Source organism: Pan paniscus, chromosome X, assembly GCF_029289425.2.
Source record: "Pan paniscus chromosome X, NHGRI_mPanPan1-v2.0_pri, whole genome shotgun sequence".
NCBI lineage: Eukaryota > Metazoa > Chordata > Mammalia > Primates > Hominidae > Pan > Pan paniscus.
This window is the reverse complement of record NC_073272.2, coordinates 89684614-89756702: the sequence shown is the minus strand read 5'-3', so window position 1 is coordinate 89756702 and position 72089 is coordinate 89684614. Positions and strand designations below refer to the sequence as shown.

General features: G+C 35.7%; 1 pseudogene; it reads right to left on the bottom strand.

The window, feature by feature from the left end:
- Positions 1-42877: 42877 nt before the first annotated feature.
- On the bottom strand, positions 42878-45371 carry LOC100974953 (ubiquitin carboxyl-terminal hydrolase 12-like; annotated as a pseudogene).
- Between the last annotated feature and the right edge of the window lie 26718 nt (positions 45372-72089).

Here is a 72089-nt window from a genome sequence, read left to right as displayed (position 1 = left end):
ATGGAAATTATTAGTTTTCCCAGCACCATTTATTGAAAAGACTATTCTTTCCCATTTATGTATTCTTGGTACATTTGTCAAAGATTAGTTGATAGTGTATGCATGGGTTTATTTCTGGAGTGTCTCTTCTGTTCCACTGGTCTATGTGTCTGTTTTTATGCCAGTATCACGTTGTTTCAATTATTATAGCTTTGCAATACAATTTGAACTCAGGAAGTGTGATGCCTCAAGCTTCTTTTTTTTTTTCTTTTTCTCAAGATTGCTTTGGTTATTCAGGGTGTTTGTGATTCCATATTAATTTTAGGATTATTTTTAGTATTCCTTTGAATAATGCCATTGGGATTTTGATAGGAATTGTTTTGAATCAAAAGATCGCTTGAGGTAGTATAGACAATTGTTTTTCTTTCCTCCTTTTTTTTTTCTTTTTAAATTCTGAGACAGGATCTTACTCTATTGGCCATGCTGGTCTCCTGATGTTATAAATGTTAAAATTATGTATTTTGACCATTTTAATCAGACTGCGTATATTTTGGCTATTGAGTTATTTTAGTACCTTGCATATTCTGGTTATTAGTCCCTTGTCAGATGGGTAGTTTGCAAATATTTTCTACCATTCTGTGGGTTGTTTCTTCACTTTGTTGATTTTTTTTTCATTTACCGTGCAGTAGCTTTTTTACTTGATGTCATTACATTTGTCAATTTTTGCTTTGGTTGACCATGTTTGTTTGGTGTCGCTCAAAAAATGTTTGCCCAGATCAATGTCTTGGAGATTTTCCCCAATGTTCTCTTGTAGTAGTTTCATGGTTTGAGGTTTTAGATTTAAGTCTTTAATCCCTTTGGTTTGATTTTTGTACATGGTGAGAGATAGAGTTCTAGTTTCATTCTTTTGCATATGCATATCCAGATTCCCCAGCATCATTTATCGATGAGGGTGTCTTTTCTCCAGTTTATGTTCTTGGCACTATTGTTGAAAATGAGTTCACTGTAGGTGTGTGGATTTGTTTCTGGATTCTCTACTCTGTTCCATTGGTCTACATGTCAGTTTCTATGCTAGTAGCATGCTGTTTTGTTTACTATAGCTTTGTAGTTGCTATGTCTATGAAGAATATCATTGGTATTTTGATAGGGATTGCACTGAATCTGTAGGTTGCTTTGGTCAATATAGACATGTTAACAATTTTTCTACCAAACCATGAACATGGAATATCTTTGCATTATTTAGTTTCCTTTTCATTTTGTTCATCAGTGTTGTATGGTTTTTATTATAGATATCTTTCACTTCTTTGGTTAATTCCTAGGTATTTAATTTGATGTTTGGTTATGGTAAATGTGATTACTTTTATAATTTCTTTTTCAGATTGTTCACTGTTTACATATAGAAATGCTACTGATTTTTGTGTTTTTTATTCCTCAACTTCAGTGAATGTGTTTACTAGTTCTAATAATTGTTTTTTGTTTTGTGGAGTCTTTAGGATTTTCCTAATATAAGGACATATCATCTGCAAACAAGGATAATTTAACTTTTTCCTTTAAAATTTATATGTATTTTATTTATTTCTCATCTTATTGCTTTAGCTAGGATTTCTACCACTATGTTGAATAACATTGATGACAACAAACATCCTTGTCACGTTCTACATCTTAGAGGAAAATATCAGCTGTTTCCCATTCAGTATACTAGCTGTGGTACTGTCACATACGGCCCTTATTTTGTTGAAATGTATTTCTTCTTTTCCTGATGCTTTTGGGATTTTTATCATGAAGTGATTTTGAATATTATCAAATTATTTTTCATTATCAGTTGAAATGATCAGCACTTTGAGAGGCTGAGGCATCAGGATTGCATGAGCCCAGGGGTTTGAGACCAGCCTGGGCAACATAAGGAGACCCTGTCTCTACAAATAATAGAAATTAAAATAACATTTTAAAAAATCATATATTTTTTGTTCTTCATTCTGTTGATATGATGTATCACATTGATTGATTTGCATATGTTGAATCATCCTTGCATCCCAGGAATAAATCCTACTTGGTCATGATAGATGACATCTTTTCAATGTATTGTTTAATTTTGTTTAACAATATGTTATTGGAAATTTTTGCATCCATATCATCAGAGATATCGGCTTTTTATTTTCTTTCTTTGACCTTTTTTTAATCTGGTTTTGGGATCAGTGTAATATTGGCCTTATGGAAAGAGTTTAGAAATATTCCCTTCTCTACTTTTAAGAATAGTTTGAATAGAATTGGTATTAGCTCTAAAATGTTGGTGGAATTCAGAAGTGAATCCCTCAGGTTGAGGACTTTACCTTGCTGGGAGGCTTTTTATTATAGCCTCAATCTAGTAACTTGTTACTTTTCTGTTTAGGTTTTGGATTCCTACCTGGTTCAATCTTGGTAGATTGTATGTGTCTACCATTTTGTATATTTTTTCTAGATTTCCCAATTTATTGCATATAGTTGCTGATAGCAGCCACTAATAATCCTTTGAATTTTAGAGTATCTGTTGTAATGTCTCCTTTTACATATCTGATTTTATTTATTTGGATCTCCTCTCTTTTTTTAGTTACTATGGCTAAGTGTTTGTCAATTTTGTTTAACTTTCCAAAAAACTCCACAATTTTTATTTCATTGATCCTTTGTATTATATTTTTCATTGCAATTTTATTTATTTTTATTTATTTTAAATTCTTTTCATTTTTAATTTTTTGGCTACATAGATGTATATATTAATGTGGTACATGAGATGTTTTGATACATGCATGCAATGTGAAATAAACACACAATTAAGAATGGGGTAGCCATCTCATCAAACATTTATCCATTGAGTAACAAACAATACAATTGTAGTCTTTAGGTTATTTTAAAATGTATCAATTTCATTTTTTCTTCTCTGATCATTATTATTTTTTCTTCTACTAATTTTGGATTCAGATTGCTCTTGCTTTTCTAGTTTTTAATATGCATTATTAAAATAATGCGTTTTTTACTGACGTTTTTATTTTTTTTTTTATGTAGGCACTTATAGCTATACATTTCCCTCTTAGTTCTGCTTTTGCTGTATCCCATAGGTTTTTGGTATGCTGTGTTCTATTATCATTTGTTTCAAGACGTTTTTCAATTTCCTTCTTAATTTCTTCCTTTGCTCACTTGTTCATTCAGGAGTATATTGTTTCATTTTTATCTATTTTTATAGTTTCCAAAGTTCCCTTATTTATTTCTAGTTTTATTGCATTGTGGTCAGAGAATATGCTTGATATTATTCCAATTTTTTGAATGTTTTAAGACTTGTTTTCTGATCTAACGTATGGTATGTCCTTGAGAGTGAGCCACATGCTGAGGAAAAGTGTGTTTTCTTTTGTCATTGCATATAATGTTCTGTAAATATCTATTAGGTCAATTTGGTCTACACTGCAGACTAAATTTGGTGATTGTTTGTTGATCTTCTGTATGAAAGATGTATCCAATGCTGAAAGTAGAGTGTTGAAATCTCCCACTATTATTGTTGAAAATATTTGACTTATATATCTGTGTGCTCCAGTGTTGGGTACCTGTATTTTTTAAGTTGCCATATCTTCTTGCTGAATTGACCCTTTTATCATTTCATAGTTTCCTTCTTTGTCTCTTCTTACAGTTTTTGTCTTGAAATCTATTTTGTCTGATACAAGCATAGCTAACCCTGCTCCTCTTTGGTTTCCATTGACATGGAATATCTTTTTCAATTTGTTTGTTTGTTTGTTTGTTTGTTTAGTCTATGTGTGTGTTGATAGGTGCAGTGTGTTTCTTGTAGGCAACAACTAAGTGGGTATATTTCAAATCAGTTTAGCCACTCTATTTCTTTTGATTGAAGACTTTAGTCCATTTACATTTAATGCTATTATAGATAAGTAAGAATCTACTCCTGCCATTTTGTTATTTGTTTTCTTGTTACTTTGTGATCTTCTCTTCCTTATTTTCTTCCTGTTTTCCTTTTAATAAAGGTGATTTCCTTTGGTGATATAAGTTAGTTTCTTGCTTTTTATTTGTTGTATATCCATTCTATATATTTTTGTTTGAGGTTAACATTTGGCTTATAACCAATAGTTTTCAATGATAACAAGGTAACACTGCATAAACAAACAAAGAAAAACATGCAAAAACAAAACCAAAAAAGACTAACTTCATCCCTCTGGTTTTTAACATTTTGTTGTTTCTATTTATATTTTATTGTACTGTGTCTGTCTTGAAATGTTGTTATAGTTATTATTTTTCATTGGTTCAGCATTAAGTCTTTCTACTTAAGTGTAGTTTACACACCACAGTTATATTATTATAATATTATGTGATGTTTTTGTGTACTTACTATTACCAGTGAGTTTTTTACCTTCAGATGATTTCTTATTGCTTGTGAACATTCTTTTCTTTCTGACTGAAGTACTTTCTTTAGCATTTCTTGTAGGACAATTCTGTTATTAATGAAATCTCTCAGCTTTTGTCTGTTCACGAACATCTTTACTTGTCATTCATATCTGAAGCATAGTTTTGCCAGATATACTATTCAAGGCTAAAAGTTTTTCTTCAACACTTTAAATATGTCTGACCACTCTCTTTTGGCCTGTAAGATTTCCACTGAAAAGTCTGCTGCCAGATGTATTGGAGCTCCATTGTATGTTATTTGTTTCTTTTCTGTTGTTGCTTTTAAGATTCTTTTGTTATTTTTGACCTTCAGAAGTTTGATTATTACATGCCTTGAGTAGTCTTTAGGAAAAATCTGAGTGGTATTCCACAACTTTCTTGTACTGGGATATTCATATATTTTTCTAGGTTTGGAAAGTTCTCTATTATTATCCTTTTGAGTAAGTATTAATTTTAGTCTTCACTATCTGGGCTTATTTGTACCAATTCTTCTGTGGAAGGCTTTCCAGATATTAGAAAAAACTTGAGTGTTGTGATCTAAGCTGAATCTGCCTAAGTCTATATGCCAAGCCCAGTAACACTGTGGTTCTTGCAGACTAGTAGATGTACTACCTTGATGGTCTTGAGCAAGATCCAAAAGAATTCTCTGGTTTACCAGGCAGAAACTGTTGTTCCCTTCTCTTACTTTCTCTCAAATGAACGCAGTCTCTTTCTCTGGTCTGAGACACCTGGAGCTAGGGGTGTTGTGACAAGAGGACCCTGGCGGCCATCACCACTAGAACTGTACTGGGTTAGATCTGAAGCCAGCACAGCACAGAGTCTCACTCAAGGCCTATGGTAATCGCTTCTTGGCTTCAGTCTATGTTTGCTCAAGGCCTTGGGACTCTACAATCAGCAGGCAACAAAGCCAGTCTGGTCTTTGTCCTTCCCTTCAGGGAGGTGAGTTCTCCTCAGTGCCAGGTGGGTCCTTAGGTGCTGTTCAGGAGTCAGAGACTAGAGCCAAAAACCTGTCCTGTGACTTATCCTTCAGCGTAGTGGGCTGCCCTCTGGCCCCAGACAACTCCAGAAATGAAGTCTAAGAGTAAAGGCCTGAAATTTGGGACCCCAAGTGTCTGCTTGGTGCTATACCCCACTGTGGCCATGTTGGTACGTTAGGTGCAAGACTTTTTTCTCTGCTTTTCTCAAGTTTACGGAGTCTCATCCCATAGCCATCCCAGCTGGGAATGTGCTGAGTCTCACCTGAAGCCAGCAAGTGTTAGAGTTTCACCCAAAGCCCTTGACATAGTACTTGGGAATTTCCTCTGATTATTCAGGGCCCAAGTGCTCTTTGGTTAACAGATGATAATCCTTCCCAGAACTGGGTCTTTCCCTTCAAGAAAGTAGGTTCCCTTCTGGCCCAGGGTGTGTCTAGAAATACCAGGAAGTAGGATCTGGAAATGTCCAGGAAGTAGGGTCTAAAATGACTGATGCTCTAACCTGCTGTAGTTGAGCTGGTGTCTAAGGTACAAGACAAAATCTTCCCTACTATTCCCACTCTTCTCCTTAAGTGGAGAGAAGGGGTCACTGTTGGAGCCATGAGCTGTGCAGCCTGGGCTTGGGGGAAGGCTGGTACCAGCACTCCCTTAGCTGCTCCTGCTGGTGTATCAGTAGATTTAGCCCACCTAACCCAGCCCACTGTCTCTGGGCCCAGTTCAGCACTCGGACTTGTAGTCCTTGTGGCAGTCTCTATTCAAGTATATTTATGATCCCAGAGCACTTTAGCCCACAATGGCAAGGCTCGTGGAAACTCAAGTTTGGACCACTGGGATTGGTGATTCCCCTCTTACTAAAACTGATTTAAATGCTCCCTTGCTGGGCGGGTGGCAGCTGAATTGGTATGGTTTTGTTTTCTGCTATAACAGGTCAGCACTAAGTCAGTCCTCTCTCTGCTGTGCACAGAAACACTCCGCACCATGCAGCCACTGCTGATGTATGGGGGAGGGGTGGCATCAGCAATTCAAGGCTGTTTTTTCTACATCTTCAGTGCTTCTTTCAGTGATATGAAATAAAAAGCAGGTACTGTGAGTGCTCACCTGATTTTGGGTTATTATGAAGGTGCTTCTCTTGTGTAGATAGTTGTTAAATTGGTTTCCTTGCCAGGAGGATGATCAACGAAGCCTTCTCTTTTGTAATCCTGAGCCACCTCTCTCCCTCCTTCATGTTTCTTGACCTGTAAAAGTTATGTCATCTGAAAACAGGGCAATTTAACTTTTTCTGTTTTAATTTGGAAACCTTTTATTTCTATTTCTCATATAATTTTTCTGGCTAGGACTTTTAGTTCTATGTTCAATTGAATTGGAGAGCATAGACATCCTTGCGTTGTCCCTGATTTAGAGAAAATGCTTTCAGCTTTTTATGATTGAATGTAATTCCAAAAGCACAGACAACAAAAGCAAACATAAACAAATGGTATTACATCAAACTAAAAAAATTTTGCACAGTAAAGGAAACATTCAACAAAATGAAAGGTCAAGCAACTAAATGGGAGAAAGTATTTCCAAATCATATATCTGACAAGGGATTGATATTCAAAATATAAGAGAAACATCTATAATTAAATAGCAAAAAAATCAGCTGATTAAAAAATAGGCAAAGAATCTGAGTAGACAGTGAGCTAAAGAAAACATACAAATGGCCAACAGGTCATTGTATATTGTATGGATATGAAAAGGTGCTCAATCAAGCAGCATCATTAATCGCTAGAAAAATCAAAATTACAATGGAATATAACCTCACATCTAGTATCAAACAGTCAAATAGTGACAAGTGTTGGCAGGGATGTAGAGAAAAGTGAGAACTTGTATTCTGATGGGATTGTAAACTGGTACAGTTATTTTGGAAAACAGTATAGAGGATCCTCAAAAACTTAAAATAAATATATATTTAAGGAAATTGCAATCTGTATGTGAAAAAGGTATCTGCACTCCTATGTTTATTGTAGCATTGTTCACAATAGTTAAAATAGGGAAACAACCTAAGTGTTTGGTAATGGATGAATGGATAAAGAAAATGAGATATATATATATATATAGATATATATATATATATAATGAAATATTATTCAGCCTTATAGAAGAAAAAACCTTGTCATTTGCCAAACCATGGATGAAACTAGAGGATGTTATGTTAAATGAGATAACTCAAACACAAAAAGACAAACACTGCATGATCTCACTTTTATATGGAATTTGAAATTGAACTCATAGAAACATGGCAGAAAGGTGGTTGCCAGGGGCTGAGGAGTGAGAAAAATGAGAACATTTTGGTCAAAATGTTTGAAATCTTAAGTTGAGTAATTCTGAAGATCTAATACACAACATAGAAACTACAGTTAACGAAAATATATTGTATATTTGAAATTAATTAAAAAGTAGATGTTCAGTGTTCTCACCGCAAAAAATGCTAACTATATAATATGATGTATATGTTAATTTTGGTAATCACTTTGTATTGTATGCACATATCAAAGGATGACATTTTACATTTTAAATATATGTAATTTGTATTTGTCAGTTACATGTCAAGAAAGTTGGGAAAAAGATTTTTAAAATGTTAAGTGTTGGTGGCTGGGTGCAGTGGCTCATGCCTGTAATCCCAGCACTTTGGGAGGACGAGGCAGGTGGATCACCTGAGGTCAGGAGTTCGAGGTCAGCCTGGCCAGCCCCATCTCTACTAAAAATAAAAAAGAAATAGTTGGGCGTGGTGGCACATGCCTGTAATCCCAGCTACTTGGGAGACTGAGGCCGGAGAATCCTTGAACCCAGGAGGCGGAGGTTGCAGTGAGCCGAGATCACACCACTGCCTGGGTGACAGAGCGAGACTCCGTCTCAAAAAAAAAAAAAAAAAAAAAATGGTGAGAATGTGGAAAAAAGAAAGCTTTTGTAAATTGTTTGCAGAGATTTAATTGGTACAGACATTATGGAAAACAGTATAGGGCTCCCTCATAAAATTAAAATTAAAACTACTATGTGATACAGCAATTCCACTACTGAGTATATATCCAAAATAATTTAAATTAGAATCTTGAATAGATATTTGCATTCCCATGTTTATTACATCATTATTTACAATAGCTAAGTTATGAAAACAACATAAATGTCAATTGGTAGATGAATGCATATAGAAAATGTGGTATATACATTCAATGGAATTATTACTCAGCCTGAAAAAAATATTGCAATATGTAGCAATGAAGATGAACCTTGAAAACATGCTAAGTGAAATGGGCCAGATGCAAAAAGGCAAATAGTGCTTGATCTCAGATGTGGAATCGAAATAGTCAAGATCATAAAAGCACAGAGTAGAACGGTGATTGCCAGGTGCTGGAGGAAGGAGGAGTTGGGGAAATGTTTGCTAAAGGGTACAAAATTTCAGTTATGTAAGATAAATCTTTCTGAGAGATCTATGGTTTAGTACCTATAGTTAATAATACTGTATTATACTTAAAATTTACGCTAAATGTTATGACTCTGAAATAAATAACAAAGGGTGCAGGAGAAAACTTTCGGAGGTTGTTCTGGCTAGGATTTTTAGTACTAGGAGTAATGCCAAATATATCTATGGCCTTGATAGTAGTAATGACTTCATGGGGTTATACATATCCTCCACTTCATTGAATTATATCCATTAAGTATGTATGGCTGTTTACATATCAATCATACCTAAATAAAGTAGTTTAAAATTTGAGGAGTTTTAAATTTCAATTAAAAATATACTAAGAAGATTGGTGATGTATTATCTACCTCTTAAAAAAATTACATTTCATACAATTTAAAATCACAGAGACAAAGCTCTTCTGGCATTTCATAAGAAAAAGCAGCTTAAATTATGAAAAGTAGTTCCATTATCGCACCCTTCTAGTTGATAAAAACATTTTGTTGTTTTTGCTATAAGAGAAACTCTCAGCTCTTATACTTCCCGTAATTAAAACATTTCTGAAAATGAATCTGAAAATTTTCCTTATGTTTAAACACTTTTAAATATCAGTTGTCAAATTGTCAGAGAAGCAGAGTCTTCCCAGCTTCTATTAATACATGCATCTTCTGGTTTTGGCATGAATATTGCAGTGAGTTTTCTGAATGTTCTGTAACTGGGAATGGTCTAAATCAAGCTTGCCCAATCTGCCACCTGCGGGCCGCATGCGGACCAGGACGGCTTTGAAAGCAGCACAACACAAACTAGTAAACTTTCTTAAAAGATTATGAAATTCTTTTGTAATTTTAAAAAACTCATCAGCTATTGTTAATATTTGTGTATTTTATGTGTGGCCGAAGACAATTATTCTTCTTCCAATGTCATTCAGGGAAGGCACAAGATTGAACACCCCTGACATTTTCCTTGAACACTAAACTATTATGTGGACTGTTATACAGAGAAGGGAAACGCTTTCAGCTTTGACAGTGTAAGTTTCCACGTCTAAACGTTGTCTTGAAGATAGGTGAATTTAAATCAGAAGTCTTTTACTAGTAATGAAAATAAAATGGAATCGTTTATTGGATCTTTTGCATTTCATAGCATTTTCGATGCATTTCAGTTGCTCATTATTTTAATGACTCCTACCTCATTAATATTTAGCCTGAAATTTTGAGAAATGCATGTTTTGCCTTTTTAAAAACATAATACATATTTTGGCTCCAAATTTGAATTGATTGTATATTGTGCTGTTAATCTGCATATTAAAGCATCGTTAATATAATAGTACAAAGAAATTTTTATATGGTACTATTCTTAACTATCGAGATGCACAGAAAGACTGATTCTATAAACAGCTCGAATTACTCATTATGATCGCAAGGGAAATGTTACAACAATCTTATTAACATTGATCACATTCAAAGGTGCTTGAAAGAATACAATATTAACACGTGCCAACTTTTTTTCTTTTAATTTTTAAAATTTTTTGTGGGTACATAGTAGGTACATATATTTATGGGGTACAGGAGATGTTTTGATACAGGCATGCAATGTGAAATAATCACATCATTGAGAATGGGATATCCAACTCCTCAAGCATGTATTCTTTGAGTTACAAACAATGCAATTATAATCTTATTTAAAATGTACAATTGGCCCGGCACTGTGGCTCATGCCTGTAATGCCAGAACTTTGGGAGGCCGAGGCCTGCAGATCACCTGAGGTCAGGAGTTCAAGACTAGCTTGGCCAACATGGCAAAACCCCATCTCTACTAAAGATACAAAAATTAGCTGGGCATTGTGGTGGGTGCCTGTAATCCCAGCTACTCGGAAGGCTGAGGCAGGGAGAATGCCTTGAACCCAGGAGGCGGAGGTTGCAGTGAGCCGAGATTGCACCACTGCACTCCAGCCTGGGCAACAGACCAAGACTCTGTCTCAAAAGAAAAAAATAAAATAAAAAGAAATAAAAATAAAATGTACAATTAAGCTATTATTCACTATAGTCACCCTATTGTGCTATCAAATAGTAGGTCTTATTCTATTTTTTAATGAAACTATTGTTAAGGTAATAAGAGTGATTTTTTAAAAATCATGAAAAGAATAATCATAGTCTACTGTACATTTATTTACAGAATAGTTCGATTTATATTTGAGGTATCAAAAGTAGTTGACAATGTATGACAAAATAATTATAGGTACAAATTTAGAAAAGATGACTGACTAAAGGAGAAAATAATTTTGCTTGCTGATGACATTGTAACTGGTTTATTATCATTAAAACACTTTTAGTATGAATAATAAATCTATTGAATTTTGGCATTAGTTATTACCTTTAGAAGGTCACATGCTGTTCCATTTCACATTTTAAAAACTCCATGTACAAACATACAAACTTACAAAGCTTTTAAGCAGGTCAATTTTTGTGGATTCTTCCTTCCACGAAAAAAATGCATTCTATTTTAGCTAAAATCACTCCTTTCTGTACCACCCCAAGCATTGAATATATCTTTAGAATTTTGCCATAAAATATTTCTGAACTATTTCTGCAGTGTAGCATAAATTGTACCTCTACCCAGGAAATGATTTGACTACTACAAACTGGAGGCATTATGGAAGTTAAACCATTTAGCCTGCTAAAAATGACTGCAGATATAGCACATTTGATGTAGATAAAGAGCATGCTTAAGTTTGAAACTGCATATTACCATTTGCAAGCACTGTGAAATTGTGCAAATGAATTTACCTTTCTCTCAGCTTCAATTGAATCACATATAAAATATTCTCCCTAACTTAGAAGATGATTAATAGTTTTAGAGGTGGTAATATTTATCAAAGTGCCTAGTGCAGTTGTTGGTGAATAGTAAGAATTCAGCCACTTTAAAAATCTAAATGTAAGTAAGTTATAAAGTTCAATATACCACTTAATAATACCAAATCCATGAATTTTGGTTACATTGTAGGACAGTTTCAAAAATGCTAAGATGAAGTAATTTCTTACTAAATATTAGGCAATTAAGTTTCATAAAAAACATATTACAACATATGGTACAGCTATGTCATAATTTGTGACCCGTATGATCTATTATTTTGTGTTTTCATTATCACTGAGTAATTTAAATCTATAAGTTCAAGATGTTTTGGAACTCTAGATCAAATGTAAAGTACCTTTAAATTCTCTTTCAGATAGGATGATACTAGTTATCATATAAGATATAGAATTTGAGGAGGTTTTTTTAATAAACTACTGAATAGATCAGTTGAAGTTTTACAATTGAAAATATGTGAATTCATGGAAGAGTCACTGATCATTTTGGGATATTTATAAACATTTACATTCTACATTATAGACAAAAATAAGTGATTTGACTATTAATATTTCTGGAAAAACTTCTCAAGTCATAAGTTATCTGAAGGCAGGAATCATATCTTATTTATATTTGCATCTTCAGCACATAGCACAGTTCCTGTCACAAAGTGGAACTCATTAAGCGCCTACTGATTGACTGAAAAAATAAAACATCTCACCATTAATTCCTCAAAAAGGTAATGCTAACCTAGTTTTCCCAGACACTGATATTAGAAACAAAACTTTACTGGAGTTTTGATGAATTTGTCAGAAGAATGACCGCGGAGAGATAGTGCGGATGTTGTGTGTGTGTGTGTGTGTGTGTGTGTGTGTGTGTAATAAAAGGAGGGCTGGAAAATGAAAGGAAAGTTGTATAGACAGAATTGTATATTAGGAGACAATATAGAAGAGATTATCTACTTTTGTGTGTATGTTGAGAGTCTGATTTTGAACTGTTAAACACAGCATCCTTTTTTTGTATTTGTGAACTTGCATACAGAAGTATCTGTAGTATCCTTAATGTGTTAGCCAGTAGGATAAAAATTCGCTTCGCCTAAGTAGCATTGCATGAGTTGGGGGTACTGAAAAAAGTATAAGTTTAATGAATTGAATCCAGTTAGGAGCATACAAATTTAATTATATTCCAGATCCATAAGAGTTTCCTCAGAGGAATTGTGTCATATTTTAATAGAGATTTCAAAGGTAACAATTTCAGTTTGAAAGTGTGCATAATAAAATTTTGGGAATTATGAAACAATTTTATAAATTTTTCTTGACAACAGTGATGAGAATGGGGAAAACATTTCAGCCATACATAAAATTTTAGAGTGTGATTAAGCACCTTCCACCTTATCCCACAAATTAAATGATTTCAGTGTTTACAAAAAAAAGAATATGTAATTTCAATAACTTGAATTTTCCCTTTTCTCTCCACTAGGCTATGCTGTTCATTTCCTCAGTAGGTCTCTTTTATGCTAACCTTTTTTATTTGATGTGACTGTGGTTAGAATATTTAACATTAGATCCAGCGTCTTAGCAATTTTTGAAGTGTATAATGCATTATTATCAACTCTAGGTACAATCTTGTATACCAGATCTCTAGAGCTTATAAATCTTGCTTAACTAACATTTTTTGCCTGTTCATAATTATGTACCTTCCCATTTCCCCCTTCCCCCAGTCCTTGGCAACATTTCACTCTTTGCTTTGAATATTTTAGAAACCTCATACAAATTGAATCATTCCATATTTTTATTTCTGTGACTGGCTTATTAAACTTAGCTTATTATCCTCAAGGTATATCCATGTTTTTGCACACTGCAGTATTTTCTTTTTTAAAAAAGGCTGATTTGTATTGAATTGTGTATGCACCATATCTCTCTATCCATTCTATTTGATATCCTTTTGGAATCAATATTAGATTTTTGTGTCATTAATATCACCTTTGCCAACATGATAGACTTAAAAATGCCTGAATATATTCTCCATGAACGTATCAAACTATCTTGAAAAGGAATCAGCATAAGAAACAAAGATATCATGAATGAAGCTCCTTGAAGGGGCTGACAGTACAGCAAGGGGTTTAGGAACAAGAACTTTGCAATCTAACTGCTTGGGCTTAAATTCCAGCTGTGTTACAAACTAACCCTGTTACCTAGACAGGAAAACTGTCTCAATTTCTTCATCTATAAAATCAGAGATAATAATAGGACCTAACTCCTAGTGTTGCTGTGGGGAATAAATGAATAAACTACCTGAAATTTTATAGACACTGAATGCGTAAGTTATGATGATAATTATTATTCCTGATAAGGTCTACACTAATGGCCTAAATTCTTATAAACTTGTATCTGCTAACTATTACCACACAAAACTTATGAATGAATTAAATACTGCCTTTTAGTTATGTTTTTAGGAAAAAAAAGACATTATTATTTTGGATATTTGAAGTTCAAACTTATAGAACTCTGCTCTCTTTGAGATTCTCTCAAATTTAAAGAAATTCCTCTGCATTAATTTGATAAGTAGAAGTTACTCTACCATTTTAGAAAGGAGTGACTCCTATGTTCATATGTCTACCCCTCAAAAATCATCAGTCACTTTAATCTGGGCCTTTAATCAAACAACATATCAATCTGCTTGGAAGCTTTCTTTCTTCTACCATTTGGAAAAGTTATTCCACTAAATTCTTCTCCTACACATTCAAGACTTATCATACTCTCAAAAATTATAGCTACAAACAAGGAGTCCTAAGAGAACATGACTCATTTACAACCTTTTTCAAAAAGTGAAGAGGAGGAATTGAGTCCCCACTTCCTTACAAGTAATTAGGGAAATGTAATCCAAAGTAAAAAATTTGGCAATACCGGTTGTGGGCAAGGATATGGGGGAGGCAGAGACTTTTATATTCTTTTAATAGGACTATAAATGTGTTGCATCCATTTTGGATTATAACTTGGCATTAGCATTTCTGATTGTATATTATAAAAATAATTATTTATTAATGCATAAAGAGAGATGAATAGGAATCTTCACTGTAGCATCATTTGTAATAGCAAAAATTGGGAAATATTCTAAGTTAACATCAACATGAATGAAAAATGTAAGTACATTTATAAAATATGGTAAAATCAAGATGTAAACATAAATCTGTATGTATCAGTGTGGATAGCCTAAAAACATTAAAAAGAATTGCTTGATAATTTATATAAGATGTACAATCCACAAAAAAATAGTCCATATTAACTTCTGGTTTTAGTCAATTTCTAGAGATTAAATACAAAGTGCTATTTTTGATTTGGTTCTGTTCAATCTTACAGAAATTCATGTGGGTCATAGGCGTATATGATTAAAGTATAAAAAGGTCGATATAAAAAATTTATACCAATTGTGTGGTGATGGTTTTCTCTGGTAGTATAAGAAGGATGGGAGTGGCTTGAAGAAAGATAATTAAGTGACTTCAACTGCATCGTTAATTTTTTATTCCCTTAAATCAATTCATGATGCTAATATTTTCATGTGTCACTTTTATTTGGTGAGTTATGGGTTTTGCTATTACTTCCTTTAATTATCTATAAGAGATAATTTTCTTTAATAGAAAATCAATTTAAAATAGAGCAAAGTAAGGAAAGAATATAATGCAAAATACATAATGTACAGCTGATATATTAAGACCTTAAAACTGGCCAAGACTCTGATCTTTAAATCTCTAAAATAATCATAATGTCTATTGACTTGCTAATGCATTTCCAATTTCCTTTATAAGCTGCTCAGTATCACCAAATAAATAGATCTAATTAACCTCAGTTATTTTCAAAGTGTCACTTGCTCAAATTGTATTTAATGAAACTTGCTTTTCTATTTTATGCCTTCAGGGAAAAAATTGATGGCTACTAATGTTATTGCGGTTTACTAAGTTCAGATATCACTACTTAAAGCCTATTCATGTTTCCTCCTAGCAGCTTTTAAGATATGACACCATCATTATACAGCATATAAGGAAAGATTAGAGAGAAGGTCTAGCATGGCTGGGGTTATTAAGAAGCTTCAGCAAAATAATGAGGGGGGTGGGTCAGAAGGAAGAGAAATAAAATAGCGTACATAAGGATCAAATTAATATGCTTAGCTTCTTATGTTCAGGTTTATGATGAATGGGAATGAGAGTTGTAACCCTGGACACTTAAGGGAATCCACCTGACAGTAATGGAAAGAGGAAATTACAGATGATGGGAAAGAGATGAGAAGCTGGTACCAACCAGCTTGTCAGGGTACTTGGCACCTATACTCAAGTTGATGGTGGGGGTACGAAGGAGATTCTGCCTGTCCGAGAAAATCATGTAGAAGGAGGCCAACTAGTTTACCTGGCATTTTTATGGAATATGTAGAGGGATACTCAATATCATCAGAGAAGTGCTTATCATCAACATCCTCATGGACCTATGGAAAGATAACATCATCACCATTGATATTTAGAAGAAGGGTTATTGATTCTCAAAACTTCTTTTCTCATTGGTTTTAGCAAATGAAGGTAGCAACATACAAATAACTGGAGAGTCATTAAGAATAGGATTGACGAGGAAAATGACATTTACACATACTAGTATTTATAAATACTAAAATTAGAATAATAATTAAATTACCTATGAAATGGATTTTCAAGTTTACTAAATTATAGTTGTCTGCATACATGTTCTTATATACATATTAAATATATATATATATATATATTACACACATAGGGTCAAATAATATATAGATTACCATTGTGAGATTCTGATATTAGATATAAATCTCTCCTCATTTGATATTAGTGAACATTTTAGGTTGTTTTGATTAGTGACTGTCCTCTATTCTATGCTATCTTGTTCAGTAAACTTTGTGTTCCTTCTCATTTGCTTCTGTATAACTATTTTTATCTATTTTTCATACTGGTCCACATAGCTACAGGTTCTTTCATAAGCTCTGATATAAAAATTGTAAGAGTGTTTATTATCTAGGTATGCAGCAATATATTTTATCAATTGTATTCATATTTCTATAGATACTTATTTTCTTATTTGCTTTTGTATAAATCTGTGCAGTCCCAGATTCTGCTTCTTTACTTTTCTATGAATAACTTTTGCTATTATATAAAAAAATTCAACCTTTCTGGGCTTCTGTGGGGAGATATGTTCTCTAAATATCTTTTGAAATGTAGCACAAGTGGAACGGCCTTCAATTTAAAATAGTTTTGACACTTGTTACAAACCCTGTAAGGTTAAAAAAATATATTGGTACATAAAGTGTGATACTTTGTGTATATATTGTTTTGGTAAAGCCAACATTAAGAAAGCACAATTCAGAGTGCTCAGCTAATATATTAATCAAGTATGTCCAGTTGAGCAGTGCTCCACAAACATTACATGAAAAAGAAACATACACTGGAAATGACTATAAGCATGCCTTCTGATATTGATGTCTCCATACATCTCAATCAGTAATGATGCTTTGCTCATTAGCATGATGGATGTCAAATATAAATTTTTTGATGTACAATAATAAATGGTAATATGTGATAGTAGCATAATGTTCTCTTATTTGTGAAATTAAAGTTATTCATGATAAGATGTTCAGCTAAAATATTTTAAGACATGCCTTACTTTTGCATGGAACAAGACATAAAAATCCCTAAGTATTACATCCTTAGGAATGACACTGTAGCCTAAGTTGCTATTTCTATGGCCAGCTGTGAACTGCTGCCATAGTTGGTTGATATCGATATGGTTAATAGAATTCATTCTAAAAAATCTTGGCATTTGTCTCAAAATAACCTCTTACAACAAATAATAGTAAGAGTACTTAAAATCCAGTGTAATTGAAAATTTTCCAAGTAAAAAACAGATTGTGGGAATTGTTTCTTTTATATAACTAAAAATAGTTTGTTAATAAATGCCCCTGTTTGTAGTTGTCATGTTTGTAAAAGTCTGATCTAAGATTTGTTAATGTAATAATCCCATCCAATTGAAATATTTAGTGGCTAATTTTAACTACCAGAAAGAACCTATACATGACCAAGTAGCATTAAGTCAGTTCACAAATACTTCCTCTACTCTTGCCCCCCAAATCCATTATTTTGAAGTCAATAACTCAGTGTCAGATGGTGTGTGAGCACTGCATACAAAAATAATTTTCAGATATAGCTCCCAATTTTAGTTAATAAATGTAACAGAGAAGGCATACTATTATTCAGATGTCAGTAGAACATTGAGCTGAATGAGTGAGTAGGTCTCATTATGCCACATAGGTAGACTTCCTTTAAAAAAAAGAAAAAAAAAGGGAAGAGGTATGATTTAACATCAATCCTCTAACAAAATGATTGAAAAAATGCAACATATGTGAGAATCTTGGCTCTGGGGTATATAATAAAATATAGTCAGGGTAGTTAACAGTTATACTCGTATTACCACACAGCTATATCTGATCAAGTTGCAATTTACTGATGATTCAATCATATTTACATAATTTACCATTGATTCCAAGTTGTTAAGGATGTTGCCAGAATAATATAGATTTTGGAAACATTCCAAAATCTCGTAAATGCAGAATACAATGAAATTTACTACATTGTAATTTCCTTTCTACTCCCACTCAGGAATTCTAAAATTGCTTCATAGTTTTTGTAATGTTATGTTTTTGTGGCAATTTACTCTCTTCCTTATGTATATGTTTAGACTAGAAGGACATTTTCTGAACAAAAAAACAAAATAATGGGGATGAAATAACTTTGATTAAGTCCTTGTTCTGTCACTAACTAGCTGTCAGAACTTAACTAGGTCATTTTTGTGAAAAAAGAACAATAATATTTGTTCTACCTCTAACAAAACGGTTATGTGTCACTTAATAAGAAAAATCCCTCTAAAGTGCTTCAAAATGTAAAATGCTAGGCAAATGTGATTTTTTAAGATTAAATTACTTTTCTTAAGTCCCCACCAAATATCCTTAAACTCGAGATGCTTTTTGCCATTACTCTAGAATGCCACCACTATTCACTGTATGTAGAATACTAAATACGGCATGATGTATGGGTCAGTCATGTACAGTGGACACTTGTTCTATTCAAAGTACCAATTTCTGGTTGAGAAACACTTTACTAGAGGGTGAAAGAGCAGGAGCATCACCATCTTGGACAAGCTCCTCATTCTAAAGTTCACCTTAATAAAAAAAGAAAACCTATCTAAATCCAAAGGGCATCAGCCTTAATGGCTAAGGTCAGCATGACCATAAACCACAAATAATATCTCCGACCAGAAACATCCCAAACTCCTCCCCAGGCAGAGACATGCTAGCCCCAAGATAAACCCCCTCCAGCTGGGAAGATGCCAGCCCCAAGATAACCTCCCCTCTGCCCAGAGACATTTCAACCCTGCCATAAACTTCTGCCCCACACAGAAACATCCCAAGCTTGTAATAGGCTCCTTTACCCTAAAACCAATATATACTCTTAGTCTGTAAGAGAAAGTGCCCCTGACAGAAATTGGCCAGAAGCCCCCCTTGGGTTTTATCTAAAGTAAACCTGTCTTTAACTATCAAGCTGTGTTTTCTGTTTCTTTCCTCTTTCTTTAACTTTTACAGAGGGTATCTGTTTTATCTCTAGCCTTCTAAGACATATAAGCTCACATGTAACACAGCTCAGATTTTGGGGAAAAATAGAAATGACTATGTCTGTTCTGATCCTTTTAGCTATGCTACCATTTAACTCCTCTACCACCAACACCATGCCCTATTATTCCCCTTGTTCTTACATTCAACTTGCTGAACACAAACTCCTCTTCTAGAAGCCCAGTTTTGATGCCCATATATTGTTACCTGGATTTTGTAATAGCTGGATTCTTATATGACAGTGTTACCAGTGGAGAGTGTCCAGATTCTTGATGTCTTGAACAAAAAATTGGACAAAACACACAAACAAAACAAGGAAAGAATGAAGCAACAAAAGCAGAGATTTCTTGAAAACGAAAGTATGCTCCACAGGGTGGGAGTGGGCTCGAGCACTGTTACAGAATTTTCTGGGGTTTAAATACCCTCTAGAGGTTTCCATTGGTTACTTGGTATATGCCCTATGTTAATGAAGAGGATGAAGTAAATTTACAAATTCATTTACTCATTGTATGCCCTATGTAAATAGAGAGGATATTTCCTATCATAGCTGAAGTGTTTTCATTTGATTTAGTTCTAGGAAGTCCTTAGGTTCCTTGCCTCCAGTCCCTATTCTCCCACCTCAACAGCATCCATGAGAATTTTTTTTGTTCACTTATTTGTTATCAGGGTCAACCATCTTGTTGTTTTGGGTAATTTCTTCCCCATTTCAAGACTCAGCCCCAAAGGATACCATTCACTCTCCAGCTGCATCCCTTCCCATCTCCAGATATTCTAACTCCTAGTCTATAAGCAAGACAGAATAAAATTTAAATAAAATATAAAGGAATTTTAACTTTTAGGAATTAATCTAGGATTACTGATTTTCTATAAAATTTCAGATTTGAAAGTCTTTGAAAATGTTTTCAACCCAACATTTTACCTAATATAACACTCATCTATGCTGTGGTCTTAAATAAAAGCAAAGGCTTGGTTTTAACACTTTAATAATGGAAATTTAACTAAGCTGTTCAGTGTTAACTTTTGATTTTTACTGTTAGTAAATTTTCCTTGTACTGAAATGAAAACTTTCTCCTCATAACATATATCAATTTGTCCTGATTTTGTGCTCTTAATCTATTGATAATATCAAGTATCTCTTTCACAAATCTTTCAGATATTTTATGATATATGTCATGTCTATAGCCTAGTTCCTAATATGTCATGGCATAAATTAAACTTAACATTTTACTAACTTTGGGTCTTAAAAAATTGTCCATTGGCTTACATTTTTATTAAATGTATCTTTTATATATTCATCTAAATTATTGATAAAATCCTAGGCAGGAAGTAACAAAGTGATAAACCCTGCAGATTACCTTTAAAGCTCCTCTCTGTAGTTTGACAGTGCTGCATTATTCATTTATCTAAACAATCACTTATCTGTCCTGATATCCAATCCACATTTTCTCACATTGTACGTAAAGTTTTAGGCCTCACTACACACTTTCCTTTATATACTTATTTAATAATCTGTAAGGAAACATATTTAGACTAGCTTGATGAACACAGTAACAACTTATATTTATTTTGAACAGAAATGTGGCTTGGCTTCAGAAAATCCAGAGACTTAAATAAGATCAAGCTCTTTCTATTTGCTCTACACTTCTCTGTGTGTGTGGCTTCATTATGTTCTCTCTAAAATCATTTTTTTGGTGCACTTTGGGAAACATTGCTGCTTTCATCCACACAGCTTCACATCATACAGCTTTAACTACCTGAGAAAAGACTATTTTGCTCTCAAGCCCCTAATTCCCAGTTAAAAGGAGGTTCATTTTGTCAGATTGGTTCATTTGTTTATTGTTGAATAAAACAGTGGTCAAAAAAAATCTAACATTTGTATAACATGGTTACAAGGCAGCTTCTGTGATAAACATGTAAAAGATGAAAGGATCAGTACCTATAGAAAAGTACTGCAGCATTGGACATGCTATTCCAAACATGTCAGCTTTATTGATGTTTGATGAAAAAAAAATGAAATGAGTAAGTCATTTCATTGTTTAGGGTATTTTTTTTTAGATCTTTAAACTGGTGTATTGAATACTCAATTTCAGATATTTCCTAGGCATTAGTGCTAAGTGTACTGTAGTTTCTATGATCCAATATTTTATCCTCTTTAAAAATCAGGACAACTCTCTCACTTAATCCCTTTGTAACTCTGTAATTTTTAGAATTCTCCAAAGATAAATGGTGAAAATCTGCCAAAGAATTTTCATGAAGAGATAAAAAGGAAAAGGAAATTTGGGGTTTTCTTTCTTTTTATCATTTCTTAAAGATTACAACATCTTGCCTGTCCCTTCCTTTTCCTCCTTTCTCCTCCTTCTTTGGCTTTGAATGTATAAAAATAATAGCTACTACTCGCTAAGTCTCATAGACTTCTGAACCTTTCTGTAGACTATTTTACTTAAAACCTCTGTGGACGCCAAACATTTGAGACAGGTCGCAGTCAATTAAGGAAGTTTATTTTGCCAAGGTTGAGGAAGCACACAGGTAACACAGCCTCAGGAAGTTCTGATGACATATGACCAAGGTGGTTGAGGCACAGCTTGATTTTACACATTTTAGGGAGACATGAGACATCAATCAATATATATAAGGAGTACATTGGTTCAGTCTGGAAAGGCGGGACAACTCGAAGCAAAGGCAGGAAGACTCAAAGCAGGGAGGGGGTTTCCAGGTCACAGACAGGTGAGAGACAAAGGTTGCATTCTTTTGAGTATCTGATTAGCCTTTCCAAAGTAGGCAATCAGATATGCATTTATCTCAGTGAGCATAGAGATAAATTTGAATAGAATGCAGGCAGGTTGCCCTAAGCAGTTCCCAGCTTGAATTTTCCCTTTAGCTTCCTGATTGTGATTGTGGGGGCCCAAGATATTTTCCTTTCACACCTCCTAGCAACAATCTGAGATACTTACCCTACTTATTAGAATAGAATGGGAGGCAGGTTGCCCTAAGCAGTTCCCAACTTGAATTTTCCCTTTAGCTTCGTGATTGTAATTGTAGGGGCCCAAGATATTTTCCTTTCACACCTCCTAGCAACAATCTGAGATACTTACCCTGCTTATTCAAGTTGTACAAAAGAAAAGTATGACTAACAAAAGTTAAATAACTCCACAAGATATCTAAGATAATAAGTGGTGGAGCTAGCAATTGTATCAAGCAGGTTGGCTCTTAAGTACTAGGTATGCTGCCTCCTAAGAACCCTCACTTTCCCCCTTATCATTTTTCTCATAAATATCAAAATATTAACCTTTCTGTTATTGTATATGCTAGTACCAGAATACTTGACTGCATTACAAGAAACAGGTTGAGATGTCTTTATATAATACCTATGTATCATTACTACAAAGCTGATAACCCCCTTGATAATATTCTCTTTTATGACTTGAATAACTGTAACACTCAATCTGATTTCTGTCTTAACAAAATATAAAGCCTTTGCCACCTGGGGCTAATATTCATAAACCTTCACTTATTTAGTGAATTAACAAATAATGTAATTAATTATTACTGATTTTTCCCCATTGGGGTGAGGTGCCTTGTTTTTAGTTCATTTTCTAAAGATATCTTGAGCAAATTTTAGAAGCACCATACTCTTAAGCCTAGTCCTCAGTCATTGAAATTTGTACATATGACATTCACTATTAAAAACATAGTTTGAATTGAATTAACTTACAGCTATAAACAAATTTTTTCAGGCTAAGTGACAGGTCAGAGATATTCACCTCCTTTAACAATTATCACCCAATTATTCCCAATTTCTCACTTACACTCAAAAGGAAAAAATTCAGTTTTCTAACCTGCATATTGCTCAATTCCTAGCTAGTGTCAAAAAATAACCCACAGCCTACCATTAGTTGAAGCAGTGAAGACAAATTTTAGGTAACTGACAGTATGTGATAGAGCAGTGCTCCATTCACATTTATACAAAGATAACTGAACATTTTCAAGGGAGAATGAGGGAGGAGAGAGTGTGGGGGGTTCTGTAGAGTCAAAGAAGTAAAAACGTACAAAGGGTTAATTCATGTAAATGTGATTAGGCCAGCTGCGTCAGCTGTGTCAGCTTCCTGGCAGTTATTGAAATGAGGATGCATTCTCCCACAGAGACTGGGGCACAGAGGACTTACCTCTCTTGATAATTACACTGTAAAGGAATGGCTCTCGGGCCGGGCGCAGTGGCTCACGCCTGTAATCCCAGCACTTTGGGAGGCTGAGGCAGGTGGATCACGAGGTCAGGAGATCAAGACCATCCTGGCTAACACGGTGAAACCCCGTCTCTACTAAAAATACAAAAAATTAGCCAGGCGTGGTGGCAGGCACCTGTAGTCCCAGCTACTCAGGAGGCTGAAGCAGGAGAATGGCTTGAACCCGGGAGGCAGAGCTTGCAGTGAGCCAAGATTGTGCCACTGCACTCCAGCCTGGGCGACAGAGCAAGACTCCATCTCAAAAAAAAAAAAAAAAAAAAAAACCAGGAATGGCTCTCAGTTTCCTGAGAAAGATGTTTCTGAATTTCAAGAGATACATATTAGCAATTGTAAATCCTTTTTAATAAATTGCTCTTGAGAGAGCAGGAACATCACCATCTTGGACAAGCCCCTCATTCTAAAGTTCACCTTAATCAAAAACCGCCTAAATCCAAAGGGCATCAGCCTTATGGCTAAGGTCAGCTGACCATAAACCATAAATAACATCTCCAAGCAGAAACATTCCAAACTTCTCCCCAACCAGAGACATGCTAGCCCCGAGATAACCCCCCTCCGGCTGGAAAGATGTCAGCCCCAAAATAACCTCCCCTCCACCCAGAGACTTTCCAACCCCATCATTAAACTTCTTCCTCACACAGAAACATTCCAAGCTTATGATAAGCCCCTTCACCCTAAAACCAATATATACTCTTAGCCTGTAAGAAAAAGTGCTCCTGACCAAAATCGGCCAGAAGCCCCTCTCAGGTTTTTTTCTAAAATAAACGTGCCGTTACCTGTTAAGCTGCATTTCGTGTTTATTTGCTCTTTCTTTAACTCTTACAGCTCTAAGATAAGGAACTCAGGGCCTATTATCAGGTTGGCTTGAACAAACAGAAAATTTTCCTAGCAGCCTTGTGCTTTCCCAGGTAGGCATTTTAATTCAGGCCTGGGGTCATGCTAGGCACACATTATGCTACTAGAAGCCATGCTACAGTTTGGTTAAGTCTCTTAGTGGAGGGGTTTGGATGAAATTGTCATGTGACAGGAGACCTGCAGTTGTCACTAATATAGTGGCTTGTTTACTTATTTTCAAAAAAAAAAAAACCCAACAGTAAACTTCTAAATGGAAGATTAAGCAATACACAATCAAATAGTGTCTGAAAGATTTTTGTTTTTCAGAATCAGTAGAAAGTTAAAATAAAAAAATAAAGTAAACTGAGTTTTTGTTCCAATTATAATATGGTTGAAAATATTTTATTTTCTTTCTTAGCAGCCAGAAGAATCCATTACCTTATAAATAAAATACCTGGGATATTGATGCTGATGTCAATTTTTCCACATGTGTAAATGACTCTGTCTATGTATTTACATTGTATTTACAATTGTCATCTGACTGTTGGAGAAAAATAAACTAAGGGATCACAGGGCTCCACTGAAGCACTGGAATGATATTTGCTAGAAAAATTTTGATCCACATTGTCACTCTTGCCTCTTCTCTGTCTTGCAGTTTGTGAGGATTGTACAAAAAACTGACAAAATTCTATTCTAAATAGCCTTGAACGTCTGCAGACTTTGCTCAATGGCAAAAATAAACATTGGTTTCTTAGATTTTCCAAAAGCCATCCCTGGTTATGGTATAATTCTTTTTATTGCACTGAAAAAATGTAACAGTTGTTTTACACACTAATAAAATCCAATTATGTTTGAAAGACATATATTAAAACCCTACTGTCCACAAGTTATTTCACTAAAGTTTCAGAATGTAAATAAATGAATCAAGTGTAATCCTCATCTTCTGTTACTGAAAAAAACTGTAATACAAGACTATATAAAAAATAATGTTTATGTAATTTATGATACATGGCAGTATTTTGTACTTGTACAGAATGTGTACCTTGTATTCAGACATGACAAGTTACTTACACTCCAAATTTCCAAACTTTCGTCAAGAATTATGAGGGTCAGATATTTTACTCTTCTTGCAAGCTAACAATTTAGCCTACCACAGTTTCATAGTGGTGGACAGAAGTCACAAAACTCCAGGATCAGATACAAAGGCTCTTATTATTCATAGCACAGCAAGCAGCATAAATATGAGTGTCAGTTTCCTTTGCATGCAAGGTCCATTGGTTTAATGTGATATGGATCAGATGCATGCTATGCATGCAATGGTTTGGAATTACAGCTGAGACACACTGAACTTCCCAAATCTTTTATGACAGTGAGTAAACATGCCTGACTTTGCACTAAAGGAAAACATTTTTATTTTTTAATTAAACTGGACAAAAATAATTTCGTCACTGTTTTCCGTAGGAATGTATTATATCTACATTTCAAAGTTTTTTTCTATACAAAAATCCTTGAAAAAATATTTTGGAGCAAAGGACAGATGGTGCCTTTCTCACAGGATGTGCAGTTGTATTAGTCTGCTTTCACACTGCTATAAATAACTACCTGAGACTGGGTAGTTTATAAAGAAAAGAGGTTTAATTGACTCACAGTTCCACATGGCTGGAGAGACCTCATGAAACTCACAATCATGGCAGAAGGAGAAGAGGAAGCAAGGCACATTGTATGTCGCCAGGAGACAGAGAAAGTGAGGTGGACTGCCAAATACTTTAAAAGCATCAGATCCTGTGAGAACTCATTCACTATCACAAGAGCAGCATGAGGGAGACCTCGCCCATAATCCAATCACCTCCCACAAGATCCCTCCCCAACACATGAAAATTACAATTTGAGATGAGATTTGGGTGAGGATACAGAGACAAACCATATCATTCCACCCTGGCCCCTCCCAAATCTCATGTCCCTCTCATATTTCAAAACACAATCATGTCTTTCCAGCAATACCTCAAAGTCTTAACTCATTCCAGCATTAACTCAAAAGTCCAAGTCCAAAGTCTCATCTGAAACAAGACAAGTTCCTTCTGCCTATGAGTCTGTAAAATAAAAATAAGTCGGTTACTTCCAAGACACAATGTGGGGTACAGGCATTGTGTAAATGCTCCCATTCCAAAAGGGAGAAATTGGCTAAAACAAAGGGGCTACAGGTTCCATGTAAGTCTGAAATCCTGCAGGACAGTCTTTAAATCTTAAAGCTCCAAAATAATCTCTTTTGACTTCATGTCTCACATCAAAGGCACAAGGATGCAAGGGGTGTGCTCCCATAGCCTTGGACAGCTCCACCCCTGTAGCTCCATAGGGTGCAGCCCCTGAGGCTCCTTTCACAGGCTGGTGTTGAGTACCTGCAGCTTTTCAAGGTGCATAGAGCAAGCTATTGGTAGATCTACCATTCTGGGGTCTGGAGGATGATGGCCCTAGATTTCTCTGAAATCTAGGTGGAGGTTCCCAAACCTCAATTCTGGTCTTCTTTGTACCCACAGGTTTAACACCATGTGTAAGCCACCAAGGTTCAGGGATTGTACTCTCTGAAGTAATGGCCCAAACTGTACCTTGGCCCCTTTTAGCCACAGCTGGAGCTGAAGCTACTGGGATGCAGGGCACCATTTCCCAAGACTACACAGAGCAGTGTGGTCCTGAATGCAGCCCAAGAAACCATTTTTTCCCTCCCAGGTTTCTGGGCCTGTGATGGGGCGGGGAGGTTGGGGGGCTGCAATGAAGACCTCTAAAATGCCCTGGAGACATTTTTCCCATTGTCTTGGCTATTAACATTAGACTCCTCTTTTCTTATGCTAATTTCTGCATTGGTGTCTTGAGTTTTTCCCCAGAAAATGGCTTTTCCTTTTATACCACAAGGACAGGCTGCAAATTTTCCAAAATGTTATGCTTTGCTTCCCTTTTAAAGATAAGTTCCAATTTCAGACCATCTCATTGTGAGTGCATATGACTGTACGCGTTTATAAAAAGCCAGGTCACATCTTGAATGCCTTGCTGCTTAGAAGTTTCTTCTGCCAGATACCCTAAATCATCTCTCTCAAATTCAAAGTTCCACAGATCTCTAGGGCAGAGACAAGATGCCGCTAGTCTCTTTGCTAAAGCACAGCATGAGAGACATTTACTCCAGTTCCCAGTAAATTCCTCATCTCCATCTGAGATAATCTCAGCCTGGACTTAATTGTCCATACCACTATCGCATGTTAGTCAAAACCATTCAGCTAGAGTCTAGGAAGTTCTAAACTTTCCCAAATCTTCCTGTTTTCTTCTGAGCCATCCAAACTGCCCCAGCCTCTGCCTGTTACCCAGTTAAAAAGTCTGTTTCACATTTTCAGGTAACTTTATATCAATGCCCCACTTCCCTCAGTACCAACTTTCTGTATTAGTCTGTTTTCACACTGCTATAAAGAACTACCTGAGACTGGGTAGTTTATAAAGGAAAGAGGTTTAATTGAATCACAGTTCCACATGGCTGTGGAGGCCTCAGGAATCTCACAATTATGGTGGAAAGCAAAGGGGAAGCAAGGCATACCTTACATGGCAGCAGGAGAGAGAGAGAGAGAGAGAGAGGGAGTGCAAGAGGGGGAACTTCCAAACACTTTTAGACCATTGGATCTCACGAGAACTCACTATCACAAGAACAGCATGGGGGAAAATGCCCCCTTGATCCAATCACCTCCCACCAGGTTCCTCCCTCAACACATGGGGATTACAATTTGATGAGATTTGAGTCAGGACACAGATCCAAGTCATATCAACAGTACCATGACATACCCATGGAGAATAGTCTCCTGACAATTTTCTACCTCTAAAATTGGTAAACAATTTCTATTCTGAGGGTGTTTTGTAAAATTCTGAAAATTCAGTTAAATTCTGTCCTGAGGATGTTTTGTAAGATTCAATCATTTGTAAACAGTATAGCCCAGTAACTGGCACAGTGAATGGTCTCAATAAAAATTTATGTCCTCTTATTTACTTTCTCTTCACTTTAACTTTAAAATAATGCAATCAATATAAATATGAAAAGATTTCATTAATGGATTTTTATTATTTTTATTTTTATTATTTAAAAAAATATTGTTCTGAATAAACCTACAGACCCCTGTCTATTGTATGTTAGGTCATCAAAATATAAGTCACATATTAAGTATACAAATTTGGGCTGCTGATGGTAAGATTGCCCTGGGAGATAAAGTAATTTATTGTAAAGAAGGTAAACTTTGAACTGCTTATATAAGTCATTCCACGTACTGCCAAAACTGTGATAATTCTCTGTGTCTTAACACAGTATACACGTGCTGACATATATTGGTGGTCAACAAATATTTATTCAATGCATAGACTGATGAATAACAGGTAAGCAATCATTGATCAATACAGTATAAACTATTAATTCAACACCGTATTTGAATCTTCGGAAGTGTCAGCTGTAAAAATAGTCCATGGAAATAGTCGTGCTGTAAAAGTCATTTACAAGTAGATTACAAATATATTTAAAATTTAAAATACATAAATATTATGAATAATATTTAACAAAACTTTTAAAAATTTAATGCATAGAAAATGTATATTCATATCTTAAAGGTTATCTCAATATTCTCTCAAAAATAAAAATAAAATGATGACTTCAGATAAGGAAAGAACCTTTTTACATTGTGTCATATTTAGATATAAAATCAACTATAGAAATTTTCCTATGAGTTAATATGTGAATAACTTATTCACTGCTATAAGTAATAATATAGTATTTGTGGACACCACTTGTCAAAATTATTATCATACTTAAACTAGCAAGAATGAAATTTTGGATTAACTGGACAAATGAATGGCATATCTTTCTAGAAAATTATAGAGTGATATTTTGTCAACATTGGTAACTTAGTATACTAGGATTTATCAAAATATTGCCTGTTACTTTGAAGAATCTTAATTGTATCTCCAATACAGAAAAATACATAACTTCTTTTTAAAAGCCTGAATATATTAACAGTGAGCTCTGCTCAAATATAACACAAAAGAAAGTTAGCTAGTAGCCAACACCCAGAGCATAAAGTTATAGAATTTATAACACTTATGATAGATTTGAGAATTAATCATGCATTTGCATTTATGTACTTGAATAATGTTATTAACTTGTATAAATCTATTCCCTGCCTTTCATAAAATGATTTCATGGTAAAGCTAAAGAAATGTAATAGAGGTTAACTGATAAAGAAATGTCATATGAATTTTTTGAAGTACATTTATCAACATACGAAAAATTATGCACTTACATAGAGTTTTTTCTGGAGTTGGTTTCTGAAGTTTCATTCCTGAGTCAAAGTAGTGGGCTGAGATGTTAAAATGGCATAGCTTTGGGTTCTAGTATCACTATGGCAGTATAAGGCTACCACAGCAAATCTCTTCTGCTCAGTACAACAGACAATTCTTAACACAATACAAAAAGAATCTATGTGAGGACTCTTAAAGGTATATAAAGGTAATGTTTTAGATCAGAGTCAAATCTTGAAGATGTGTCCTGCATGGGGGATGATATTATCATTTTGTTCTTTTCTCTTTCACGTTTATCCCAGGGGTAACCCAATTACAGAACCATAAAACAGAGAAGAAACATAAATGGCTAAATCGCTAATAGAATTCTCACCTTTCTGTACTGAAGAACTTGGAATTATTGGAAAATAGTTCCATATAAACTGAAGAATGTGGGAGAAAATGTAGGAAGTAAAAATCTGAAAAATGGATACCACTAATTCAATAAGTCTAGAGGTCACTCTTGCATCATGCATGCACAGGAATGACAAGACTCGCATAGTAGAGACTTCAAAAATTAAACTGAGATTGGTACCACTACCCTTGGAAGATGAGACAGAATTTGTAGTTTATGCCTAAATATTTGAATTGCCTGCTAAAAATTAAAGCAACTTCCTCCCTCCAGAGGAGTACAACAGGACCCGGAATCTACACATCGTGATATTTAAATGTTCAGGGTATAATCTAAAATTAATTTCACATGGAAAGAAATGTGACACATTTTCACAGGAGAATACTCTCAAAGGATGATATCTACAAGATATCCAAATAACATACAAGTGGCCAACAAACATAAAAAAAGTTCAACATCACTAAACATCAAAAAAATGCAAATTTAAACCACAATGAGGTACAATCTCACACCAGTCAGAATTGCTATTACTGAAAAGTCAAAAAACAGCAGATGCTGGAGAGGCTGTGGAGAAAAGGGAACACTTAAACACTGTAGGTATGTAAATTAGTTCAGTTACTATGGAAAGCAGTTTGGAGATTTCTCAAAGAATTAAAATAGAACTACCATTCAACCCAGTAATCCTATTACTGGGTATATACCCAAAGGTAAATAAATTATTCTACCAAAAAGAAACATGTACTTACATGTTCACTGCAGCACTATTCACAATAACAAAGACATGGAATCAACTTAGGTGCCTATTAATGGTGGACTGGATAAAGAAAATATGGTATGTAATCACCATGGAATGCTATGGAGCCATAAAAGAGAATGAAATCATGTTCTTTGCAGAAACATGGATGCAGCTGGAGGCCATTATCCTAAGCAAATCATACAGAAAAAGAAAATCAAATACTGCATGTTCTCACTTACAAGTGGGAGCTAAACGTTGGGTATAGGTAGGCAAAGAGATGGAAACAATAGACAAGAATACTAGAGTGGGAAGGAAGAGCAAAGGGCAAAGGGGGAAAAACTACCTATTGGGTACTAGGCTCACTATCTGGGTGACAGGACAATTCACACCCCTAACCTCAACATCATGCAACATACCCATGTAACAGACCTGCACATGCTCCCCTAGAATCTAAAAGTGGAAATTAAAAAAATAAAAAAAAACCCTCTTCATGCCCATTTCTTTCAGATATATTTGGCTTAAATTCTGCATTATATTAGATTCTATGTCCTTTTAGAAACAGCCAAAAGAAAAATGCAAGGAGTAACAAGGAATGTGCATTTTTTTCATTAAAGAAAGAGATTTTTAAATAATGGAATTATCAGAAAAATACTTTAAATCAGCTAATTTATAACCATTCTCTATAAGGTGAAAAGTAAACACACTTGAGAGTGACGGAAGGTGAATCTGACAAATATACATATGTATGTGTTTATACACACACACGTATATGCTATGAAACAACTGAAAAATTTAGAACTGAAAATACTTTTCTGAAATTTAAAAAATGTACAGGATGTGCTCAGTAGCAGAATAGAGATGATAGAGAGAGTGGATGAATTTGAAGATAAATCATTAGTGATTAATCAATCTGGAAGATAGAAAACAAAACCAAAAAAGGAACAGAACATCAGGGACTAATAGAAAAATATCAAAAAGTCAAATACATGAATCATTGCAGTCCAAGATGTAGATTTCTGGGCTGTATGACTGATTGAGAGTATTAACTCAGGTTAAACCCTGCAATTTCCTTGTATTCAGAAGCAGCTGCCACTCTAGGGATGAAAAAGCAGCTAGCATTTATATTACAAAGTATTTGTGCAAACAGAACTTCAGAAATCTCTAATATTCAACTGAGTACTGATCAGCACAAGTATGTGAGGAAATTACCAGTTTAGGGAGAGAATTACCCAAAGGAGTTAGAGGGAACAATACCAAGACCTCACACTGAGCTAAGACGAGTGCCTGTTTCCAACAATCAAAGCAGTGAACTGTATAATTGATGGGGCACCATTAAAGTACTAAGTAGCATTTTGCATAAGTAGTTGAAAAATTTAGTCCTAGAATAAACTATGTTTCAGTATCTTCTAACAAAGCTTAACAGCAAAACCGAAAATATCAAACAAACTATTTCTGGGTTTTTTTGTTTTTGTTTTTGTTGTTGTTGTTGTTGTTGTTTTGAGACGGAGTCTTGCTCTGTAGCCCAGGCTGGAGTGCAGTGGTGCATCTCTGCTCACTGCAAGCTCCGCCTCCTGGGTTCATGCCATTCTCCTGCCTCAGCCTCCTGCCTGGCTGGCACAGCAGGTGCCTGCCACCACGCCCGGCTAATTTTTTAATTTTTTTAGTAGAGACGGGGTTTCACCGTGTTAGCCAGGATGGTCTCGATCTCCTGACCTCGTGATCCGCCCGCCTCGGCCTCCCAAAGTGCTGGGATTACAGGCGTGAGCCACCACGCCCGGCCAATATCAAACTATTTCTAAGTAATGAAAACATGACCAATAACAAATATCCAAAAATTTATAGGTTAACAAAATATTTAGCATCCACAATTTAAAATTCACAATGTATTATAAGCAATTCAAATTTACCAAGCATGCAAAGTAACAGAAAAATACAAATTAATATTGAGGGAAAATCAATTAGTCAAAACAGATACAGAAGTACATTGATTAATAAACATGACATAACAATAATTATTATAACAGTTTTTATTATGTTTAAGAAGCCAGATAAAACATTAAAGCATATTAGGTAGAGAATTGGGAGTTGTATAAAATGATTCAGATCTAACGTCCAGAGATGAAGGTAAGAATGAATGCCTGAGATAAAATTCGCTGGATGGGATAAATGGCAGACTAGATTTTCCACATAGAAAGAATTTGTACACTTGAAGAAAGCAATAAGAAAGCTATGTAAAATAAATCACAGAAAACATGAAAGACTAATAAAATTAGCAGAGTGTCAATGAACAGCAAGACAACTTCAAATTGCCTAATATATGTGCAGCTCAAGTCATCGGAATAGATGAGATGGAACAAACAGAAATATATTTAGAGATATAATGGCTAGAAATTTTCCAAACTTGAAAATTATAAACCCACAGCTCAGTGAATCTTAACTAGCACAAAAAGCATGAAGCACATCTCACCAAGGTATACCATAATAAAATTTTTTAAATCCAGAGGACAAGAAAAATGTTAGAATCAATAAGAGATAAAAAGATTCTCTAAGCATACACCATTATTTAAAGGTTTATAAATCAGTTACGTGCCCACAGTGAAGTAATAAAATTTGCAAATACAGTAGTAAAAATACATAAAGTTGAATATTACAGATAAGGGTTTAAGATTTTAATGTGTATTAGAGTTGCCCAGTATGCTGGTTAATATTGCACATTCTAGGGCCTCAAACCTGGAATTCCAGTTTCAATAGGTCTGTTGTAGGATCTATGAATCAGCACTGTAACTAGAAAAAAATGGTTAAAATTCTTGTAGCATTTTTACTGAGATAAAATTAACATACAAGAAAATAAAAAATCTTGAGTGCTGTTTGATGTGCTTTGACAATTATATACACACATCTAACTACCAACCAAAACTAGACATAGAACATTTACAACACGCCTGTAAATTTCCTCACCTAGGGAGACAGTGAAACCCATAGGTAATGACTGTTGATTTCTATTAACATAATGTAGTTTTGTCTATTCATATAAATGGACTTGTACAGTATGTACTTATTTGTGTTTGGCTTCTTGTATTCAATCTAATGGTTTTAGATTCTCTATTTTTTTACATATGAGAATTTGTTTTCTTTTTATTGTTGAGTAAGATTTCATTGTATACATGTATCACAAAGTTTAATCCATTCATGTGTTAATGGGCATTTATATTATTTCCAATTTTTAGATTTTTTTTTTTTTTTTTTTTTTTTGAGATGGAGTCTTGCTCTGTCACCAGGCTGGAGTGCAGTGGCGTGATCTCGGCTCACTGCAATCACCGCCTCCCAGGTTCAAGCCATTCTCCTGCCTCAGCTTCCTGAGTAGCTGGGATTACAGGTGTGGTCTACCACACCCAGCTAGTTTTTGTATTTTTAGTAGAGCCTGGGTTTCATCATGTTGGCCAGGATAGTATTGATCTCCTGACCTCATGATCTGTCCACCTTGGCCTCCCAGAGTGCTGGGATTACAGGCGTGAGCCACAGCGCCTGGCAATTTTTAGCTATTATGAATTGAAGTGTTATGTACATTCTTATACTTGTCTTCAAGTGGACATAAGCTTGGTTAAGGATCTTATATCAGATATATACATATATATTGCAAATAGTTTTCACAGATAGAGGCTTACATATTTATCCTTTTTATGCTGTCTTTTGATTAGCATAACTAAAAGTTTGACTGTCTCATTTATAACTTTTTGTCCTTATGGTTACTACTTGTGAGCTGACTAGAAGGTCTTCGAGTAACCCAATGTGCAGATTTTTTCAATATTTTCTCCTGGAAGTTTTATGAATCTAGATTTAATATTTTGTTCTATAATTTGTCTTGAATTAATTTTTGTTTGTGGACTGAAGTAGGGTAGTTATATCTCTGGAGGCTCTATCTCTCAGTTCTCTTCTGTCTGCAGCTTTTAGCATATTAACCCTTAAGATTCTTTGAGGGCCCATGGGAAAGTGTTGAAAGCACTGTACATACTTTTTTAATTGCTGGGGTGTTTGCAGATCCCAATTCAATAAACCAGCTTATACATGCTATCAAAGGTCTGTTCAATATTTGAGTGGTTGCTATTAACAATTATCTATAGTAGATTCCTCTCCTCACAGCACTCTATAAAGGAACAAAGTAAACATGAGCCTCTTCTCTCCTATAAAGGGCTTCTCATGTTCTGCATTTTAGTTGATTTAGTTTTCTTTTTATTCTCAGATTTAAAACTTTTTTAAAAAGAAAAACTATGCCTTTGTAACTTACCTGGCTTATTATTGATGTTAGACAACAATAATCTTTTGTGACTTGCCACATCCTAAGTGATACAGCAAGTGCTTAGAGCATACTCTGATGAATGTGAATCCAGGCTCTTACTTTGACAAACACTTCTGTAGAGTAATGAAAAGATTTTAGCACCAGTTAATTTCAAATCGCCCTGTTACCTACAATGATGTGTAAACAATTTTTGTCTACTAAAGAGTACGGATAATATTCTAGTAGAACTACCATTCTAGCTGTTCGTAAAAGATTATTCTATCCACCAAACACTTTATTTTTTCCTCTATTTTCACTATAATATAGGACAGTTAATTCATTTACCTAAATTTACTAAACTAGTAGCATGGCTGATCTGTCAATCTTTTGCCTTTGTGAAAACAAAAGTCATGGGAGAGAAGTAATATACCCTAATGCTCATATGATATAATCTGGTGTAATATAAACATATATTTATTTTAATTTATTATTTTTTGCAAATAACATTAAAAGTAATATCTATATTTTCAAATGAAGAGTACTAGTACCTGGCATATATAAGTAGCTGGGTTAGAATAAATCAACACACTATATGTTTCCTTTTCTTTTCTTTCTTCTTTGTTAGTAAAATTTATGTTTGGTATCAGAATTCCTAGAAACTTTTAAGAACTGACTCCAGTTAGTCTCTGTTTCTGTATACGTTTGTGTGTGTGTATATAACCCTTTACATAGCGAAGCATTTCTTTAGCATAAGGAAGGTGTATTACTCCATTCTTGCCCTGCTATAAATACCTGAGACTGGGTCATTTATAAGAAAAGAGATTTAATTGGTTTATGGTTCCATAGGCTGTACAGGAAGCATGGCATCATCTGCTTCTGGGGAGGCCTCAGGGAACTTTTACTCAAGGCAGAAGGCAAAGTGGGAGGAGGTGCCTTACAATGCAGTAATAGGACCAAGAGAGGGAGAGGGGAGGTGTTTACATAGTTTTAAACAACCATATTTTGTGAGAACTCAAAGCTCCAAGGAGGATGGTGTTAAACCATGAGAAACCACCCCGGTGATCCAGTTACCTCCCACCAGGCCCTACCTCCGATATTACAATTCAATACAAGATTTGGACAGGAACACAGATCCAAACCGTATCAGAAGGTAAATTTTTGTAATATATTTGTGCCTCTGAATGTTTTAGACATTTTTAATAAAAACTTGCTATGAGAGGAAAACTAATTTCAGTAATTCAGATAAAGCAGCTTGAGATTGAATGCATAATTTATTTTAAAATATTCATTTACTTTCTACTTTTTGAGTACATATCATGCTGTTTTTACTCACTTGATACAAAAAAGGTTCAAATAAAATTATAGTGAAGAGCTAATAACTAAGTTAAATGTCCTAGTTTATTTTGTGTTGCCACACAGAGTACCAGAGACTGGGTAATTAATTTAAAAAATTGAAGTTTATATGCCTCAGGGTTTTGAAGGCTGAGAAGGCTAAGAGCTGGCTTCTAGTGAAGGCCTTTGTGATGCAGCAAACCATGGCAGAAGATAGAAGGGCAGGTGAGTACATCAGACAGAGAGAAAGAGGGTATAACTCATGCTTTTGATCAGGAACCTACTCCCGGGATAATTAACTCATCCCCATGGCATATGGCAGCAACCCATTCTTACTATTCTCACCTCTTAATATAATCACAACAGCCATTAAATTTCAACATGGATTTTGGAGGAAACATTCAGACTATAGCATTAAGTGAATAATGAATACTGCTCTTAGCACAGTGGATAGAATCAAAACCTGTGCTTTCTCCTTTCTGTTTGTGTGATCAAGTACAGAAGTACTCAAAGGGATGTTCGTGTTTTGGAGGTGGTGAATTAGTAGCGGGCAATCTATGAACCAATTAGTCAATTCAAGTTATCAAGCATAAATAACAAATATACAAAATTCATTGGATGGTGCAATTAATGGTTTAAACCATCAGTTTCAATTGTAATTTTCAGTTATATGTTGGATATCATGTGAGTGGATTCTACACAACTGTCTCAACGTATTTATTCAAAGAATAGATTCCTACTGTCATATATGACTAGCTGCTGAAATAACTGAACATGACAATGCTTTGACCCTCTGCATTGTTTTATGTGATGTTTGAGCTGTTAGAGGAATCACAAAAGATATATTTTAAGTGTTGAAGATAATTAATAGGGGTTATAACTTTTTTCTTTTTTTTTTTTTAAGATGGGCTCTCACTTTGTCACCCAGGCTGGAGTTCTGTGGCGCGATCTCGGCTCACTGCAACCTCTGCCTCATAGGTTCAATTAATTCTCCCGCCTCAGCCTCTGGAGTAGCTGGGATTACAGGCATGCACCACCATGCCTGGGTAATTTTTCTATTTTTAGTAGAGACGGATTTCACCATGTTGGCCAAGCTGGTCTCGAATTCTTGACCTCAAGTGATCTGCCCACCTTCACCTCCCAAAGTGCTGGAATTACAGGCGTGAGCCACCGTGCCCAGCCCAATGTTATAGCTTTTCATAATATCTCACCATATGGCCCATCATTATGGGATATTACTTAGTATTATTGTACTTTATGTTTGATAATAGATACTTTAATTACTTTTTAAACTGAGTTTTATAATATGTCATTTGAAATTATGAACTGATTCATTTGTTATGCATGCTTTTAAACCTTCAGAATTACGAGAAATTGCCCATGATATTCTCACAAACAAATCATATATGTTTTAATATGTATTGATTTCCACCTTGGGTGCTTTCTTTATTCGAGAAATTTTCTTCAGAATTTAGGGGGGTAAACTCTCGTGTCAGACATTTTTGGGTTCAAATTATAGCCCTGCCTCATGCTAAAAATATAACCTTGAATAAAGCACATAATCTCTGTAACTCAGCTGTTTCATCTGTAAAGTAGACATATCGAAAGTACCATCTTTATAGCACTGTCGTGAGGATCATTTCAGTAATAAAATATAAAATATAACTTGCCGCATTGAATGGGAAACATTAAATAATAACTACATTTTGTAATATTGCCTAACTTACAAATTTGAGAATGACTTATGACTCAACTGAACTACACACACACACACACACACACACACACACAGTGAGTAATTTTATTATAGAAATTAATCGATATATATTTAAATTTTAGAGTCTTCTGAAGTAAAGATATATATATGTACTTTTATGGGAAAATTATTTTTATTTAATTAAAAATTAAATCATTTCTATATTAAGATGCACTAACATTTAGAAATTATAAGGAAAACTTTTAAATTTCTAATTGAAGTATGATTTTTTCCCCTTTATAATAACCTTCTTCTAGTAAGGAGCTTTTTAAATTACCTAATAATTTGTGCTGTAGAATTATATTTGCAATTATAAATATAAAGAAAAAATAAATTATCTGGGTAAATATGTTCTCAGATACCTTACATACATATACTTCATTATAAAATTTAAAAATCTTGATTCAATTAAAAATTATGAAATTATTGCTGTATATGCTGTGGTAGATCCTCTATTTTAAAATTAAGCCAGCTGTGGGAATCTGACCCAATGGCAGCCGATTAGTAGAGTTTTCTTTGAAATGTCATGAATGAAATAAAAACAAAGACCAGAAACCTTTCTTTAAAGTTTTAGCTGTTTTCCATATTAATAAATGTATAGGTGTACATGAGTGTGCGTGCACACATACATACACATACACATAAACAAACACATACCTCCTTTTGAAAAAAAGTGTATATGGACAAATAGCCAGTAAATATGTCCTCATAAATGGGTTGTTTTCAAAATAAAATAACATTTGAATTGTGTTATTTTTCTCTCAAATTCTATAAGTGAGCTCATGTGAGTAGCACATCAAAATTTTTTCAGCACTGACACATTCATTTGAAACAAGAGAAACTGTCATTTGTTTAATGTTTTATGGACCAAATAAAAATATTAGAAAAACTTCTGTGTTGATTGCTATTCAAAACCATTTATTAAAATTCCACAAAATATAATGTGAAGCAAAGCAAGCTTAGGTAAAATAAATTCTTACAAAAAATGATAAGAACAGACTTACAAACTGATTTTCAATCATATTTATATTTGATTTTGACATTTTTGAAATTTTAGGATAACAAAGTACTACAGAAAAATAAGAATATTTTCATTTGTATTAAAACATTCAAATATAAATTTTGAGAGGAAACATTGTTCCATTAGTGAGATATTCAGCCATCTCAATGGATTATAATTGAAACAATGAGACACTTATCTATAAAATTCTGAATAAAATCTTAAGGCTAATGCATGTTTCACTCTCTGATTGAAATATATAACTACCTAAATTGGCTTCCAGAAAAGCAGGGACTTAAGAGTTCTAGGTTATACTACTGTCTTAATGACTCAGCCTTATGTTTAGGGAGACTACACGTAGTGGAATTTCTGGAGATTTTACTAATGAGGTCTTACCAAGAATATGAACTGTGAAAGACTTAAACAGAACATGAAATATCTTACTACAAATGCCTATTGAAACCTTTATTTAGCTCTTTGAGAAATTGCCACACTGCTTTCCATGATGGTTGAACTAACTTACACTCCCACCAACAGTGTATAAAGATTCCCTTTTCTGCACAACCTCACCAACATCTGCTACTTTGCAACTTCTAGTAATAGCCACTCTGACAGGTATGAGATGATATCTCACTGTGGCTTTGATTTGCATTTCTCTAATGCTCAGTGATAATTGAATTTTTTTTTTCACATGCTTGTTGGCCACATGTATGTCTTCTTTTGAAAAGTGTGCTCATGTCCTTTGCCTCCTTTTTAATGTGGCTCTTGGTGTTTTGCTTGTAAACTTGTTTAAGGTCCTTATAGATACTATATATTAGACCTTTGTCAAATGCATAGTTTGCAAATATTTTCTCCTGTTCCATAGGTTGTCTGTGTACTCTGTTGATAGTTTCTTTGGCTATGGTGAAGCTCTTACATTTAAATACATCCTATTTGTAAATTTTTGCTTTTACTATCATTGCTTTTGGGATCTTTGTCATGAAATCTTTGCCAGTTTCTAGGTCCAGGATGGTATTTTTCTAGGTTGTCCTCCAGGGTTTTTATAGTGTTGGTTTTCACATTTAAATCTTTATTCTGCCTTGAGTTGATTTTTTATGTGAAGTAAAAAATGGGTGCAGTTTAAATCTTCTCCATGTGCCTAGCCAGTTATCCCAACACCATTTATTGAATAGGAGGGAGTCTTTTCTCCATTGCTTGTTTTTGTCACTTTGTCAAAAATCAGATAATTTTAGGTGGGCAGCCTTATTTCTGGGCTCTATATTCTGTTCCATTAGTCTATGTGTCTGTTTTTATACCAGTGCCACACTGTTTTGGTTACTGTAGCCCTGTAGTATATGTATGTATACCTGTGTATATATATATATTTATTTTCACAAATAAACCAACTTTAGTAGATATTATTTTGTATTTATATAGAGCCTTCTTCAAGAACCTTAAGTGCTTTACAGACGTTATCTCTAATTAATCCCCACAACAACACTGTGAGGTAAGTATTACTCTCATTTTACAAGATACGGAGACTGAAGTACAGAGAGGTTAAGTGACTTGCCCAAGGTCACACAGTTAAATTCACTGAAGAGCCAGGACATGAGTGCTTTAGCCTCCCAGCTCCCAGCCAAATACTTCATGATGGAATCTTTAATAAAAAGTGTTTTTAAGAAAGTATTAACAGTAGTTATGTTATGAAAATGAGGTCTTTCTACTGCCATCAAGGAAAGAAAAAACCCTATACTGATGGTTAGAGGCCACAAGACCCACATAATACAGCATTTCCTTCTTTCCCTGTGCCCAAACCTCCTGGTTCCTGTCTTAAATAATCTTTTAAAGGTAAAGTTTCCAAGACAGAAGCCATAAGACTTAAGAAGTGGGATTTAATTTAGAATATTTACTTTTAGTTACAATAATTTATAGAAATTTTTATTCCAATATACAAAATATGGGACAGCCATCCCAACAATCATGTACATAGTTACATGGCAATCAGCCACCGTTTACAACTTACACCAGCCTCGCATTTTAATCACAGTCAACCAACATACAACCTCACAATGCTTTCTTCATGGGTCACTTTTCTTACTATACCTGTATTTTTCCCCCAACCCTGACCCTATATATTTTAAAAGTATATTGAGTTTCTGATAAACTTCAAAACATTTTACTTAGATCCAGCTGCATTAAGAAGAAAAAGTAAATGTGAAACTGTCACCCCACAGTCCCTCCCCTGACAAATCATACTACGAAGTATGGTGCAGATGTGAACAAAGTATGCGACTACCAGGAACTCAATACATATACTAGAACTTGCTTTAATATGAAATTTAACTTGGCTTTTACTGTATTTTTTTCCGCAAAAATGTAAAAACAAACACAACATAGTATTTCAATGCTGTACCTTTATGCAAATGACTTCATCTATCTTTCTTAAACATGTTGTGATATAGCTAATGTTAAAACTGACACAGCTTCACTTTCCTCTTTTTCTCTGTACTGAAAGTTGCAGAAATACAGCTTTAATTCCAAGACAATTTGGTTTAAGCCCTCAAAATAAAAAGTGTGCACCCACTTCCACTGCCCTGACTTTCCCCACATTGTTGATTGTGATTCTCTGGCATGTTGGTAGATCAGGCAGGCTGTATATCATTTGTAGAAAACATCTCTAGCCAGGGTAAGGCTTTAGAAACTATTTTAAAAAGAAATTTGCCAAAATACTTTTGATATTTAGTACAAATACTAAATATTATAATTTTCTCCCAGCACATCTGTTTAAGCAGCCCGGTTACCTAAATGACCCTGTTAAAAGTCTGCTTATGGAACAAATAGGTGAAGTAATTTCCTGAGCCAAAAGGTACAGATAACAAATGTTAATAATAGCAGCAGACTAAAAACATTCCGTTTTGTTGTTTGTTTTCCGTAGTCAACAGTCTTAGCAAAAGAACTTTAGAAAATGGCAGATTTTTTTTTTAAATTTACTGCTTGAAAAGAGTTTAATAAAGAACATCCAAGGCCTGATTGCTATTATTCTGAATACAACTTTCAATAACTTTCTGCAAGTTACATTTGGCTACTGTCAGACAACTTACTGATACATGGAAAAATGTCCAAAAAAACTGCAGTGGTTTACATACATTTTACATTACATATATTACTTCTTAAAACCCCCAACAGAATGAAGTCTTAGCAAACACAAATTTTAATTTCTGAACACCCTTCCAGTAAGATGTGTAAAGGTGGGGGGAAGGGGAGGAAGGACTTGTTTTTTGTATTCCTAGTCTACTTGATTAAAATGTAATCTTCAAAGGGTTTGTTTAGCTCACTATCCAGGCCGCTAGGGTTATGATGAACATTATTACTTCTTTCCAAGGTAAAAAATGATATCTGAAAATAACATAAATGCTATGACATGATTTTCCCAAGCATGACCTCAACTTGAAACATTAGAATTCTTAAGAATTCTAAAGATTGGTATACCACCACTGTACCAGAATTTTTAATTATTCCAACAACTACAGGAATTTTTATATAGTTTTTTAATTTTATGAAATTAAAGCTGAAGAAAATAACTGATTTAGAAGCCATAATAAAAGGACAAATATTTAGCCAGAGATATCACTTCCTCCTGAAAGGGATATTTACCTCCTCTCATTGCAGTTTTTCTCAAGGTATCTTACTGATTTCAGATATAATTTAAAATTCACCTTAAAAATAGAAACAAACAAAAGGACCAGTTAAAATGACATTAACTGATAAAAATATGCTCAAATTTACTGACAGAATCATGGGCACTTCATACAATACTTAGACTCTACCAGTTTTAAGTAAAATAAATAAGGAAAAAATTATAATTACATAGCCAGTCTTTCCCCTTGTGGAAACAAAAAGCCACTTTTGACCAATTGCTCCCTACATATACATATACTGTATATTATTATAAGCTTCTTCAGAGAAGCAAAGCATCTTTGTCTTCCTGACACTGGATTATCTAGCATGTTAGTTTTTACATCAGGAAGGCAACTGCAAGTGTTGGGCCCAAAAGTATTTCTGGTTTACTCTTGAAAAGACCACTGAATATGCTTCTATACATACTGAACCAGGCAAATTTATGCAGTGCGTTCAACATCATCTCCTTATCAATACAGCCCAGATTCCGATTCTTTCTACTGCACCCCTAAGGAATTCAAAGCATTATTGGTGCAATTAGCAAAGAGAAAATGCCTGTCAGTGACTGGAAGGCTGTTTTACAAGAGGAGCTGGTATGGATTTCACCTCCTTGTTGTATGGAACTGTACAGACAGCATGATACCTGAGCAAATAAATCAACTACCATGATCAGAAGGGCTTGTCAATCCATCGTTTTTGCTTTATCGTGTGCAAAGCCTGCTACTGCCCCCTGAGCTTCCTGCATTTCTCTTTTCTTGAAAAATCAGTGCTTGATCCTTTCCAAAATAACCAGAAAAGAAATGAGGCAGAAAGTATCTCTTCATCGCGGTTCCCCCTCAGTCCCGAGACTGATAGAAAAGGATGTAACCAGACTCAGAGTTCTTTGAGTATCTGATGTCAACCCGTAGAATTCTTCAATAGCTTGTGTATCTATTTTTTCTACAATGTCGTCATCAAACAACAACCAAAAATCATGACTCTTAACTATCGCAATATAATGGCCTCGATTGGGACCACTTCCACAGTGAACCACAACAGCAACAAGGTCGTACATTCTGTCTGGATTGGTGGCATCACCTGAAGTGTTAAATAGACGAAGTTCTAAAGGAAAAACCACCCGGTAAGAGAGTTTTGTATATCGATGAAGTTGATCCATATATTTAAATCTCTTCAAGTGTAGAGCTAGAATCATGGGCAGTTTTTAAACTTTCATCTGTTTGTGTGCTTCCTGTTTGCTGCGACACTCTTCACAGTAATACTTGTATTAACTGCATAGAGTTTCTGTGTTGCTGAAACCCCTTAAGCAGTGAGTAATTGATGTATTTTGTTCCACGTCAACAGAAAGGTCTAAAAAATCTTCATCTTTGCTGCTTATAGTTTCACAAGTAAGACGTCTGGTTTCATTAGTTAACGTTCCCCGAAAAATCTCATGAACCCACGTTGGGTCTGGTGTGCTGCTATTATTTTCATTATCAATATTATCATTAGGTTAGCGACCATTTTGTTTTTCCTGCTTTCTCTCTTCTTGTAAAATATCACCAATTGTATTTAGTAGGTAATTTAAGAATTCATGGGCATCTTGTTGCATGTAGTTGTCGAAAAGCTCATTTTCTTTCTGTAATCCGAACTTCTTCGGAGGTATTACTCCAACCTTTTTCTTCTGAGTGGCTATGCTGTGAAAGAGATCTGCTAAGCATGTAAGAAGGCTCTCCTTTTTCCTAGGTTGACTCTTATATGCAAGAACTTTTTCCCGAAACGGACGACAAAAATAAAGTGCTTGAAGAACTGAATTGCAGTAGCAGGTATTCCCAAAATTGACTAATCCAAAATAATGCTCGTTGACCGGAAACTGTTCTGGACCAATCTCTTTCTCTAATGCCGAAGCATTGGCGCCCATGGTACAGATGGAGGCGAATTTGGAGACTGTCATTAGGATTTCCATCTGGCTAGCGCCATCTTCCACCCAATCATAGTGGCGGAGCCGGGCGGGGGAGGACGGCAGCCGGGCCCCCCGCTTGCACTGTAGCCCGCGGGTAGACCCCGAGCCGCCGCCGACCCACGCACCGAGCCCACTAGGCCTCCACTGCCGTCATCGCCGCCGGTCCCTCAGGCACTCCCGGCCCTAGTCCCTGTCAGCCGGCCGCTTTTTTTTTTTTTTTTTTTTTTTTTTTTGAGTTTCCTCTCTGTCGCCCAGGCTGGAGTGCAATGGCGCGATCTCGGCTCACTGCAACCTCTGCCTCCCGGGTTCAAGCGATTCTACTGCCTCAGCCTCCTGAATAGCTGGGAACACAGGCGCGTGCCACAATGCCCAGCTAAATTTTGTATTTTTAGTAGAGATGGGGTTTCACCATGTTGGTCAGGCTGGTTTCGAACTCCTGACCTCGTGATCCGCCCTCCCCAAGTGCTGAAATTACAGGCGTGAGCCACTGCGCACGGCCCCGCCCTGTAGTATATTTTGCAGTTGGGTACCGTGATGCTTTCATTTCTGTTCTTTTCGCTTAGGATTGCCTTAGCTAGTCAGGCTTTTTTTTGTTTCCGTATGAATTTTATAATAGTTTTATCTAGCTCTTCGAAGAATATTATTGGTAGTTTGATAGGAATAGCATTGAATCTGTAAATTGTTTTAGGCAGTATGACCATTTTAGTGATATTGATTTTTCCTGTTCATGAGCATGGAATGGTTTTTCATTTATTTGTGTGATCTCTGATTTCTTTCTGCATTGTTTTGTAATTCTCACCATAGAGCTCTTTCACCTAACTGGCTAGCTGTATCATTTTTTTGTGGCAGTTGTAAATGCAATTGCATTCCTGATTTGGCTCTCAGATTGGCTGTTGGTGAATAGGAATGCTAATGATTTTTGTGCATTGATTTTGTATTCTGAAACTTTGCTAAAGTTGTTTATCAGGTTAAGAAGCTTTGTGGCCATGACTATGGGGTTTTCTAGATATAGAATCATTTCTTCTGCAAACAGGGGTAGTTTGACTTTCTCTCTTCCTATTTGAATGCCATTTATTTATTTCTCTTACCTTATTTCTGTGGCCAGGACTTCCAATACTATGATGAACAGGTGTGGTGGGACAGGGCATCCTCATCTTGTGCCAGTTTTCAAGGGGAATACATTCAGCTTTTGACTGTTTAGTATGATTTTGTCTGTGGATTTATGATAGATGGCTCTTATTATTTTTAAGTTGTTCATTACTGGGTAACATATAGGAAAATAAATATAGTAAAATAAAAGGAATAGAAGTTGTTCTACCACAAAGACACATGCATGCATATGTTCATTGTAGCACTATTCGCAATAGCAAAGACATGGAATCAACGTAAATGCCCATCAATGACAGACTGGATAAATAAAATGTGGTACATATATACCATGGAATACTATGCAGCCAGAAAAAAGAATATTATATCCCTTCATGGAACGTGGGTGGAACTGGAGGCTATTATTCTAGCAAACTAATACAGGAACAGAAAACCAAATACTGCATGTTCTCACTTATAAGTGGAAGCTAAATAATGAGAACACATGGCAACAAAAAGGGGAACAAAAGATACTTAGGCCTACTTGAGGGTGGAGGGTGGAAGGAGAAGGAGAATCAGAAAAAATAACTATTGGGCACTATGCTTAGTACCTGGGTGACAAAATTTGCACAAGCCCCTATAACATGAGTTTGTCAATATAAAAATCCTGCACATGTACCCCTAAACCTAAAATAAAACTTTTTTAAAGACAATTTTACTTTAGCCGGCCTGGCGCGGTGGCTCATGCCTGTAATCTCAGCACTTTGGGAGGCCAAGGTAAATGGATCATGAGGTCAGGAGTTCGAGACCAGCCTGACCAACATGGTGAAATCCCGTCTCTACTAAAAATACAAAAATTAGCCTGGTGTGGTGGCATGCACCTGTAATTGCAGCTACTCAGGAGTCTGGGCAGGAAAATCGCTTGAACCCGGGAGGCAGGGGTTGCAGTGAGCGGAGATCGCTCCATTGCACTCCAGCCTGGGTGACAGAGCGAGACTCCATCTCAAAAAAAAAAAAAAAAATCTTGCTTTAAGTTCTGGAATACATGTGCAGAATGTGCGGGTTTTTTACATAGATATACACGTGCCATGGTAATTTGCTGCACCTATCAACTCATCATCTAGGTTTTAAGCACTGCATGCATTAGGTATTTGTCCTAATGCTCTACCTCCCCTTGCTTCCTACCCCTGACAGGCCCCAGTGTGTGATGTTCCCCTCCCTGTACCCATGTGTTCTCATTGTTCAACTCCCACTTATGAGTGAGAACATGAAGTGTTTTGTTTTCTGTTCCTGTATTAGTTTACTGAGAATGATGGCTTCCAGCTTCATTCATGTCCCTGCAAAGAAAATGAACTCATTCTTTTTTATGGCTGCATAGTATTCCATGGTATATATGTGCTGCATTTTCTTTAGCCTATCATCAATGGGCATTTGTATTGGTTCCAAGTCTTTGCTATTGTGAACAGTGCCATAATAAAGATACATGTGCATGTGTCTTTATAGTAGAATGATTTATAATCCTTTGGGTATATACCCAGTAATGGGATTGCTGGGTCAAATGGTATTTCTGGTTCTAGATCCTTGAGGAATTGCCACACTGTCTTCCACAATGGTTGAGCTAATTTACACTCCCACCAACAGTGTAAAAGCGTTCCTATTTCTCCACAGCATCACTGGCATCTGTGGTTTCCTGACTTTTTAATAATTGCCATACTAACTGGTGTGAGATGGTATCTTACTGGTTTTGCTTCGCATTTCTTTAATGACCAGTGATGATGAGCTTTTTTTCATATATTTGTTGGCCACATAAATGTCTTCTTTTGAGAAGTGTTTGTTCATATGTTCATATTCTTTTCCGACTTTTTGATGTGGTTTTTTTTTCTTGTAAATTTAAGTTTCTTGTAGATTCTGGATATTAGCCCTTTGTCAGATGGATGGATTACAAAAATTTTCTCCCATTCTGTAGGTTTCTTGTTCACTTTGATGATAGTTTCTTTTGCTGTGCAGAAGCTCTTTAGTTAAATTAGATCCCATTTGTCAATTTTGACTTTTGTTGCAATTGCTTTTGGTGTTTTAATCATGAAGTCTTTGCCCATGCCTACATCCTGAATAGAAAAAAAACTACTTTAAATTTCACATGGAACCAAAAAGGGGCCTGTATAGCCAAGACAATTCTAAGCAAAAACAACAAAGCTGGAGGCATCATGCTACCTGACTTCAAACTATACTACAAGGCTACAGTAACCAAAACAGCATGGTACTAGTACCAAAACAGATATATGGACCAATGGAACAGAACAGATACCTCAGATATAACACCACACATGTACAACCATCTGATCTTTGACAAACCTGACAAAAATGAGCAACAGGGAAAGGATTCCCTATTTAATAAATGGTGCTGGGAAAACTGGCTAGCCATATGCAGAAAACAGAAACTGGACTCCTTCCTTACACCTCATACAAAAATTAACTCAAGATGAATTAAAGTCTTAAATATAAAACCATAAAACCCTAGAAGAAAACCTAGGCAACTTTTTTTTTTAAATAAAAGAAATAAAACCTGTATTTGAACAGTATTAAGGCATTTTACAGTGCTTATTCTGTGTTGTATCAGCACCATTTTAACATGCTATGTACAATATAAGTAGTAGGTAAATTCAGCCTTCAATCTACTGGTGCATCACCATTGTTTACATTAAATGACAACAATGTAAAATCATAATTTTTAACTTTTTTCAGAAGCAGAAGCAAATGTAGGAAAGATGATTTCTAATATAAGAGAATTATGCATAATTTTGGTATTTGGCTTTCTTGCCTTTATAGGATTACCACTTTACAATAAATGAGAAAGAAAGGTGCAAAGTCATTTTCCTAAAAAAGAGCATGTAGAGTCTTAAAAATGTTATAGAACCAGTCCATCGTCACAGCTATTTCAAAGCACAAGACTAATAATTGTCTGTATGTATATACCATTGCCAATGGCTAAATTACAAAGGGAAACTTGTAGAATGCCTGCTTCTTAAAATGTCTTTATAATGCACATTTTCAAAGGAGAAGGCATACTTACTATAACAATTGAATTTCTTTGAGTCTGTGTAAAGGAGATGTTTGCACTCTCAGAATAATATAGATTTCTTTAAAAGCTTTTCCCAAGGGAAAATTTATACTTTCATTTATAGTTTCTATGTAATTTTCCCATAAAGTATAGTATGCAATTTGGTTTTATATGCAAAACAGAGCTGTGTCTTCAAATTTACATAGTCGCATAAGATAATATAGGTATAAATCAACATTTATAAATCTAATAATCACATAATAAAGAAATAAAGTAATGTAATACCATTTATACATATATAGAGAGACAGAGAGATAAAGGCAGCAGTAGAGATAGGAAGAGAGATAGAGAGAGAAAGACGGAAACAGACAGAGAGAGATTTATTATGGGAATTGGTTCATGAAATTATGGAGACTGAGAAGTCCCACCATTTTTCATGTGCAAGCTGGAGAATCACGAAAGCCAGTGATATAATTTTGTATACTTTTAAAGGCCTGAAAACTGCAGGATCCACTGGTGTAAGTCCTGGAGACCACAGGCCTGAGAACCAAGAGCGTCAATATCTGAGAGCAGAAGACGAATGTTCCAGTTCAAGAAGAGAGATAATTTGCCCTCCTTCTGCCTTTTTGCTATATTTGGGCTCTCAGTAGATTGGCTGACACCTGACAGATTGTTAAAAGTGGTTTGTCTTTACTCAGTCTATTGATTCAAATGCCAACATCTTCCAGAAACACTCTCACAGACATACTCAGAAATTATGTTTTTCCAGCTCTCAGGGCATCGCTTAGCCCAGTTAAGTTGACGCCTAAAGTTAACTATTACAACAGCCTTTGGAGTCTGACTACTGCCACGTGCATTTGAAATTCAGGCATTTTATTGTTTGTATCACTATTTTTTTTTGCCAAATTGTATTCAATTATGTAGATATACAAATGTTTATTTGTGTATACAGTTGAAGAACATTTTACTTGTATTCAGTTTTGGTTGATTACAAGGAAAGGATACTATAAACATTGACGTATAGGTTTATATATGAATATATTTTTTATTTCACTTGGGTAAAAACCTAGGAGTGTAGTTTCTAGAAATGATGAGTATTTGCTGCACTTTATTTTTAAAAAAAATGACCAAAATGTTTTCCATATTAGATGCACACTTCCTCATTCCTACCAGTAATATATGAGTGTTCCAGTTACTCAGCATACACAGATTTAAAAAAAAACCCATTTTCATTTTAAAATGCATTTCCAGAATGCCTAATAATGTTAAGAATTTTATATTGCACTTACCTGTCATTTATATTTCCTCAGTGGTGAAGTTTTTAAATCTTTCATCTATTTTATTGGAGTATTTTGTTGTTGTTGTTGTTATTGAGTTTTTCGAGAGTCATTTTTGTGTTCCTCATAGAAAGCCATTATTAATTACAGAATTTATAAATATTTCCCCCAAAAAAACTGCCTTTTTTATCCTCTTCACATGTCTTTGAAAGAGTGGATATTTTGAGCTTACAACTGGGAAGGACCAAGGTGGCCAACTAGAAGCAGCAATGATCAGAGGCTCCCATCGAAAAGATCCCAAACAGCATGGAATCCTGCATTGGAAACTAAGGTATCTAGATTTTGTCATTAGCACTGACTAGGCTTCTGGCATTACCCAGAGAGAGGAAGGAAGAGCAGTGGAAGGAAGCCTCCCACCTAAGAGCCACACAGGGCAGGGGAGCCCCCACCCTCAGCCAAGGGAGGCAGTGAGTGAGCGTGCTATCCAGCCTGGGAAACCGTGCTTTCTCCACAGAACTGTGCAACACATGGATCAGAGGATCCCACTCGTGAGCCCATGCCACCAGGGCTTGGCTCCCAACCATAGAGATGTGCAAATTCTCAACAGCCACTTGTTCTAGAATCTGCCTAAGCCTGCCAAGTTCCAGGGGAAGGGGCGGCCATCACCACTGCTGCAGCTGCCTGCTTTCTAAGCCAGCTGAGCTCTTTGGGGGAAGGGTGGCAGCAACACTTCCACTGCAGGGACTCCCTGCAAGAACTCCAACAGCTCCAGCTAGGGGCTCAGGAACAAAACTCTGATCTCCCTGGGACTGAGCCCCTAAGGGGATGGTTGGTCTTAGTCTCCACAGACCAGGAGACTTAGTCTTTCCTCCTACTAGCTCTGAGGAATCTGGGAAGCCCTGATGAGTGAGTTTCCCTCCAGTGCAGCACACCCCCTCTACCAAGGGACAGCCAAAGTGCTTTGTTAAATGAATCCTGCTTCCCATGCCATCCAACTGGGTGAGACCCCCCCCCACCGCCCCAACAAACAAGGGTTGTCAGACACTCTAAACAGGAGCATTCCTACTGGCATCAGGTCAGTTCCCCTCAAGGTCAGAGATCCCAGAATAAGGAGAAGGCATCCATGTTTGCTCTTCTCCAGGCTCCTTGAGTGACATCTCCAGGTGCAGGAGGGAACCAGATAAAGGGGGCCTGAAGTTAACCCCCTGGCAAACCACAGCAGCCCTACAGAAGAGGGACCTGACTATTGAAAGAAAAATAAACAAACAGAAAGCAACAACAACAGCATCAACAAAAGTCCCCACAGAAACTTCATCCAAGGGTCAACAGTCACAAAGATTGAAACTAGACAAACTCATGAAGATGAGAAAGAATCAGCAAAACAAACAAAATGCTGAAAACCCAAAAGGCCAGAGTGCCTCTTCTCCTCCAAATAATTGCAACACCTCCCAGCAAGGGTGCAGAACTGGACGGAGAATGAGATGGATGAACTGACAGAAGTAGGCTTTAGAAAGTGGGTAATAACAAACTTCGCTGAAGTAAAGGAGCATGGTCTAACCCAATGGAAAGAAGTTAAGAAACTTGTTAAAATGTTACAGAAGCTGCTAACTAGAATAACCAGTTTAAGGAGGAACATAATGACCTGATGGAGCTGAAAAACACAGCATGAGAACTTTGTGAAGCATACACAAGTATTCATAGCTGAATCAGTCAAGTGAAAAAAAATGTCAGAAATGAAAGACTATCTTGCTGAAATAAGGCAGGCAAAAAAAATAAATAAAAAGGAACAAACAAAACCTCCAAGTAATATGAGACTATGTAAAAAGACCAGTATCTGAAAGAGATGGAAAAAATGGAACCAAGTTGGAAAACACACTTCAGGATATTATCTAGGAGAAATTCCTGAACCTAGCAAGACAGGCCAACATTCAAATTCAGAAAATACAGAGAATTCCACCAAGATAGTTCATGAGAAGATCAATTCCAAGACAGATAATCATCAGGTTCTCCAAGGTTGAAATGAAGGAAAAAATGTTAAGGGCAGCCAGAGAGAAAGGCCAGGTCACCTACAAAGGGAAGCCCATCAGAATAACAGCAGATCTCTCAGCAGAAAACCTACAAACCAGAAGAAAGTGGGGGCCAATATTCAACATTCTTTTTTTTTTTTTTTGAGACGGAGTCTCGCACTCTTGCCCAGGCTGTAGTGCAGTGGCGCGATCTCAGCTCACTGCAAGCTCTGCCTCCCGAGTTCATGCCATTCTCCTGCCTCAGCCTCCTGAGTAGCTGGGACTACAGGCACCTGCCACCACGCCCGGCTAATTTTTTGTATTTTTAGTAGAGATGGGGTTTCACCATGTTAGCCAGGATGGTCTTGATCTCCTGACCTTGTGATCCTTCCGTCTTGGCCTCCCAAAGTCAACATTCTTAATGAGAAGAATTTTCAACCCAGAATTTAATATCAGGCCAAATTAAGCTTCATAAGAGAAGGAGAAATAAAATCCTTCTCAGACAAGCAAATGCTAAGGAAATTCATCACCACAAGGCCTGCTTGCAAGAGCTCCTGAAGGAAGCACTAAATATGGAAAGGAAAAACCAGTACCAGCCACTGAGAAATTCACCAAAACATAAAAACTAATGACGCTATGAAAAAACAGTATCAACTAGTGTGCAATATGACCAGCTAGCATCATAATGACAGAATCAAATTCACACATAACAATATTAACCTTAAATGTGAATGGGCTAAATGCCCCAATTAAAAGACACAGACTTGCAAATTGAATGAAGAGTCAAGACCTATCAGAGTGTTGTATTCAAGAGACCCACCTCACATGCAAAGACAGACATAGGCTCAAAATTAAGGGATGAAGGAAAATTTACCCAGAAAATGGAAAGCAGAAAAAAGCAGGTGCTGCAATCATAGTCTCTGACAAAACAGACTTTCAACCAACAAAGATAAAAAAAAACAAGACAAGGGCATTACATAATGATAAAGGGATCAATTAAACAGGAAGAGCTAACTATTCTAAATATACATGAACCCAATACAAAAGCACCCAGATTCATAAAACAAGTTCATAGAGACCTACAAAAAGACTTCAACTCCCACACAATAATAGTGAGACTTTAGCACACCACTGTCAATATTAGAGCAACAAGACAATATTTACAAGGATATTCAGGACTTGAACTCAGCTCTGGATCAAGTGGACCTAATAGATATATACGGAACTCTCTACCCTCAAACAAAAGAATATACATTCTTCTCAGTGCCACATGGTACTTACTCTAAAATTGACCACATAATTGGAAGTAAAACATTCCTCGGCAAATGCAAAAGAACTGAAATCATAATAGTCTCTCAGACCACAGTGCAATCAAATTAGAACTCAGGATTAAGAAACTCATGCAAAACCACACAACTTTATGGAAATTGAACAACTTGCTCCTGAATGACTCCTGGGTAAATAATGAAATTAAGGCAGAAATCAAGAAGTTATTTCAAACCAATGAGAACAATGAAACAACATACTAGAATCTCTGGAACACAGCTAAAACTGTGTTAAGAGGGGAAGTTATAGCACTAAATGCCCACATCGGAAAGCTAGAAAGATCTCAAATCAACACCTTAACATCACAATTAAAAGAACTAGAAAAACAAGAGCAAACAACTCCAAAAGCTAGCAGAAGACAATAAATAACTAAGATTAGAGCAGAACTGAAGGAGATAGAGAAACGAAAAACTCTTCAAAAAAATCAATGAATCAAAGAGCTAGGTTTTTGAAAAACAAATAATAAAATAGAATGCTAGCTAGACTAATAAAGAAGAAAGGAGCAAAATCAAATGGATGCAACAAAAAATGATAAAGGGGATAATACCACTGACCCCACAGAAATACAAACTACCACCAGAGAATACTATAAACACCTCTATGCAAATAAACTAGAATATCTAGAAGAAATTGATAAAATCCTCAACAAATACACCCTCCCAACACTAAACCAGGAAGACATCAAATCCCTGAAAAGAGCAATAACAGGTTCTGAAATTGAGGCAGTAATAAATAGCCTACCAACTAAAAAAAGCTAAGGAAAGACAGATTCACAGCTGAGTTTTAGCAGAGGTACAAAGAGGAGATGCTATCATTCCTTCTGAAACTATTACAAACAATTGTAAAGGAGCTACTCTTCCCTAACTCATTTTATGAGGCCAGCATCATCCTAATACCAAAACTTGGCAGAGACACAATAGCAACAACAACAAAAAAACCTTCAGGCCAATATATCTGATGAAGCTCAATGCAAAAATCCTCAGTAAAATACTGGCAAACTGAATCCAGCAGCACGTCAAAAGCTTATCCACCTCAATCAAGTTGGCTTCAACCCTGGGATGCAAAGCTGGTTCAACATGCACAAATCAATAAACGTAATTCGTCACATAAATAGAACCAATGACAAAACCATATGATTAACTCAATAGATGCAGAAAAGGCCTTTGATAAAATTCAACACTGCTTCATGCTAAAAACCCTCAATAAAGTAGGTATTGATGTAACACATCTCAAAACAATGAGATCTATTCATGACAAACCCACAGCCAATATCATACTGATTAGGCAAAAGCTGGAAGCATTCCCTTTGAAAACCAGCACGAGGCAAGGATGCTCTCTCTCACCACTCCTACTCAACATATTATTGGAAGTTCTGGCCAGGGCAATCAGGCAAGAGAAATAAATAAAGAGTATCAAAATAGGAAGAGGGGAAGTCCAGTTGTCTCTGTTTGCAGATGACATGATTGTATATTTAGAAAACTCCATCGTCTCAGCCCCAAAACTTCTTAAGCTGATAAGCAACTTCAGCAAAATCTCAGGATACAAAATCAATGTGCAAAAATCACAAGCATTCCTATACACAAACAATAGACAAGCAGAGAGGCAAATCATGAATGAACTCCCATTTATAATTGCTACAAAGAGAATAAAATACCTAGGAATACAGCTAACAAGTGATGTGAAGGACCTCTTCAAGGAGAACTACAAACCACTGCTCAAGGAAATAAGACAGGATCCAAACAGATGGAAAAACATTCCATCCTCATGGATAGGAAGAATCAATATAGTGAAAATGGCCATATTGCCCAAAGTAATTTATAGATTCAATGTTAATCCCATCAAACTACCATTGATATTTTTCACATAATTAGAAAAAAACTACTTTAAAATTCATAAGGAACCAAAAAAAGAGCCCACATAGCCAAGACAATTCCAAGTAAAAAAACAAAGTTGGAGGCGTCACGTTACTTGGCTTCAAACTATACTACAAGGCTACAGTAACCAAAGCAGCATGGTACTTATACCAAAACAGACATATAGACCAATGGAAGAGAATAGAGACCTCAGAAATAAGACCACACATCTCCAACCATCTGATGTTCAACAAACCTGAGAAAAACAAGCAATGGGAAGAGGATTCCCTATTTAATAAATGGTGCTGTGAAAACAGTCTAGCCATATGCAGAAAATTGAAACTGGATGCCTTCCTTACACCTTACACAAAAATTAACTCAAGATGAATTAAAGAATTAAATGTAAAACCCAAAATGATAACAACCCTAGAAGAAAACCTAGGCAATACCATCATGACATAGGCATGGGCAAAGATTTTATGATGAAATCACCAAAAGCAATTACAACAAATTGACAAATGGGATCTAATTATACCAAAGCACTTCTGCATAGCAATAGAAACTATCATCAGAGTGAACAGGCACCCTACAGAATAGAAGAAAATTTTTGCAATCTACACATCTGACAAAGGTCTAATATCCAGAATTTGCAAGGAACTTAAACAAATTTACAAGACAAAAACAAATAACCCTATCAAAAAGTGGGCAAAGGATATGAACAGAAACTTCTCAAAAGAAGTTGTGCATTATGCAGCCAACAGTCATATGAAAAAAGCTCAATATCATTGATCATTAGAGAAATGCAAATAAAAATCACAGTGAGATACCATCTCCCGCCAGTCAGAATGGTGAATATTAAAAAGTCAAGAAACAACAGATGCTGGTGAGGCTATGAAAAAATAGGAACACCTTTTTGCTGTTGGTGGAAATGTAAATTAGTTCAACCATTGTGGAAGACAGTGTGGCAATTCCTCAAGTATCTAGAACTGATACATGTACATGTATGTTTATTGCAGCACTATTCACAATAGCAAAGACATGGAATCAACCCAAATGCCCATTGATTATAGACTGGATAAAGAAAATGTGGTACATATACAGCATGGAATACTATGCAGCCATAAAAAGGAATGAGATTATATCTTCTGCAGAGACATGGATGAAGCTGGAAGCCATTATCTTCAGCAAATTAACACAGGAACAGAAAACCAAACACCACATGTTTCACTCATAAGTGGGAGTTCAACAATGAGAACACATGGAAACAGGGAAGGAAACAACACATATCAGGGCCTGTCGTGGGGGATGGTGAGGAGAGGGAGATCATCAGGATGAATAGCTAATTCATGTGGGGCTTAAAACCTAGGTGATGGGTTGATAGGTGCAGTAAACCACCAAGGCACATGTGTATCTATGTAACAAACATACACATTCTGTACATGTATCCCAGAATTTAAAAAGTGGATATTTTTAATATTTATAAAGTCCAGCACATGAACTTTTTATTATAAATTGTGCTTTTAGTGTTGCATCTAAGAAATATTTGCCGAACCCAAAGTCAGTTTTTTCTAGAAATTTTATAAGATTATGTTTTATATATAGGTCTATAATATATCTGAGTTAGTTTTTGTAATGTGAGAATAGTATGGATATTGTTATTATTAATGTCTTTGCATAGAGATATGCAACATATGTTGAAAAGATAATTTTTTCCAGTAAAATACCTTCGTGCTATTGTAAAGCTCCATTGTCCATATTTTAGTGGGTCTACTCTGATCTTCCTCTGTTCCTTTTCCTTTCTGTTCTACTGACAAACATTTCTCTCCTTCTCCAAAATACACTATCTTTATTACAGTAACTTCATAAAGCTTTCAGAATTAGGTAACAAGAGCCTTCCAAGCTATTGGCAAAATGGCAGTTTGAGAAACTCCAGGTCCTTTTGGCTCCCCACAGAAACATCAGGTTATAAACTGTAAACTAAAATAACTTTGTAGGAGCCCCAGAATACAGTCAATGAATTGTAACACTTAAGCAAATGCCCAATCAACAAGAAGTCACACTCATAAAGACAAGCAAATCTGTGGCCCTGTGTCACTCCCTCCCTGGTGTGGCATCTTTGGGAGGAAGTAGCCAAATTTCTTGCATTTCTTCCTCAGAGAAATGGTTTGCAAATTTTTGCTCTGTCTGTGGCCTGCTTACAGAACCATATTCTGTATCACCTAACTAAGAGATAAGATGAGGAAAGCAGCATAGATGTTTATATGGAGGGAATTAGAAAAAAGCACAGACACAGGCACAGGAAATATACATGCCCATAGAAGACCTGAGAAACATAGATCCTTCACACTGGGCTTATAGTGAAGGTTTCACCTAACATAGAGTCAAATTGCAAAAACTGGAAGAATGGCTGTTATTTCAAATGTCAAATTTTCAACAAAAATTGCAAAATGTAAAAAACAAGAAAAAATGGTCTATTTAAAGGACTAAAATAAATCTCTATGAATTGACCAAAATCTAGGACTTAGAAAAATACTTTATAACAACTGTTTATAGTAGGCTTAAATTTAAAAGACACAAAAAAGAAAAAGTATTACAAAAATCATATATAAAAGTGAATATGTCAACAGTGAGATATAAATTATAAAACAAAACAAAGCAGAAATTCTATAGCTGAGACGTAAAATAACTGAATTGAAAAGTTTAGTACAGAAGCTCAACATCAGACTCAAACCAGAAGAAGAAAGAATTAGTAAACTTGAAGGTAGAACATTGGAAGTTAGTAAATCTGAGGAGCAAAGCCAAATAAAATAATAATGAACAACGTGAACAGAGCCTAAGACATTTATGAGAGACCATCAAGCAGAACAATATGTGCATTATGGTAATCTTAAAAAAAGAAGTGAGAAAAATGGCATAGAGTATTTTTTAAATAATAATAAGAAATCCAAAATCTGATTTTAAAACATGGATATAAAAATACAAGAAGCTCCAAGTTAAAAAAAAAATCCAAAGGGACCCACTGCAAGATGCATAATAATCAAAGTTGCAAAAGCCAAATATAAAACAGAATCTTGTAAACATCTAGAGAAAAGTGACTAATCATGCACAAGGTATCTTTAATAAATTTATCAGATTATTTAGGTAAGCCTTCCAGTCTGGAAGGAGATATATCTGCAGTGTTAAAAGAAAGAAACAAACAAACCCTCTCTATCAAGTATTTAATCCAGGGCAAAGCTGTCCTTCAAAATGAGGAAGAAATTAAGACATTATCAGATAAATAAAAGCTGAGACAGTGCATTATCACGAGATCTGTGCTAAGAGAAATGCAGAAGGGAGTCTTTCACGTAGACATAAAAGGATGTATAGACAATAACTTGAAGCCCAACAAAATATAAAAATTTCTGTTAAGGATACATACATGAAAAACACACAAAAACTATTTTTTTTTTGCATTTTGGTTTATAGCTACTTTTTATTCCTCTACAGGATTTAAAAAATTAAAAAAGAAATTTGAAACCTACATTAATAGTCAGAAAATATATTAATATGACATTTGTAAATCAATGACATGAAGAAAGAAAATTTGTGTACATGATTTAAATTAAAGTAGTATTAATTCAAAATAATTTTTCATATATGTAGGATATTATGGATAATCACCAAGGTAACCACGAAGGACATATCTATAGAATACACACAAAAGGAAATAAGAAGGGAATAAAAATGTGTCAATTAAAAAAAATCAACTAACCACAAAGGAAGGCATTAGAAAAAAGAGGAGGCACAAAATAGCTATAAGACATACAGAAAACAAATTATTTAAATGGCAATAATAAATCTTCCTTATCAATTATAAATTTAAACCATTATTTATTCAACTCTCTAACCAAAAGACAGACTGACACAATGGATTAAAAGCACTCTCAACTATATGGACACTTTAATATACTCATTTTGTATTTAAGAACACGCAAAGGTTGAAAGAGATAAGATGAAAAAAATATTGGTGCACACAGTAATGGAAAAAGCAAAGGAGTGGTGATATCAACGCCAAGTAGAGTTTAAATTGAAAACTGTTATAAGAGACAAATGGAAACATTATATAATGATAAAGTATAAATTCACAAGAAGATATATAACAATACTATATATATATATGCACTAAATATCAGGGATCCTAAACATATGAGATAGAATTGAAGAGAGAAACAGAAAGCTCTGCAATAATGGTCTGGAACATTTGGAAACTGCAGTACTACAACTTTCAATGATAAATAAGAAAACTAGAAATTTTAAACGGGAAGTAAAAGACTTCACACTAATAATTATACCCAACAGATGAAAACAGATCACTCCAGGCAAAAATACTATAGCAACATACCTTTTTTGTTATTTTTAACTTTTAATTTCGATGGGAACATAGTAGATGTATATATTTATGGGGGTACATGAGATATTTTGATATAGGCATGCAATGGTAATAATTATATCATGGAAAATAGGGTATCCATTCCCTCAAGCATTTATCCTTTCTGTTGCAATCCACTTATGTTAGTTTTAAAATGTGCAAGTAAGTTATTGTTGACGATAGTCACCCTGTTGTGCTATCAAATATCTTATTCATTCATTCTGATTATTATCTTGTACCAATTAACCATCCCAATTTTTATCCAACTCCCACTACCCTTCCCAGACTCTGGTAACCATCTTATACTCTATGTCTTCATGAGTCCAATTGTTTTGATTGTTAGATCCCACCAATAAGTGAGAACATGTGAAGTTTGTCTTTCTGTGCCTGGATTATATCACTTGACATAATGATATCCAGTCCCATCCATGTTGTTGCAAATGACTGAATCTTATTTTCTTAATGGCTGAATAGTAATAGACTATGTATATGAACCATATGTCCTTTATATCTAAGAACATGCAATAATTGAAAGCTGATGTTGGACACTTAGATTGCTTTGAAATCTTGGCTACTGTGACCAATGCTGCAACAAACATGAGAGTGCAGATCTCTTTGATATATTGATTTCCTCTTTGGTGGGTATGTATACCCAGCAGTGAGATTGTTGAATCATATGGCAGCTGTACTTTTATTGTTATGAGTGATCTCCAAACTGTTCTTCATATTGATTGTACTAATTTACATTTCCAACAGCAGTGTATAAGGGTTCCTTTTGCTCCATGACCTCACAAGCATTTGTTATTGCTTGTCTTTTGGATATAAGCCATTTTAACTGAGATGACATGATATCTCATGGCAGTTTTCATTTGCATTTCTCTGATGATCAATGACGTTGAGTGCCTTTTATATGCCTGTTTGTCATTTGTATGTCTTCTTTAGAGAAATGTCTATTCAAATATTTTGCTCATTTTTAATTATTAGATTTTTTTTCTATAGAGTTGTTTGAGCTCCTTATCTATTCTGGTTATAAATCCCTTGTCAGCTGGGTAGTTTGAAAATATTTTCTCCCATTCCATGGGAGAAAATGTTCATTAAAGCTCTGAAATGACCTCCTTTGACTCCATGTCTCACATCCAGGTCATTCTGATGCAAGAGATGGGTTTTCATGGTTTTAAGCAGCTCTGTCCCTGTGAATTTTTTTTTTTTTTTGAGATGGAGTCTCACTCTGTTGCCCAGGCTGGAGTGCAATGGTGCAATCTCGGCTCACTGCAACCTCCGCCTCTCAGGTTCAAGCGATTCTCCTGCCTCATTCTCCCAAGTAGCTGGGACTACAGGTGCCCACCATCACACCTGGCTAATTTTTGTATTTTTAGTAGAGGTGGAGTTTCACCATATTGACCAGGCTGGTCTCGAACTCCTGACCTTGTGATCTGCCCGCCTCAGCCTCCCAAAGTGCTGGGATTACAGGCATGAGCCACCACGCCTGGCCTGTCCCTGTGGATTTTTTAGGGTACAGCCCCCCTCTTGGCTGCTTTCATGGGCTGAAGTTGAGTGTCCACAGCTTTTCTGGGTACACTATGCAAGCTTTTGGTGGATCTACCATTCTAGGGTCTTGAGGATGGTGGCCTTCTTCTCACAGCTCCCCAGTGGGGACTCTGTATCAGGGCTCCAACCCTACATTTCTCTTCTGCACTGCCCTAGCAAAGGTTTTCCATGAGGGCTCCACTCCTGCAGCAAATTTCTTCCTGGACATCCACTGAAATCTAGGTGGCAGTTCCCAAAGCTCAATTCTTGACTTCTTGTGCACCTGCAGGCCCACCACCAAGTGGAAGCCACCAAGGCTTTGTGCTTGTACCCTCTGTAGCAATGGACTGAGCTGTACATTGACCTCTTTTATCCATGGCTGATGGCTGAGATGCAGGGCACCAAGTCGTGAAACTGCACAAAGTAGCAAGGCCCTGGGTCCAGCACATAAAACTATTTTTTTTTAAATCTCTGGGTCTGTGATGGGAGGGACTTCTGTGAAGACTTCTGACATGCCCTGAAGAAATTTTCCCCATTGTCTTGGTGACTAACTTTTGGCTTCTCATTAATTACGAAAATTTTAGCAGCTGGCTTGAATTTAGCCTTCAAAAAATAAGATTTTCTTTTCTTTCACATTATCAGACTGCAAATTTTCAAACTTTTATGCTCTGCTTCACTTTTAAACATAAGTTCCAATTCTAAACCATCTCTTTGTGAATGCATATAACTGAATGCTTTTAAGAGCACCCAAGTCATATCGTAAATGCTTTGCTGCTTAGAAATTTCTTCTGCAAGACACCCTATATCATCTTTCTCAAGTTCAAAGTTCCACAGATCTCTAGGGCAGGGACAAAATGCCACCAGTCTCTTTGTAAAAGCACAGCAAGAGTCACCTTTATTCCAGTCTCCAATAAGTCCCTCATCTCTATCTGAGACCACCTCAGCCAGGACTTCATTGTACATATCACTATTAGTATTTTAGTCAAAGCCACTCAACAAGTCTCTGGCAAGTTCCAAACTTTTCCACATTTTTCAGTCTTTTTCTGAGGTGTCCAAACTGTTCCAACCCCTGCCTATTACTCAGTTCCAAAGTTGGTTCCACATTTTCAGGTATGTTTATAGCAGCACCCCATTCTCTCTGGTACCAATGTACTGTATTAGTTCATTTTCATACTGCTATAAAGAACTTCCAAATGCTGGGTAATTTATAAAGGAAAGAAGTTTAATTTACTTACAGTTTAGCATGGCTGGGAAGGCCTCAGGAAACTTACAATAATGGCAGAAGTTAAAGGGGAAGCAAAGCACCTTCTTCACAAGGCAGCAGGAAGAAGAAGTGCCAAGCAAAGGGGGAAAAGTCTCTTATAAAACCATCAAATATCATGTGAACTCACTCACTATCATGAGAACAGAATGGGAGAACCTCCTCTTTCCCCATGGTTTATTTACCTCCACCTAGTCTCTCCCTCAACTCCTGGGAATTATGGGAATTGCAATTCAAGATAAGCTTTGGTTGGGGATACAAAGCCTAAGTATATTACCCTCCCTGCATATTAATAAATTTGTATGACATTTATTTAACTTTCATCAGCTGATATTCAACAAACTTTCAGAGGTAAAATGTGAAATTATTTCTTTGTCTCTACAATTTGTTAGTAATACTTATTTAAAATGTTGTTTCTGATTACTTCTTATTTATGTTGTACCTGAGCCTTTGTCTCTTCATTGATTCTGACAAAAGTGTGTTCTTTGCTTTATTTAAAGTCTTACAATTTTTGTTAAAATCTGTGTATCTTATTTAGGATAATAGAAGCTGCAGTAAACAATATTTATGTAAAATGGACACTTTTTGTCTTCAACTAAGCCTTCCTGGGTTTGAGTCCATCTACTTAAGAATTGAGCTCTGGGTTTTTGGTTTTGGTTACTGATATGTTTACTGTCACTGCATCAGAAGCTTTAAATTCCTCTAATGTTTATTTGTTTTAGGTTAAGCTACTCAGGAGGTTGAGGCAGGAGAATTGCTTGAAGTGGGAGGCAGAGGTTGCGGTGAGCCAAGATCTCGCCATTGCACTCCAGCCTGGGCAACAAGAGCGAAACTCTGTCTCATTAAAAAAAAAAAAAAAGAATATGTATGTTTTCCAGAGGATATTATTCAATGTCTGTTCTCCCCTTAGTTACAAGTATTCAAGTATTTCCTTTGCAACTACAACTCAGAGAATGCCTCTCTTCCCATGCAGTAGATTCCCCAAACCTTCCAAAGCAGCAAATTGTTGGAATTTTTTTTTTTTTTTTTTTTTACGTAATACTGTTAGCCTTGAAGTGTGAACCAAAATGACATCAAGTGTTTGACTGAAGGACTGGGAACAAGTTGAAAATTCTGAGAAAGCTTCCTTCATGTTGCAAAGCTGCTTGAAAGAAAGAGTAATTGTTGCATAAAAGGTACGGAATTCTTACTATTGTCATTCTGCCTCAGTATTAGGCAGCCTTGTGTCCTTGAATCTCATGGTTTGAGCCTCCGTAGTGATTCTACAGAAGACCTCTAATGGTCAGGGTCTGAGTGTAACTCTGTTTCTCCTCCACAAGTAGAGAAGTTTTGTTGTTGTTGCTTTCCACAAGCTACAATGAGTCTTCAGCTGTGTTCTAACAAAAAAAAATTATTCGTTCTTTTTTGCCCAATAGTTTAAGACTTTTGTTTCATAACGGATATTGTGGTGTAGGACCTAGGTGGAACTAAGTAACTTTTATGCAACTGTCGACAAAGATTTAAACTCTGTAAAATATTTGAAGAGATTTATTCTGAGCCAGCTATGAGTGACCTTGGCCCATGGCATAGCCTTCAGGAGAGTCTGAGAACATGTGCCTAAGGTGGTCAGGGCACAGCTTGGTTTTATACATTTTAGGGAGACATGAGATTTCAGTCAAATACATTTAAGATATACATTGCTCTGGTTCAGAAAAGTGTGGCAACTTGAAACAGGGGCTTCCAGTTTATAGGTAGATTTAAAAATTTTCTGATTGGCAATTGGTTGAAAAAGTTATTAACCAATAGAAAGGGATGCGTGGGTTATGAAAAAAGGTTGTGAAGACCAAGTTTTATCCTGCAGATGAAGGCTTCAAATTTCAGAGAAAGTAGATTATAAATGTTACTTATCAGACTTAAAGTCTGTGTTGATGTTAATGCTGGAAGGGGTATGATGAGTCATGTCCAACTGCCACTTCCCATCATAGCCTGAACCAGTCTTTCAGGTTAAATTTTAGAGTTCCCTGGCCAATGAGGAAGTCCATTCAGAATGTTGGGGGACCTTATAATTTTATTTTTGTTTACATCCCTCCTTCTGGCCAAGATTTGCCAGAGGCAACATCAGTGGCCACCAAATCTTTATTTTGTCTCATAGCATTGCTGGGGTGGCATGGCTGCTTCCCATGGGTCCATCCTATTCCTTGGTAGGACTCCCTATGGCCAAGGGACTTAGTCAACAAGACTTACAGCTAATTAATTGTTCTAGGCCAGATAGGAATAGAAGTAGATAAACATTCATTACCCCTTGAAATTATTATTACTATTTTAAGTAGAAAACTAACAAACAGAAAATAAAAAGCATGGTTACAAAATTGACTTATCTTTAACTTCTGTGTGTTGAGATACTGTAAGCTTACTTTTAATTACAGGCTTATAGCAACTAGTTATACAAAACATAAACATTATTCCAAAAAACTATATATGGTATTTAAAACTCATAACTTAGAGGCCTTTTCACAAGGTATCTTTATTCTGTCAGGAAATATTTTAATTCTATAAAAAGCAGAAAATTCTTTATGATTGGGGTGGATGCAATGACGACACATAATAGAGTAGAAGGCAAAGTCCTTTGTTTTACCCATTGTTTAGGCATCATTGTATCCATCCTTCATTTGAAGTGGCTGAGCTTGACATAATTCTGTCCCTCAAAACCGGCCTTTACAATATCACATACCCACCTCTTCTGCAACAGTTCCTGGGCCAAGAGGGAGGGAGTTTATAGTTTTAGCAGCAGGAAATTTGCAGATTGGTCCCAGTGGGATGTCAAATGAGGGAGATTCTCATTTTGGCTTTTCAGAATACCATGATTTTGGTTTCCTTGGAAGTAATAGTAGGAGACATAAAGAGCATTATTATTTTGACAATTGAGAGTATTTGTTTGTTAGAACAGAAAAAGGAATATATTTCATTACAGTACCAACGAAAAATATGAAGAAAAATTGTAACCTAGTACTCTGTAGGGGTATTCACATAACGTGCAGCACGAATCAACTGGCTATGTAGGTTTCTTTTAAGTCAGCTTCGCTGGAACTTTACCTAAATATATGTTATTTGAGTCAAAGTCTTGGGAAATAACCAGTGTCTCCAATTGTTCTGTTTTAAAAGACTGTTACTAAACTTATGCAAATAACTATATGATCACAAAATCACAATCTGAATTTGAGAACTCAGAAAGAAAGGCCAATTTACTCACAAAAAAACATACTTCACTGTAAATAACTGAAAAGAAAAATATTCTCTTGACCTTTAATCAGAGAAGCAGTCTTCCACATAAGACATTTTTTAACCCTGGAACTGCCATTCACATGCTAAGCAGCTCCTGTTAGATGAGAGCTACTTATCAAGTGCTCCTTACACTGTTAGAGTCAATGTTAAGGGAAAAAGGAGGCTCCCTACTCATTAGTATCTCCTCTTTTTATCTCCAGGTAGCAAGATCCTATGTAAACCATTATCATGGAACTCTTTTGGGCATTATTATTTCCATTAGCATAGGGGTAGCTTCAGTTCATATTCCATAGCAAGACAGTAAATGAACCTCAAGTAAAAATTTGCTAGTCCAGTAGTTATCATTGGGAAGTATTCACAGTCTTTTGCCATTAGCCCCGATAAATGCTCCACAAAGGGCTATGAAGCGGAGGATTTGTCCTGACTAGCACTCCAGTTTCTACCCTATATTCTGTGGGCTCAGGGAGTCTTCCTATTAATAGTTCCCAGTTAATGTGTCCAATTAAGATTTTTCAAAGGCCAGATTTACATGCCTTCAGTTTTATAGTACTAGAGAGGGAAAATATCCCCTAGTCAGAAACAATACCCATTTTCAAAGACATTTAGGTAAAGAAGACACATCTATCTTACATAAAGTCTGTTTAAACATCTCAAATTTCATAATTCCTTTAACTTGCTTTTTTTTTTTTTGGTTCCAGGCCCTTTTCTTTTCTACCCCCAGACAATTTTACATTTTCTGGTGAAAAAGGAGCAGGGAGTTGAACCAAGGGACTTAGGTTCTTTTGTCAATTTTGATTTTAATTTGCCCCAGCATTACCCCATGCAATGTCAGCTTCCTGATGACAGCCTTTGCCTTGTGATTTTTTTTTTTTTTAATTTTCCAGTCTGGGGCAAATAGCAACAATCCAAACATATCAATCACCCTTCTGGGGCAAGTTATTTGACTCCCATTTTCCTTTTCCAATGTTTTAAGCATCTGTGAGACACATGAGGGACAGCAAATTTGATAAGGCTTCTCAAACAATTACATGATTCTGCAGGAGGGGCACCCATGTAAAAGGGGCCCCGATAGCCCCCAGATTTCTCATGATATGGGTAATAGGCATATTTGGTGGGAGAATATTATGGTCATTATAAAACCAATCCCATGTGGCTTACACATGACACATATCAACTGCTTCATCTGGGGTGCTCCACTTAGTATTTTATAGGAAGAGTCAGGCAGTCCCCTTTTCAGGGCAAACAGACCTCACAGTGTTGTTTCTCTGGTCCATTAGGCTAGTTGTTCTCTCAGGAATAAACTCCTGTATATTTGAATCACATATATTCAGTAATTGTTCAATAGTGAGCTGTGAGTCCTGCATCAACCCAAACAAGCTCTTTTATTCTGTTGCATTTAAAATTAAGGATTTTGTCTCTAAAGTATTAAAAGTAATGGCAAAATACTGAAGTTGCTTTTGCACCAACCTGTTATTTTAAAAATCCATTGTAGTAGTAATTTCTAAATGAGCTAACAATACAAATCTACAAATGGAACAATTGATTTACATTATACTCTCTGGTTTTTAGTAGTTATGTGGTTTTGCCCTCCCCTAACATTGAGTATCTTCTTGGTAACCACAAGCCTCAGAAGTAACTTTTGTTGCCCTGGCTTAATTATTCTTTTTATCCATTTCGTTGTACCTGTATAACTTTTTATTCATTTTAAAGCCTTTCTTAAATAGTTTCTTAAGTAGAAAAAAATTGTTTTTTAAATTTATATCCTTGTGTTTTATAAACTTCACCAAAAACACCTTTTATACTCCTACTATTTTAACTCTTAGTACTCTAAATTCCCAGTGGGAAAAAAAAAAGTTTACTTAACATAACATTACTTTAAGATTTTAAATTATTGGAGAGATCTTTCAGATTAAATTTACTGAATTAACCTTACCAAAGATTACCAAAGTCATGTGAATTAAAAGTCATCTGGTACAAGTTATCACACTTGTACCACTGTGATAAGCACTTACTTTTTTTTCAAGTCAGTTGATTACCTCATTCATACAGTTTGGTAATGAAACATCACTTCCACATGACACTTATAAACATTTAGATATTACAGGCATGCAGAGTAAAAAAGCAAATCCAAAAATTTTTCATTTGTCTGTTTTCAGAAAGAAATTAACTCCCTTACTTAAGATAATTAGTTTTAAAAGTTAAAGGAGCCAACAAAGGTAAAGGAGAGAGTTACCATACAAGGGAGACAGCAAAGTATAAAGGGATCACCTCCGACTGGCCTGTGCTTTGGGAAAATGGGGTGGACCCAAGAAGTTTGCTCCATTTACAGGAGGGAGGAGGTTGGCCTTTCCTGATCTGGGATGGTAACCTGGGTTTCAATCTGTGAGGTGGGAAGTCTACTAACTAACAGGACTCTCATTTTGCTGGGAGTCACTGTTTCCCATTTTTTTCCTTTTCACCCAATAAACCCTGGCCTTCTCACCCTTCAAAGTGCCTGTGATCCTAAGCTTTCATGGTCTTGTGAAAAGGACCCAAGTTTAGCTGAACTAAGAGAAAGTTCTCAACATTTTGAAATGCAATGTGGGTCTCGAGAAAGGCTGAGTGAGGTGCAAACCAAAAAACCTTTTTCTCTTTTGTTTCTAAGCCTCTATTCCCTTGGACTTCTGAGAGTAGAGGAAACTGTGCCTGCCTTTCTATGGCTTTTTCCTTCCTTTTTCAGGATGGGCAGGTGAGTGGGAGCTCACCGCTCCCCTCCTGATATGGTTTGGCTGTGTCCCCACCCAAATATCATCTTGAATTCCCCACATGTTGTGAGAGGGACCTAGTGGAAGGTAATTGAATCATGGGGATAGGTCTTTCCTGTGCTCTTCTCATGATAGTGAATAAGTCTCATGAGATATGATGGTCTTAAAAATGGGAGTTTCCCTGCACAAGTCCTCTTCTCTTGTCTGCCACCATGTGAGATGTGCCTTTCACCTTCCATCGTGATTTTGAGGTCTCCCCAGCCATGTGGAATTCTGAGTGCATTAAACCTCTTTCTTTTGTAAATTGCCCAGTCTCAGGTATGTCTTTATCAGTAGTGTGAGAACAGACTAATACACCTCCTCTCCCTGTGGGGGCTGGGACACATGGCCCCAGAGCTTCATGTGGCTGCCTGCCCAGACTCTCACTCAGTCCAAGCCAGGGGAAAGGAACCCTGTTGCATAAGAATAAGAGGTTCTTCCCTAGGCATTTTTAAACTGTTTTTTTCTTTCCTTTTCTCCAGCAGGTCAGGAGTTAACTTTCAAGAGAGGATTTTTTCCTTTTGGACGACATTTGGCTGGGGTGGGAAATGAATATCACTGTTTATATTTCCTGTAGAGTTTTAATTGAGAGAAAGAATTTGTGAGGTTAGTCTTAAGCTGTAGCCAACCTGGTGTGCTTTGTGCATCTTTCTGTATGGTCCATAGTAAACTTTGCTGCAGGCCTCCCTCTTGTTTTACATCCTTGGGGCATGGCCTGCAACCTCTTGGCAAGGCTTTGTTTAGCCATGTGGCCCAGATTCATCCTGCCTTAGGGAATGAGTTCTTTCTGGTTTGATATCTGTGTGACCTTTTGCTATTTGTCGATTCCCCTTCCTTCCATGTACCACCTTGGATTTTCCTTTCTCCAAGCCTTTAGTAAAGTCTGAAAGCCAGAAATATTGGCTTTTTGGCATGGCTAAAGTGAGGTAATAGGAAATTTTAAAAGAACCTTATTAAAGAGTGCTATGGTTAAAAGTCAGCTTAATTAAAAGCAGATATTCAAACTCTAACAGCCTGGGACTCCATGGGAAAAACAGGAGGCACCAGAGAACCCATTTTGGAAAAACTGTTTTCCTCATGAAACACCAGGAATTAGAAATGGATAAATACCTCTAAAAATTAAGGTTCTGTTCTGTTTTACATTGTGTTATCTGACATTTTTTACTTTTGGGGTACCAGAAATTACTTTGTAGTATGAGAAACTTAAAAACTGACAAATGAAAAATCTTACAACTACTGAATCTTCTTCTGTCTGTCTTTGTAGCTATATATGTGTTGTGTGTGATGTCTACTTAAAAAGCTCTAATTAATTGGCCTAAAGAAAGATAAGCACTTGGGTCAAATGTTTTTTTAAAGGGAAGATAAAAGTCATAGTACATTTCATTTCATGTGACTTTAATCTTTGAGAAATAAAAACAGTTTTAAAAATTATTGGTAAAATGAAGATGTCATCAAAATGTTAATAAGTAGACTAAATTATAGAGGTCAGATAAAAGGTTTGCTAAGTGTTTTGAGGTTATAAACTGCTTTTTGGTTTCGGAGAGCTGTTCAACTTTGTATGGCCTGGGGACATACGGAACTAACCACGCTTTTAATTATGCTGGAAGGAGTCAAACCTTGGCTGCACCTAGCACATAAATGACACAACTTACCAGGTTTTACACTAAAGTTAAAATTGCTAGGAATTATTGTTATAATATCTAATTGAAACAACAGAAAATAGATTTACATGCAAGGTGTGTAAGAACAGTAAAATGTGTTTTTAATGAAAGATTATAAGTAAGCATGAAAATATAAATTCTTGCCTAGGGTTAAAGGATGGTTTTGAATTAGATAAGATAAAGCTAAAATTTTAAACAAGTGGTAAAAATATTGTAAAAATTAATCTTGCAAAATTCCTTGTCTGAACATATTGACTAAATTCAAAAGGGTATTATGTGTATTTTTCTGTAAATTGAGCATTGAAATAAAAGCACACAGTACTCTTAAGGCAGTAATCTGCTTTTTAGCAAAATTTGTAAAGCGTTATAAAAGATTTTTTGCTTTTCAAATTTCTGAGTCATCATTTTGGCAAAATAAATTACTTATGGTAATCTGGAGTTCTATATCATAATATCAAGTGCTTTAAACCTTTAATGTATGTAACAGTCTTTCCAAAATCAAACTTCAGTTTCTAAATGGTCTTTCCTGATGCCTGGCTTTTTGGATGATTCCGTGGGCCCCTGGAACATCCGGAAGAGAGGTAAACAGGATTATTTGACATGTTTAAGTACATAGGATTGCCAAAATGATGTTCAATCTTCATTAGGTAATATTTTGGTGAATAATGCTAATATATGTCCAAAAATTGTATGGGATTTCTAAAATTCTAATGTCTAAGCATATGCTATCAATTATAATTGAGGTTGTTATATTAAGTTATTGTAAACCATGGAGATAACCAATTGTTTGTGAATTGTGTTTCTAACTGTAACTATCACGGACATTTTGTTATTAACAGACAATTGTTGTCTTGTTTTAATCCTTTCAAATGATGGTTTATAATAAGCTATAAAACTTTGACAGGTGCTCTCAAATACTGGTTTCAGATAACTTTGGAGATTGTGACATTGGAATAAAGAAAAATGTACAGGACTTGGGAAGAGCTAAAATGTTCATGAATATCAAGCTAAGCAAGAGTTAACTAAATGGACTGAACTCAGAAAGTTGAAGCAATCTTTTTAACTTTTGCTTAGAATATTGCAGATCCTTGTTTTGTTTTTCAGAGTCAAGGAAACTTATTTTGAACTATCTATAGCCTTTAATAATTGAGTAAGGTACATTCCTGTGAACAAAATCTGGAGATATTATTTCTCTCTTCCTGGTTCCTCTAGAATTTGGAAACTATCTGTGAGTATTCTTAACTTACGGCAATATAGTTGTTTGCATCAGTGCAATAAGAATCCATTTTCTTTTTCAACAGAATGCAATTGGAGAAACTGGTTGTTTTACCAAGGCTTTGTGTAGAAGGGTATGTTTCCCTTTAAGGAGAGTCAAGCTCAACTTAAAGAGAGAATAAAATGCCCATGGGAAAAACTAGCCTTATAACCTTGTCTATGCAGTCCTTGTACAGGGTTCCTGCTGTGGTCAGTAAAGAATGTCACTTTCTAACAGGCTCAGGAACTCCAAGTTTATCTTGGGACCTTAAGAAGAGAGGATCACCCAACTCACAGGTATTTGAGGATAGAAACCCATGGCTAGGCTGGGCTTTAAAAAGTCTTTTCTGAGACTCCTTGTGTAACAGAGTTCCATCAAAGTCAATCCAAAAGGCCTATGTAGAAATAATTATTCTTGCTGCAGTTTATGCAAATAATCAGGCCAAGTATAAGACTAAAGTCTATTTTGCAAACCATTCAGTCTTATGATAATTTGTTTTTTAACAAAAATGAGGACTGTAGAGA